At 38.9% G+C, this 72089-nt stretch overlaps 1 protein-coding gene and 1 long non-coding RNA gene across 3 annotated transcripts; both read left to right on the top strand.

Moving 5' to 3' along the window:
• The first annotated feature begins 17189 nt into the window (after positions 1 to 17189).
• On the top strand, positions 17190 to 41810 carry LOC122968196. The gene is made up of 4 exons (XR_006398772.1): positions 17190 to 17200; positions 24618 to 24627; positions 28367 to 28371; positions 41159 to 41810. It is a non-coding gene; the product is annotated as an uncharacterized LOC122968196 (long non-coding RNA).
• On the top strand, positions 32266 to 41164 carry LOC122968121 (NLR family CARD domain-containing protein 3-like). Of its 2 annotated transcripts, XM_044333105.1 has the most exons (10): positions 32507 to 32605; positions 34318 to 34413; positions 35116 to 35211; positions 36629 to 36707; positions 36879 to 37107; positions 37262 to 39059; positions 39179 to 39352; positions 39932 to 40105; positions 40417 to 40463; positions 40617 to 41164. In XM_044333105.1, exons 1-10 carry the CDS (start codon positions 32571 to 32573, stop codon positions 41156 to 41158), a joined length of 3270 nt encoding a protein of 1089 aa, XP_044189040.1. In that variant the 5' UTR covers positions 32507 to 32570; the 3' UTR covers positions 41159 to 41164. The 2 variants fall into 2 exon arrangements, with proteins under 2 accessions (XP_044189041.1, XP_044189040.1); XM_044333106.1 differs by lacking the exons at positions 40417 to 40463; positions 40617 to 41164 and adding an exon at positions 32266 to 32355 and having other exon boundaries at positions 39932 to 40145.
• Positions 41811 to 72089: the final 30279 nt, after the last annotated feature.

The following is a 72089-nucleotide window of genomic DNA, read 5'->3' as shown; positions in this document are numbered from 1 at the left end:
CAGCATTTATTTGACCTATTTTTCACCCGTTTCAGCAGAGCGGTTGTTTACTGAGTCAGTCAAGAATGAAAGAGACAGAAGAGTACACTTATTGGCAGAGCTGCTTTAATGTGTTTTTATTCAAAATGATATACTTCTTGCAGGATTTGACACTCAGTAGAACATTTTCTTTTTTTAATGTTTTATTTAACCCTCTGGAGTCCAGCTTCATTTTGGTTAATTTTTGCAGACTTTCTATGCATTCATATTTGTTTGTTTCCTTTCCCCACGTGCATGATATCCTTTTCTATAAGTCTAAGTCTAACTTATCAAAGTGTAAAGCTGCCAGGAACCAACACGGTGGAGGAAAATGCAGCTAAATGCTGCAAAATTAGATATGTTTACAAGGATGGGACGTGGTGCTCAGAACGTCATTATTAGCTGCAGTGTTTCACATCTGGTTCAAATGTCAAACCATTAAAGGTGACTGATGTCTGTAGTTTTGAGGTAATTGTTTTAAAAATTAAATGTGCACCCCAACCCTCTGTGCAATTATCTATTGTCCTCCTAGATCTACATCAGATTTTTTATCAACCATTGTTCTTACCTGTGATAGAATATTTGCTCCCATGTGGCCACATTATACATCGACATAACTTTCATTCCACTGCTACGCTGATGACACGCAGCTGCATCTCCCAGTAAAGCCCACCAAGACTTCAAACCTCTCCAGACTTACAGATTCTCTTGCAGATATTAAAAATGGATGTCAACTAATCTTCTTAAATTAAACATGGATAAAACTGAGATCCTTATCATTGGTCCTGACAATCTGCATCCCAGTATCCGTCCTCACTTGGTTCCTTATCAATTAATGTTAAGCTAACAGGAACCTGTGTGTGAGAAACAAACTAACAAGGTCATCCAGACATGCTTCTATCATCTGAAGAATGATGTTTTAATGACACTCAAACTATCATTCATGCTTTTGTCTCCTCACAGTTGGATTGTTGTAATGGTCTTTTAATGGGTAGAAATCAGAAATCAGTAAATAGACTCCACATTGTGCAAAATGCAGCAGCAAGACTCCTAACAAAAACCAAGAAAAGAGAACACATTGCTGCAATTTTAATGACCTTACACTGGCTGCCCATTTGTTCTAGGGTTGATTTTAAGATTTTACTTCTAGCGCCACCAGCAGGTGGCTTTTTAAGCTTTGAATCAAACTTCTATTGGATGGATTCCTGTCAGCCTCAGCTGTACTTTGTGTTTTGTGCTAAGTAGCAAATGTTAGCATGCTAACATGCTAAACCAAGATGGTGATCATGGTAAATATACCTACTAAACATCAACATGTTAGCATGCTGATGTTAGCATTTAGCACAAAACACCACTGTGCCTCACTGTACTTCAGACTGTAGACTCTCACTGGAAATCCACGTAGAAAGTGAGACGTTCAGCTGCTGCTTTGTGGACTTTGGTGTATTTTTACAAAAATGCTACCTGTGCAAACCAACTGATGATACTGATCTGTCTGTGTGTGTGTATATTTTTGTGCTGTTGTTTTTTTAACAGATTTGAATGTTTCACTGCCTGGACCTTTGGATTCATGTTGTTTTAGTCTTCCAGGGAAGAAATGTCTGAGTCCACATCGACTCAGACCTGCGTTCAGCTTCTCCGTCCACAGAACCAGCGGCCAGACAAACCGTCTTCACCGGGCTGACTGACACCAGACATTTACTGAACTAGATTAGTTTTCATGACGGCTCCATGGGAAGAAATCAACAGTGTTTGTATGTATCGAATCATTGATTTTATTTTCCCGCCCATCGCAGCGAGCGAAAGGAATCTGCCGGTAGTGAAACCGTCGAGTTCACAGGCGGACTGGGAGCTGATCAATAAATAAATAAAGATACTGTTAATAAGTTCAGAACATATAAACAGCTGAAGATCTGTGTGATTTTAACAGCTGGCTGTGCAGATTATACTTCACTAAATGCGCCAGAAGAGAAAAAATAGATTCAGATTTTAAGACTCTGACTCCAAGACACTGTGGGACTCTTCGTGTTTTTTAGTCTAGTTCAGCATGGATTGATACATTCGATAAAATGGAATCATTATCTGTTAAAACACTCCTAAAACGCTTTCTTTAAGGATTGGCCGTTAGTCTTGCTCATATAATTACATTTCTCCTCAGTTTTGTTCCTGGTAGTGTGGAGAAGACTGTCAACACCGTTAGACCTTCAGATTAAATGTACAGGAAGTATAAGTGAAAAGTTTTTTACAGTTAACTGTGAAATAAAGTATGAGCAGACTGAGTGGAGGACTGATGAGGACTGAGTTTGTTGGTTTTTACTCGCTGTCCATTCCCTCTGTACTGTGACCCAACAGCACTTCCTGTGTTGAGTGGAAATAATTCATATGTACTGAAATCTTAATGTTATGTTTTTATATGTGTGTGTGTTGCAGTTAAAAGGTTAACTCAGAGTGCTTTGCTCTGTTTGAACCAGTGAATTATGGTTTTTATGGTTATGTTTTACCACTTACAAGTTCATGCACTTAAATGTGCTATTTTAACTCACTAAAGGTCAAATGTGTTGTGTGCTTTGTGACAGAAAAACAAGTTGTCGGCAAATCTTGATGTTTGATTGAAGATTGTGAAAATTAATTGCAGTATTTGCAGCTCTAAAAACCTCAAAGACAGTTTGTGTTCATGGTTGTCATTTCTAAAAAAAAAAAAAAAAAATAAGAGAGCAGTTTGGAAAGATGTGAGCAGAACAGACAGTTTTGTACAGCAGGGAGCTGAAACATTTAACCGAGAAGCTGAAATCGATACAGTTGCCAGCAGACAGATGATGGGAGGTAAGACTGCAGCTCTCACAGGTGACAAGAAATGCCAAGAATGCCAAGAGGTGCAAAGAGAGGAGATAAAATCAGCCTCTAGTCCAAGAAAGAGTTAGGATGCCTGCCCAGCAGGAAGTCAGGAACTCAGGAAGTACGTCCATTTTTAACGTTTCTGCAACTCGAGATTTATGGCCACTGCACAGGAAGTAGTGTTTCCTTTATGTAGAGAGGGAGAAGTTGAGGATGTGGATGGACATGTAGTTTTATCTTTGGTTGGGACATGTTTTGTGTCAGACAGTCGTATATGTGCACCTGCTACACATACATGATGAGCTTGACTGCAAAAAGTTTACTTTCAGATTTGCGTAATGACTTTTGTTCTCAGATATCTCCTGATAGATATTTAAAAACCTGTAGGTTACATGCTGCTCTGTTCTGTTCAAGCCAAGTTTATCTGTAGAGCACAGCATCATACAGAAAGAGTAAAAGCACCACACACACAGATGCACACAGATGGACATAACTCTGGGAATTTAGAGTAGAAGGATGTCCTGAACCGAGAGCTCTGCCTGGAAGCATGTCAGATATACATTCAGGGGCCATTTAATGCTTTATAGACCAGAAGGAAAATGTTAAAAATCAGTTCTATAATGGACAGGTATCCAGTGAAGCTGTCAAACTTCTTGTTTCTAGTCAAGATTCAGGCAGCTGCATTTTGGAAAAGCTGGAGCTGTTGAATGGATTTAAATCAATTTATCTGCTGTGAACCATTTTCAGACTCTGCAGCTCTGTCCAGTTTGTTGATTTTGGGTGACACCACTTTGGTTCTTCTGATGACCTGATGTCTTAATTCGCTTTGGGAGGCATTTTCACCAACAGCAATAAAAACAGTTTAATAAAGTTACACGTCAGAGCAAAGATCACAAATGAGCTAATAACACCTAATGCTAGTTTTGTCCCGTGAAAGACGTTTTCAATTCTGTTTGAAACATTTAAACTATAAATATTAACAGCTTCTTCCTCCAGAATGTCACACTGTGAAACACAGTACAGACAGCCAGCCAGTTCATACACACTGCAGCTGAATACAAATATGGAAACTCATAAATAATGTGGGTTAATGATGTGTTTTGATGTGGTCACATGTGAATTAAAGGGGACATATCATGCTTTTTTGTGATTTTCTGTTATTTATATCATGCAAAGATATTCCAGTAGAGCCCCAGAATATAAATATAGAGCTAGAAATGTGCATGATTTGTCCTTTTTAAATAATTGTAGAAAGTATGTTGTAATACAGTGTAAATTTTATTATTTTGACAAGGGAGCAGGTAGTTTTAGATTTTTCTTCTCCCTGCTCCTTTTCAGTGATGGGATGTGTATTATGTTGTTATTGTTGTTGTAAAATGTTGTGTTGGAAGCATAGACACTGAAGAATAATATTATAATACGTAGTCATATTGCTTATCTTGTTTTAGTCAGCCAATTGCACCCTTTTTCACTCTTATACTGCACTTAAATTAATTTATGCTGTACAAAATGTTTTACAGACCTTTTATGAGTTTTATTACTTTTATTACTGTGAGGAATAACATTGAACTTGAACCATAACCTCTTTCCGTCTTTTCCTAACATTAATCATACCATAGTTGCTGAGCATAGATATTAAAAACGTTGCCTTTGGAAGGAAATCCAGGGTTTTGCAGATGTTCTTCAGTTGCGATGAGTTTGTGGAGAACACGGGCAGCATATTAAAGTCATTGCAGAAAATCTTTTTCCCCAGTGGACTGTCAAAAAAGAAAAAGCTTTCACATTATTCTACTGGAATCCAGTCATCTCAGATTCAAATAGACAATTCAACCACTGTGGCTGAACTTAACAGTCAAAGCAAGGTTAAAATGCTAAAACTGTATCTTTGTACCAAATTAAGGCCATGAACTTCAGAGGAAGAAAAAGGGATTCAGTCCCACAACCTCAGAAGCTCAACTTCAGCTGCTAACAGGTGGGACAGATATTCCAGCCGAGGATGTGATGCGTGACACGAGCCAACAAGAGACTGTGTTGATTATAGGGGTGTGCCCGATTACAAATACGTTATTCGGCAAAGCACAAATAGTGGGGTTTTTATGAATATTTGTTTCATACAAATATTTTTAAAATTATTTGTTTTCGGGGAAAAAAAAACAAAAAAACAAGTGAAATACCAGCGTGCAGGTCGGTTACATCGCTATCTCAGTGTCTCTCCTCTGCTCCGCTGTGACTTCTATCAGCAGGTCTCAACGAGGGGAGTCACATCCACCTGCTACATGATGCACATTTCCTTATTTGGACATCACTCCCGGAGTTGGGAGTGTTCCCCAGAGATAAAGCTAAACCTTCTGACACATGCCTCATGAACAAGCTTCATGAACACTTATCGTAACACTTTAATTTTCTCAAATTAAAAGCCTAATAAAAACAAAAACAAGATTTTTAAGCCTCTTTCCACTTTTATTCGAATACAAATACATATAATTTTGCTGCCTCAACAAATACAAATACAAATACCGGGCTTTCTGCACATCCCTAGTTGATTAACTTGAACGTTATCACTAAACCTTCTACAGATGAGGATGAGTCAACTGTACTAGGTTGGAAAGCCTACTCAGGCTCTGAATGGACCAGACTTTCCTCCAGTAACACACACCTTGCACAATCCTGTTGGACTTGAATTTGCTTCCTTACACGCCGTGAGATTGCACAGTCTTTTAGTGGACCTGAACCAGTACTATGTGGGAAGTGTATTGACATCACATCACCACTAGAAATTACCAAACTACAAATGACCAAACTAAGGCTCATGGTGATGCCACTGTATCCTCCTCCCAGACCCCTCCCTTAAAACACACCACTCATCATGGACATATTTTTGGAGATACATTGAAAATAAATGTTGCCTCTGCCATCTGCATTGTGTGTCATGTATTCTTGTGAGAAATCTCATTCTTTAAGTGGGTTTTTCTTTATTGCATAAGACAGTGAAGAGATGAGAAAGAAGATGGCAGCTCAGGGCCAGACATATTCATTTATTCATGACTTTTGTCCAGGGACAAAGGATAAAAAGTCATAGTCGAGTCAAACGTATTTCATTTACACTCACTATGACATTGAATTTGTAAAGACCCTCCCATCAGTAATCACAGTCATCATAATAACTCCTCCTTTGTTTTACTATGTCACTGTTCACTGTTTTTAAGTGTATTTGTGGTGTTTTTGCCACACAAAGCGTGATATGAATAAAGCTCACTCATTCAGTAATTAAGATAAGCTTAAGATAAGTAAAGCTTTATTCATCACCTGCAGCAACAGATACTGGATAGTAGCAGAATATAATAAATAAACAGTAAAGCAATAGAATGTAAAACAAACAAAAAAAAAAGTAATGACATACAAATAATTACAAGTGTACAGTGTTTATATGTATAAAGGGTGTGCACGGATGTGTACGATGTAAAAATGTGTAAATATGTGTAAAATGTGTAAAATGTACAAATATGCAGTGGTGGAATGTAACTAAGTACATTTACTCTAGTACTGTACTTAAGTAAAATTTTGAGGTATTTGTACTTTATTTGAGTATTTCCATGTGATGCTACTTTGTACTTTCTACTCCACTACATTTATTTGACAGCTTTGGTCACCTTTAAGATTACAATTTTTCCTGTCCAATGAAAACCATGTATCTCCAAATGTGTTGATTTTGAATGTTTCTGATAAACTCAATGATTAAATGTTCCTTTATAGGTTGAGAAAATTCGGCTACTTCTTAAGCAGAATAAACTGTTTTAAAACCCTCTTGACCTGGTGAAAAAAATATAAAAATACACTGAAATCTTTCAAAGTATATTGTAAATATATGGACACATTTATGTATCTGTGATGGGAGACTAATAAATATTCATATTCCTACAACAAACGTACTAATTCATTATAAAGTCTATATTCATATTTACTGTTTAGATGGTAAATCTAATATAATTAACTCACATTCAATATTGAAGTTTAAATCCATATTAAGACATTGATACTGATTAATAAAATAGGGAGTGTCTGGCTGTTAGCCTATTTTTATTTGCATATTTCATTAAAATATTGTAACACTGGTGTATTTAATAGTGACTATATGAGTATGCCATACTGTACAACAAATTTATAGAGCACACTGACTCAATATTATTGAATAAAATAATATTATATCCTTAGAAAAGTGAGGCAGGAGTTGACTGTAATGATTTTAGAGTCTTATACTTGTGTATCCTTGAAGTAAATGGATGTTTCTCATTTTAAATGATCGTTTTTTACAGTAGTGGGGACGTTTAGCCTTGTATGAAACAAGATTCTCAAATTGAATCAGTTTTAAACGAAAGCAATGTCAGAAACAGGCCATGAAGTAACAACAGTGTGTAGAGTAAGAGAGAAAAAGCAAGATATTCTACACCTTACTGTCTCTAAACCTGAACCGTCCTTGGTGTAATAATACTGTTATACTGTTGTTAATCGCTGCTGCTCTGAAAACAATCATTCTGTAAGTTCATAAGCGGTAACTTCGTCATAGAAGAGGTCACATACGTCCAAGTCTTAAATTACAATGCACAGGTTTCACTCTACTCTGCTGTATTTCATGACTTGCACTGGTGGCTGGTCCAGGCGTTAACTTGCTGTAATGTGACTCAAATCTGATATAAATTCAGCCTACATAGTCTTACGCTGTTCTTTAAATTGCAGCTAATCGATGGTGACAGAGAAAATGAAAGCTTCCAAGTTAATCATCGGCCAAAACAGAGTCACAGTAGAAATTGATGATGAAAGCATAATCACATCCCTTCGTGGTAGGTGTTCAGAATGGGAGCGGGGACTGAAATGACTTCTCCAAAATACAGTGAATTTCATTATTAGTAAACATTTACAGTATGACTGAAATAACTGTAAATTTCACCTGGAGCTGCCGGGTTCGGTCAAGTCTTTAAAAGGAGAGCAGATTGAAATGGTGTCTCACTAATAACGTTTACACAGTTATTAATGTCAGTGGGAATAAGGCTGGTGCAGTTGGAGTGACCAGTATAACCTTTTCTTAATTAGTCTAAAGATTTCTAAAAGACCTTGCCTTGTGTCAATAGCTTATTTTCTTGGCTGCCTTGATTTACATTAAGTGATTTACACTAGTTTACATTAGTGATTTAAGATTTACATGAAATCTTTTGGTAATATTGTGTGTTATAATCTCATGTTTTCTGATTCAGGTTTTATGTTGATGCTTATTTTCACCACATTAATTCACTTGTTTTGTCTCTTTTTTTGTCTGCTGTCACTGGAAAATCCTCAAAGGTCCGTCTAAGAAGAAGCTTGATGTCGAGAAGGTGCAGACGATAACAGGTCACCATGCATATTTGTCTTCATAATAATCTTGTTACTTATTATTTATCTTATAATTTAAGTTAAAATGTTTACAGATGTCACAGGTAACAAGAGGCCCAGTGTTGGCCCACATGCTAAAGAATTACTTGATACTTCTCTTACATTAACAAACAAACTATTAATAGTTGTTAAATAATTCTATTATATACCAGAGTCAATGCAAGTAATATAGAGAATAATGATGTGCACGTCTTCTTTCCTCACACTGATTGCTCTATGCACCTTGTGTACATCCATCAATAGCCATAAAATCATCCAGGGTCTCGCAATTGATTTATTATGAAGTCAGTTACCTGTCAAATCTCCATATTGATGAGCCAATACCTCTTTAATGTCTGTGTTAAGATGCTCTGACCAATAACAATGCCTTGACGAGCAAGCGTTGACTATGTGTCTCCAAACTGCAATAAAACATAATTATTGAATCCATATCCATAATGATGTTAAAAAAAATAACAAATAAATGTAGCTACAAGCTGCTGCTTCCTGTCCTTCTGCTTTTATGAAACTGTGGGTATATTGTGTGTGTGACTTAATTTCATGAGTAAAACCTGCAAACAAACTAGAAAAAAACTGTGATGTGACACTCAGAGGCTCCGTAGACTTCAGAGCCAACTAATATTGAACTAAATAAATGAAGGACACTCGTGTGTGTTATGGTGCCATGTTTTAAGAGGGCAGGACAGCAATGCTACAACAAAGACAGCGAAGGAGACGACTGGTAGCAATTAAACATGCATGTAAATTAAGCAGAATTAACAATTTGTCCTAAAAATCTGATTTTCAAATGTTTTATGAGGAAGGAAATCCATTCGACATGTTTGTTAGACGTTGAGAAAACGCACAGTGAGTTTTTGGTAAGAAACACTGAAAGTAAACTTAAATGTGTTTACAAGAGAGACCGTACAGAGGAGCTTCGGTTAAGAATTAGTGAAAGATGGTTTCAGTTAAATGTTAATAAACACGTCGTGTCTCAAAGCTTCGAGTCACTGCAGACTTTTACTGTATTAAATGTATTTTCTCTTATGTGCTGCCAGAGTCTGAACACAACCAGAACACTGTGTCATAATACTGAAGTTACTATCAGCTGATATCGTACTGCAAGATCTGATATTTTGGTGAAGAAAAAGTGAAATATGTTGTCAGTGAAGATTTCACTCAGACATTCAGTATCAATATTGTTGCAACCTCCTAAATATGTTATGTTGACAAGAGAAAACATCATTCCAGCGGCATTACATTTCCTGTAAAACATATTTTATGTTATAAATTTGTTGTATATAAACCATAGACGGTATAAAGATATGGATGTAGTTACCGTGACGTCACTCGTTGGTTTCTGAAGAGCGGTTTTGAAGCTCAAAGTGAGCTACTCCGGCCGTCGCCATCTTGGCAGTGCGTGACGCTGCCTAACTCCCAGCCATTCAAAATTGGGCAAAGAGGTGGGCCGAATGGCTGAAACAAGCCACTTACCGGCTGGCGGACCTGTCACTCAAAGCAGCCATGTCCTTCATTATGCAGAACTTTACGGTTTAATAATATTTAAACGCTTGAGTTATAAAAAAATTCACCCCCCGTACAGTTGTCATGAAAGGAGAAATTAGCTACAGTCCAAAACCGTTGTTTGTACCAGACTGTAAACATGTTTATTTCTGCTGCAACGTTGGGCATTTTAACATGAGGGTCTATGGGGATTGACTCGCTTTTGGAGTCTCAAGTGGCCGTTCAAGGAACTGCAGTTTTTGGCTTCATTTTACAGCCCCGGAGGTTGCCGCTTGATATAAACATAATTTCTAGGAGACAGAGTGTCAATCTGAACAGATCAGACTATTTCTGACACTTTTGAGCTTACCGAGTGTAGTGGCTGCTGACTCATTATGTAGTCGACTAACTGTGGAAATCAATGTATTCAGAGGCGTCGAGCCCTTCAAATATTTGGGATTGGATCGTTTTAGAAATCGTTAAATTCTATTTTCACAGTAAGTATTATTAATTAGTCTTAATACTGTAATATATAAACAGAAGTCTCTATTCTGTATGTGTTTATTGGTATTTAACTCTCTGTTTACTTGGTTCCTTCCAGCTAGAAAGCTCTACTAGTATCAGCGGAGCTCGTATGAATAACCAACCTCAGCTCATGAATTTAAATTATTTAGAGCTTCAGAATTTCACCATTTAAACTGCCTCAGAAGCAAAGAAGCAGATAATTACTAATTAATTTGGTTCGGGGTGAACATTAACATGTGCTTTGTGAAACTGTGTTTGACACCTCTGATCGGATTGTGTCTACATTGTGTCTTAAATGACGTCCTTATCTCCTGTTTTATTGTCACAAACGTTTCCTAAATGATGTTGCTTCCCCTCTTTCCAAACACTGAGATTAACCCACACTGCATCTGACTAGTATGACTGTTGTGTGAATATATTTTGTATACCGATTAAAAAAAGAGGATGAATCTGTTTCCTAGCAACCGCTCTAATAGCTGTGAAAACTCCCGACCCCTAGTTAGTGTGAAATGCTTTTAAAGATGTCACTTTTTAAAGTTCTTGAGGAAACATGAAAACAGAGAGCGCAGTCTGTCAGTCTAACGCGGATCCCTCAGAGGTCTGAAAGAGATGCTGCTCAATAAACATTTACTTTACCTGTGTGATGACTGCGAGCGCCGCTTCTCCACGGGGAGTTCACATCCAACAGAGTGTGGAAGGAAAGAAAAAGAAGAAGAAGAGAGGAGGGAGGAGAATTGGCAAACAGAAAAAGAGCAAAGACTAAGAAGCTTGAGAGCTAATTAACACTTTAGACTCTCTGTTAAAAACTTGATCGAAATAATAGATTTGGAGCAGTTATATAGAGCCCACTCAACAGAGAGAGAGGTGAAAGTATTATACAGGCAGGAAGGAACAATTAGAAGGACAATTTAAGTTATAATTTAAGATTTTTATTTCCTCTGTTTGTATCCTACATATGAAACTATTTGAGATAAATCTTTAAGTTTTGAGAAAAATCTCTTTCAGACTGCAGGACGCTGCCTGATGATGGAAAATTTGCTTTTCAGTTGTGTGACGACAGAAAAAAAAACACAAAACAGTTTGTTACCTGCTGCTACAAGACAACACAGACAGTAAACTACATATATGGAGCTTCTGACCTGATTGGATGAACATCTCATGAACATAAAACAAGATATAAAGGGATTTTCTTTCATGTTTGGTCTTGTTTGTCATATTCTATAAGGATAGTATATATATTTTACCTCAGTGGTTTTTATTTAGGACAGGCTTATGTTATATTTTCCCCAAATTATGCTGAGCTGCCATGAATGAAACTCAACACTTCCTCCAGGATTTTCATGTTTCAAGCTTTCACAGCTTTTCCTTTACAGGTAGGTAATTTTTTGTCATGTATGTTTTAGTCTGTGTGTTTAAGTCTCTGTGTGTTCAATGTTTCACAAAGCTGCAAGACAAAGTTAAAGTTGAAGTTGACTTTGTGTTCTTGTAATTATTTATCTATTTATTTTGCTGTTTAAGACAGTGATTCCCAACCTCCAAGACAAATCTGAGGGGTCACAATATAAAGAAAAATACAAACTTGGATGGTTCCTTGAATGGCCGCTTGAGGCTCCAAAAGCGAGTCAATCCCCATAGACCCCGCATGTTAAAATGTCCAACTTTACAGCAGAAATAAACATGTTTACAGCCTGGTACAAACAACGGTTTTGGTCTCTAAAGATAATTTCCTCTTTCATGACAACTGTACGGGGGGGGGAATTATTTTTATAACTCACCCGTTTAAATTTTATTAAGCCGTAAAGTTCTGCATATTGAAGGACATGGCTGCTTTGAGTGACAGGTCCGCCAGCCACTAGGTGGCTTGTTTCAGCCATTCAGCCCGCCTCTTTGCCCAATTTTGATTGGCTGGGAGTTAGACAGCATCACGCACTGCCAAGATGGCGACGGCCGGAGCGGCTCACTTTGAGCTTCAAAACCGCTCTTCAGAAACCAGCGAGTGACGTCACGGTAACTACGACCTTTTTTGTGATATTGAGATATACAGATTTAAGGTTTAAGATATTGTCTTTTTATGATTATCTTCTGATGAAATGTGTGGTTTAGTATCATCCATACTCATCCGAATCAGGAACAGTAAAACAGGTTTATTTCCAAGTAGGTTTGCACATATAATTAATTTGCTTTGGTGTTGTGGTGTGTAACAATCAAAGAATAGAAGGTGAGAGAAAAGACAGGTCCTATAAATATATGAATAAAACTGTGCATTTAAAACATAAAATATAGTAAAAAATATTCTAAGTGAAAAGCTGCTGAGTCAAAAACATTTATTGTACAAGGTGTTGGCTGGGAATGTGCAAATGTAATAATACAAATAATTGCAATCATATAAAAGCACCATTGTTGGGTGTGATGGGTTCTTTACAATAATATAACATATATATTTATAACATACAGTATGTATAATGTATAATGTGTCCATAGGTGGGACAGAGTCCATGTCAGAGGGGGTCCAGATCTTGTTAATGAGGCCAGTCAGGAAAAACGCCACTAAAGCTTGTTTGAGTTTGACGGCAGACATCTTTACTGCCGTCTTCCTCGTCTCTGTGGGAGGTGTAACTCCGGTTCAGTGAGGGTGTGTCAGGTGTGTTACACTCAGATTAAACCGCACAAGCAGTTTAAAGTACATACACACATTTTTCATTCAACTCATTTACCGCTTTGTCTTCATCTCACAATAACAAACTTATTAAATACTCAGATTAAAGCTTAAACTGTGAATCTCTGTAGAGATTCTTCATTCTGCACAAACACACGAACTTCACCAGAGGAGTTAGTGTTTGTTAGTGTGCTGGGATGTTTTCTCCCCAGTCTCTAATATCTTCACTAATTTTATTCTTTTGTTTTCTGCTCTGAAATGTGCTTTAGCATCACCCGGCCCTGTTTGTGTCCTCCTTTCTAGTAATTGCCCACAAAATAACATGCTTTTCTTCTCCTAATAAGGCTCTCATATCGAAATTGGATTTCAATGCTTTGCTGGAAAAAAGTTAATGAGTCAGTGATGTAGCCATCTGCTTCTGTGTGGCTCAGTAATGTAATGACTGTATAACGGTGGATGGTGTCTCCTGGTCCTTACAGGGTCTCGGGGGAGTCAGTAGACCTGCAGAGAGACGGCTGGACCCGCTTGATTTGCGACTCGTATCTCGAGCACGGTTCTGTCTTCTATTTTTGATGCGTTTTATGGGTCCAAATGAGATTGCTGTGTCAGTTGAGCTGCAGGTTTGTAAAGCATGTATGAAGTCATAACCGGGGTGGAGCTGAAAAATGAGCCACAAACAAAGAGAGAGAGTCTGGATTAAAATCACTGACCAGCAGGGACTGAAGTCCCACTGGAGCTTTTACGTGATCAATTCTCTACAAAATATTACGCATGCATGCAAAAAAAGTTTTGTTTGTGCTCATAATTCAGACACAAATACACTTCCATACATGTGTGCTGGGCGAGATGACTTACAGGGAAATTTTAACCAGCACTGTATCAGTACAATGTGGGTCATATATGCAAATGAACAACGTCTAACTTCCCTCCATGTTGCCTGCACCCAGAGCTCCCCACTCATTAGCTGGATGGTGCATTTTGCTACAAACTATGTTTGTGGATTTTCTGTTGTGGTGCCTTCAAGGACACTAAAATGTGTGTCTCCCGTCCAAGAGTCTGGAAGATGAAGTGACCACCGGACTGTTGAGTTTGTCTGTGATTCATCCAGAAGAGCTGAATCCAACACAAAAAACTCAACTAGCTTTATAATACAATGTTGGAGCAGAGATGTGGCGCAACTACTACAATTTATGAGGCTGATAATAGTGCTGTGGAATCAGATAAAAGAGTATGTAGGAGGAAGTGACCACAGGAGCTGTAACAGCGTCAGTCAGGTGAGAGGCGGCTGCACCATCAGCTGCCTGGTGAGGACGGTCAGAGAGAACGGAGACAGACTGAAAACGCTGCACTGCAACAAACTTTGCGGTGCTTTTGTAAACCTGACTTTGTTTTCTGACAGACTATTATATCAGACTTTGCCAACTCTGAATACGGAGTACAGAACTGTGTGAGCTGCATCCAGCTTTGAACACAATTCCGTCCGGTTCATCGTCGTCCAAAACAGATTAGGGTTAGAAACATTGATATGATATATCGAGACTCGATGAGGAAAAATGTTTTGTAAATGAGCCTCAGTAAGGGTATATAACTGCTCACTTTCTTCAGCTGGTCCTAAACACATCATGAGTAGCTCACCTCTAAGAGCGGTATGGGGAATCTACAGCTTTTTTCTCAGTTCTCTCTAGTCATAGGGCACCAATTTCAGGAATAATTGCACATTTCTACAACATAGATGATGTAGTATGAAGAAATCATCATGAATTTTTTCCTTTAAGGAGTCAGAATGGGTGTAAAATAAGTCTGTGTATCAGGTGTCTTTCTACAAAGATACCCTGTAATCTGAGTCAGGATCAAAAGTGACCTCTCTTGTCAGTCTTAAGGTTTCACCACCACCATCACCTCCCGCTGCTGCCGTTATACCTCTCATTGATTCCCTGCTGCACAGCACAGAGTCCATACAAGCCGAACCAGCTGGGTGCTGCTCCTGTCCATGTAAACCACCAACGACGTTTGCAGCAGGTTCAGAAACGTGACTGAAAAGAAAAAATAAAAAAGCTTTTCTGGTCTGATGTAGTTACCATGGATGGTGTGTACAGCATGATGGACCCATTATCCACAGTTACAACTATAAAGGCAGGAGAGCTGCTGGTGTAGTATTCTTACACTGAGCAGACACTGTGCCTTTTTATGAATCGTGTACGTTGTGTTTTGATCTTCCTCTCTGCATGAACAGAACCTGCGACTTTTATTCTCACGCTGTCCAGACGGTTTGTACACTGATCAATGAAGTTTATCCAAATAAGACGATGATGACAAAGGAGAGAAAGGTTCAGTTCTGCTCTGAACAGAAAGTAAGAAGAAAAACATGGAGCCACAAATGTCTGTAAGACGCAACAATCTGATTTCAGTGAGACGACAGTTTAACCACAACGTCTCAAATATCCTCCAACTGCATTAAAAACAAGCTCATCACAGTTTATAACAACAGCCATGTTGGAAATCTGACGTCAGAGCTGCTCAAACTACAGACAGACTTTCTGACCGACCAGACACCGACCCATCATCCGAAGATGTGACGAACTGAATGTCAAACAACAACAGAGTTTCATCCCAGTCCAGCCTGTTTCAGGGTTAAAATCTGGCTTTTCCTTCTTTACAGGTAAACATATGTTTTAATTGTTAAAGGGACACTGCACAAACATGAAAAGAGACCAAACTTATCTTATAATTAGCTTTACAGCCTGCTCAATGATAATGTGTCACATGGTGTTTAAACATGGAGACGCTCCCCGGTTAATCACACAGGATCTGCCATCAAAACAGTTCTTAAGTGTCCAGTTTTTATTCACATTTGCACATAAAAAAGCCAAAGTGGAAACACTGAAAAACTGAACACAAAGAAGTTTTTACTCTTGTCTGAGGTGGATAAGTTGATGTCTTGATAAAAGCTGTTTCTGCACGTGTGTCTGTGAGTGTTGGGCAGCTGCAGCACAGTAGCGGTGATGCATCGATGAGTGAAGGTGATGAAATTACAGCTCTGGGGGGGTTTAGTGTACATCAATGCTGGGAAAACAGGACAGTTTGTATCCTGCTGCGATTGACACGTGTCAGTTTGCTGCCGGTATGCAGGCTTTAATAGAAAACTGGTGCTGGTGTTTTTGCACACATTATACGCCGCAGATGTGTGTTGCACTTTACTAGGAATAGAGTTGTGAAGTGTTTTTCCTGATTCAGTATTCTCATTTCAAAAAAATAGAGTTGTGGGAAGTGTAAGAAGCGTTCATATATCACAGAACACCCAGAAATGAAAAGCAGATTGTAAAACACAGAAACATTTGGGAAAAAATAACAAACATATCCATAAAAAGTGTTTCCTGTTGTCTGAGGTGTAACAGCAGCTAGGTGGATAAAAATCAAATGTAAATGTATATGAATCATGTGACTTAAACGTCTCTGAAGAGCTGAAAACATCAGTGTGGAGCAGTGTTGAGGAGACTGTAACCTTCCTCACATCAATACATGAAACTAACAGAAACGTCATATTTCCATCATGTTTTCCATCGTTTGAGCTTTGACTGACGCTCTTTTAATGACGTCATCTCATTGTGTCCTTGTTGTGACAGTAGTGGATAGAAATATGCATGCAAGGGTATTTCATACACTTCGTTTCTTTGTCCATAGCACACATTAGTATATATTATAACAGATTTACCATTTTTTGGTTTTTGAATTACAAATGAACTATGAATTATCCGATGATACCCGGACCGCTTAAAATCTGATTTTCTTTATCCAATTTTCTGCAGATTCAGTTCAAATTTGCGCCACATTTGAATGGAAACCAGGCTGCAGTGACTCACACTTTTGGCCATAAGCAACCAATCAACCTTACAACTCATCAGCACTGCAAACTCTCTCTTTCTTTAATTGTCTTCACAAAGTCAACAGGAGTCGTCTCGCAGGTGTGACGTCTCAGTTCATCCACAGACTCCCACACTGCTGCTCTACATCACCCTGCCTGCTTATCCCGTATTTTTAAGAACAATTGTTTTCCACCTTTTGACACATCCTACAACAAATCACAGTGTGTGTGTATTTTCCTCTGTGTTTGTGTAGAGAGACAATGTGCATAAGCTGTTTATACTGGAGTGTGTTTGATTATATTCGATAGAGGAGCGTAACAATTTGAAGCTGTAGTGTGGAAGTACCTGTCAGGCTCAGATAAGCATGGAGAGAAAAACAGAGGGAGGGAGGGAGAGAGTGAACAGAGAGGAAATACGCCGAGAGTGAAAGCGATGGAGGGGAGGAGAAATAATAAAGACAAACACATTCCTCGTTAACAGTAGCATCATTTAGAGATCAATAAAAATGATGCATGTTGAGCAAGAAGAAGATTGTGTTAATGGAGGCCAGTCCACACCGCAAAGCAGATCTCAAAGGACTCTTCTGATATTTTAGGATATTTGTCTGTTGTTTTATCCCCATTCAGACAAGAATACTGATATTAGTTTGACCTCCAGAGATGAGACGTATTTAGCTTAGCTTAGCTTCGGAAGCAAAGTGAAACTGCTAGCCTAGCGCTAACGAAATACAATAAAGAGCTAAAGTGAAACTCTATCTTCCAGGTTGTGTTACAGAAATAAGAAATCCTCATTCAAAATCACATTTACACGTCATTTTAAGTGTCTCATATCCAGATAAAATCGAGGTGAGATTTTATACACATTTGTTTATACGCACATAAGTGCTGCTTTCTGAGCCAGATCTAAAAACTGATTTAAAGAGCAACGACACACTGAAAGTTTTTACACTGTACACATAATCACACAGGTCTATGTTGGCATATGAGGTAAATACAGGTGATTTTTCCAATAATACACATATTGTGGGTAAAAACTGCTTTTCTCTGCTCAAAATTAGCTTATTTCTGTCTGCTTGGAAAATGCAGAAAATGCAGAACTGCATTTTCATCCTCAATATTACTTAATATAGAAATTCAGGCCTATCCTAGATAATGTAATGATTATATAGCTTTAAGCTGCATCTACCATGTCTTAAGGCCGAAGTTCTCGAGAAATACTGAGTCAATTATTGTTTTTAACAAATCATTATGGTCTCAATCTCTAAATTCAGGTCCTCTAATAAGTGTATTATTACTCCATTAATAAGATTTGAAGACTTATAGAAGCTTTGATGTCTGCTGTGTGGGTGTTGATTGACAGCTGTGATTGACAGTTGGCTCACCTGCTGCTCTCCTCAGCTCCAGGACTCGCACTGAGTCGGACTATTGTCGTAATATTGCACTGAGTTGAATGTTACTTGATTATGATACCTGCCCTGTTAGTGCAATTTAGCTAAAGTAGCTAACGTTAGCCCTAGTGTGCAGCACTCGGTGTTCACAGTGAGCTAGCGTTAGCTTGGGTCTGAGGTAGCAGTGTGTGTTTCCAGAGCGTGAAAGGCAAAACCCTGCACTCCTTATTTGGAAGCGCCTGGCTCCAAATGGAAAAGATGGCGCCGACCAGAAGCTGCAACTCTGGGCTTCATACTGGCTCCAATGTAAACCAGTTGGTGACGTCACACTTGTCCAGTTTCATATACAGGATATGATGAGTTTATGTTATGACCATCAGTTTCAAATGATTTCAGCTTCATCTCTGAGATAATCACGTTTGTCATGGCTCATACTGCAATACTACAATACCCATAAGCCTCAGCAGCCGTTGCACAGAGATGTGAATCATAATGATAGCAAATTCAAAACATTTCATTGTTGCAAATGAGAACAAAACACATCGCCATGGTAACTAAATTCATCCAAAACAGACCCAGAATTAATCAGCAGATTGTGAAATCAGTTTCTCAACATGGTAATCTTTAGCTTTCAGATCTGTGATTGGATATTTCCTGCTGAAATGCACCTTGGTAGTCGTAGTTGACTTCTCTCCTTCAGTTTTTATATCTACAGGCCTTTGAATTTTTTTTTTTTTATCAATGAACCAGTTGTTCATCTTTTGCTCTGATGATTCAACCGGAGTTTCATGTTGAGAGAACTGAGAATCACAAACATCTTCTATGAGAAAAATGAATGAGGACTTTAACTGCAGGTAAACTTTTACTGATGCTTTGTACATCCACCCCGACCGCCTCCTGTCAACTTACAGACATGAAGCTCCACCTTTCAAAAGAACGTCACCACTGAACATAATCTAGGCAGCGATTATGATTATGAACAAACTATATAAACATAACGCTTCTCCTCCCTCCTCTGTGTGTTCGTCTGTCTTGCTCTCATCTTTCAGCCTTTTCATCATGATTCTCCGCCTCATGTATGTTTGTTTTCTCATCATGTTGCCTGTCATTCATTGAGTCTTTTGGGGATAAACAACAAGTACTGAAAACCTTCATTTGTCCTTGTAGTCATCATAAGTTTGTTGCAGAAGCCTGTACATCTCTCTACTGTCTCTTTCCTCAACACACACACACACACACACACACACACACACACACACACACACACACACACACACTGCTGGCTGTCAAATGTCAGCAGTTACGGTAGAGCAACATAGTGTGCGGAGGCTTCACAGAGAGAGATGATTGCTTGTGTTATCAGTGTTGAAACAGACAAATCAATCCCGCCCTGACAACCAGACAATTAGCCGCTTTATTAGCCTGCTTGTAGACCAGCTCATCTGGAGGGGGGAGTCAAGTAGCTGCAAATAAATGTTCCAGCAGACAGCAGAGAGGAGCGAAGGAGGAGGAAGTAAAGAGACAGACAGAGAGAGAGAGAGAAAGAGAGAGAGAGAGAGAGAGAGAGAGAGAGAGAGTGTGTGTGTGTGTGTGTGTGTGTGTGTGTGTGTGTGTGTGTTTAATATGGAGAGCGGGGACAGGGGTGAAGATTGATTGAGCTGATTAAAACTGTGAATTAGAGAGAGGATCAGAGCTCGCTCTGCATATCTCACTTGTTGACCGTAATGAGGGCTGTCCTTCTTTAGTCACTCGTTGGAGCTGAAGGAGACACACACACACACACACAAACTCACACACACATGCAGAAACACACACACACACACAGGTTTGTGAAGACGTGCAGTTTTTAATGCCTGAATGTAACTTTAGTAAATGTGAATTTGTATTTCAGAGTTTTGAGCCGTGATGTGTTTCGAGTATCAACTCTGTCTGGTATAAATTATCTTTATATTAGATCGTATATGAACATAGACTAAAGTGGAAAGCAAATATGTTTTGCTAGAAATGTAATGATGCAAGAATTATGTTTTCTGTTAACATCAGGAGAACATATTTGTTCTGAAGGTGAACTCTGAACGTATGAGTGAAATGTTCAGAGACAACATAGTTATTTCTTTTTCCACCAAAATATCTGATGCACAATATCTGCTAGTAGCGACTACAGCATCATTAAACTTTTTCTGGTTGTGTTTAGACTCAGTTAAGTTTAGAGGAAGATCATGGTGAGTTGAGAGACGATGTGTTTATTAACCTGTAAGTGAAACCACCATCTTTCACTCACCTGATTGCATTACAAACGCAACATAATTAGGAAAACAATTCAGTAGTCTACAAACATAACTTCTAGGAGACAGGGCTGTGTGTGTTGACCAATAAAATAATTATAATAAACTTTATAAAGAACATTTTATATCAGTCAAACTTGATGATCATATTGGATGATTCTGCAGCACATAATTAACACCTGATGTCAACATTTACTGCCAGCGCAGGAGGTCGTGTGCACTTTATGTAACCTCTTTATGCTGGAATTATGCTCCTCTGAAGACGACTGTAAACGTCTCTATGAGCCTACGCAGAGAAGGGTGTTATGAAGGCGACGTAAACACCAGCCAAATCTCAACAATTGCTGTCAGGAGGCGGATCAGACACCGAGATGAAAACAAACATAAACATGATACACATTATAAAAGAAACAGCCGCACAAACTCTCTGAGCGACACCTGGTGCACGTTCACCATAAATCCACATTAACCCCTACACTACGGGTTTTTCAAAGTAAGAGGCACAATTAAAAGTCTGCTGAATTAGCTGTTAGCAGCTTCTGTCTGCAGTGTAACTTGAATGTACAGACAACTGTCACTGGATTACTGTGATACTGAAGAAAACTTGATGTCCAAATTAGGAAATGTGCGTCATGTGACTCCCCTCACTGAGACCTGCTGATAGACGTCACAGCGGAGCAGAGGAGAGACACTGAGATAGTGATGTAACCGACCTGCACTCTGGTGTTTGATATGGTTTATTTTTCTTCCTGAAAACAAATAATTTTTTAAATATTTGTATGAAACAAATATTCCTAAAAAAAAAACCCACTATTTGTGCTTTGCCGAATAATGTATTTGTATTCGGGCACACCCCTACAAGGAGCATCTTTTTTTCTATGATTTTTAAGCAGATTTATGGATTTTAATTTGTGATGGACATCAGAGATAGTGATAAGTGTAAGTCAAACTGAATCTAAAAATATGTGTATCATATCTGTGGTGTTCAGATCTGACTGAGAATGAGCAGGAATGTTAAAGCAAATCATGTGTCACAGTCACTGCTGAAGGTGTTAATTAACGTGTGTTGTGCCCGATGAATACATGAATAAAGTCAAGAATTTTGTAGTTAAGGAACCTCTGACCCCCAACATCTAAAAACCAAACCTTCATCTCTGGATGTTCAGCTCAGACAGTGTAGAAAGCTGGAAAACTGAAATATATCCGCAAAATCTTAAGTAACCAGCAGGCAGCAGCAGCACATACTGTACATACAACCATCGACCACGCTCTGCTCTGTCGAGCTTATTGTACCAGTCTGATAGTTTGTGTATGAGTACAATATGTATGTATGTGTGTATTAGTGTGTGTGTGTGTGTGTGTGTGTGTGTGTGTGTGTGCGTGTGTGTGTGTAGGGATAGTCATTGATTTCCCCCTCTGCAATTGTATAGGTAACTCAGCTGGACCAGAGAGGGAGGAATGAGGGGATAGATGAGGATTATTTGGTGGTTCCTCACACACACACAAACATACACACACACACACACAAACACACACACACACACACACACACATATAAAATCAATAGGGGTAAGAGCAACATCACCCTGAAGACTGATTGTTTCCAGCCCAGATGCAGAAGGAGAGAAAATAGCTTTCTTATTGAATCAACACCAACCTGCTGCTCCCTTATCGCACACACTGTATGCTCTCTCACACCTGTTTGTTGTGTGTGTGTGTGTGTGTGTGTGTGTGTGTGTGTGTGTGTGTGCAGGCAAACAGCGAGCTGGGGGAAGGAAAGAGATAGAGTAGGGGAGAGAAAATTATCAATCAAAACCATCAGACACTATCTAATGAGCCTGAAGCGAAATGCAACCCCAGGAAAGCAGAAGTTAGCTCCTCTGGTGCCGCCATGTTTGCTTTTCTTACTATCAGTCTCACTTCCTCACACTGTTTATTCACACTCCGCTCTGTGTGCAAGAATTTATCTCATCAAAACAAACTCCTGTTACCCAAGCAGGGTTGAATCGAGGGCAACTGGACTTTCTTCAGTTCTAAGAAAGTGGGTCTGAAAAGTGGAGTCAATGGAGAAGAGTCTTAAACCTGCATTCTCTCTAACGGCCAGCAGGGGGCAACTCCACTGGCTCCAAATAAGGGTCTGATTGTATGGAAGTCTATGAGAAAATGACCCAACTTCCCCACTTGATTTATTACCTCAGTAAACACTTTCCTGATGAGTTTATGGTCTCAATCACTAGTTCCAAGTCTTATTCAATACAGCATGATGTTCATTTTTTAAATTATGGTCCCATTTAGAGTAAAATAGACGATAAAGCAGCATTTGCTTTAGGGTATGGCTATGTCATGATTGATAAGTTGCTACCATGGTGACAATGCTGGTTAGGTATTGCTTAGTTTTTTTCTGTTTCTGGATCATTGTTGGTAAATATGACTTAAAATGAATACCTAATCAGACAGAAACTTTTTTCAGTTCTTGATGCCATATTTAACTGATCTTGGTAGGAAAATTGTCATTGTTTGACATTCCTTAAAGAGCTAGACAGTGCCCTCTCGCTCATATACAAGTAACAAGGTTGAAGACAGGTCTCTACCCATCTTGGTACCCACTACCCGTACAGTCTAATGTAACCATGTGTTTTCAGTTCATGAGAGTTAGTTGTAACATTTCAGTCACCTAAAATAGTCTTGTTCAATGTTTGGTTGTACTGAAAGACCCTCTGAGGAGTCGGATGTTCAGTTTTTCTGGTACGTACATTTTGTTTTAATGGTTTTAGACCAGTTTTGCCAGTGATGATGCATTAGCATAACATTATTAGAGTTAACCATAGACTGTAAATGCACCATGCTAACCAAGCAAGCCGCTAGCGTTAGGGTCAGCTCCACCCTCTCATCCAAATGGTCACTTCTGGCTCCAAAAATCTCATTTAATCATTCCTCTTTGCAGTAAAAAATAATGTCAACATGCTTTTGAAATGTGTTTATTTTTATTTTTTTTCTATGGATACTTATGGGGAAACAAACTGGTTGGCTCCCATGTGTGCATTTGGCTGTATCCAGGTTTGCACTTTATTCACAAATTCACAACAGACAAGTCTGTCTGCAAATATGAATAACTGTGGAAGAACACTACATTATAGAGCTGTTTTCTTCTGGTATTCTGGCCTTTTTTGACTTTTATAAACAGTCTATTTTAAACATATCTGTGACATTTAATTCACCAAATGTTGTTTAGATTTGTCTAAATTCATCTTTCCTTCCAGCTCAGATTCCTCTCTGTCCTCCAGCAGGCTGTTTCTGAAGCTATTTACATAAAATCTGCATTATTATTAAAATCTGGAAAATCTACATTATCCTTAACCTCCAGCCAATCAGAATAAGACCTAATGAGTGCAGCAGCATGTTTACTTGCATTAATGTCTGCAGCTGGAGATGTAAGACAGTATATAGCGTCTATGAAGAGGAGTCTGATCCTGAATGAAGAGAAGAACCTGCTGTTGCACAGCTGAGACTCAACAGCTTGTTTCAGAACGATGAGATAATTTCTGGATTTCCTCACAAAGTAGCTGCTCACAATCAAAGATATGAGGCTAAAGTGAGAGTTTCCACAATATATTCACCAAGATCAAGCACATCTTCCAAAGTGACAACAGTAAATTAAATTCAATACTTTGGCGACAGCAGAATGTTGTAAAATCACTACTCGCCTATGAAATGTTATTCCTCATTCCTTGGTTTTGGTATTACTTTCAGTAGCACGTTCAAACCAAAGACCGTACATAAAGATGGACGTAGCGAGGTGTGATGTCTGGAGCCAAGACCTTCAAAATATATATTGTGACAATAGTCCGACTCAGTGCGAGTCACAGAGCCGGGGAGAGCAGCAGATGATACAACTGTCAATCACAGCTGTCAATCAACACCCACACAGCAGACATCAAAGTTACTATAAGTCTTCAAATCTTTTTAACGGACCAATAATTTCCAAAATGACCACCAGCACACTTATTAGAGGACCTGAATGAGACTATAATGACTCGTTGACTTAGTATTGCTAGAGAGAAGTTGATGCTTTTTGGAGTCTGTTGCAGCATCTAGCAGCCATCAGAGACACTTTAAAGTACTTCAGACTCAAGACGTGGGAGCTGCTGCTTGGTCCTCTCTACTGTGGAAAGCGAGCAGATCCTCGCTCCAATGTGGCAGCTGATGCACGTCCCACAGACCAGATGCGTTATATATGTGTATTTATCTGTAGTCATTCCTCCTTGCTTGATATTGGATTGTCCAACTGATAATTGTGAATAATCAGAACAGTAAGTCTACCCCGTTACTGAGTAGTGAACACTGATGCTTTAAGGTCCAGGTCCTCTGCTGTGCACAGCTGTTACAGGTTGCTTATAGAGAGCAGCAACCTTCACACAGAGGAACTCATCCATCCACCTCTAAGTTGAGCCGTTCTGACCTTTCAGAGGTTTTTCTCCACAGAGTTGAGCAATCAGTAAACTCTGTCTCATTAATCAGTGAAATTACAGTTTACCTTAATGTGTGAAAATGAAGGTGAGTTTGTCCCTTAATTTGAGTGTCTTTTGTCATCACCGCAGGGACATCATCAACCGGAGAGACTTTACATGGCAGCTGATTATGAAGACTTCATCCGTACACCTGCATATAATACTGTGATGTGTGTAAAGGATTTCACTTGTTAAATGCTTTTTTTTCCAAGAAATCTGTCCAGCGGATCCTGTAGAATATACAGAGTGTAGATTATATGTTGAACAGCTTAAAATTAAAATAATATATCAGCTGCTCCAACAACAAACTGACACAAAACACAAAAGAAATCTATTTAACATTCATGAATCTCCATTAAATCCTCATGTTTCATTCTGAGCGGCGTGACGACAAAGAACCAACCCGACAGTTTATATCACTGTAAACTGAATATTTTGTGAATTTGGACTGTTGGTCGGACAAGACAAAACATTTGATGACGTCACTTTAGCAATATTGTGATTGGCATTTTTACAATTTTCTGATGTTTTATAGATTAAACAATAAATCATTTAATTGAGAAAATACTTTTTTTAAGATTAATATTTTGCAACACTAGTTTTAGGATCATCAACTGAGCTTCCAAGTGATTCAGTCAGTCTTAGAAACAGTTTAAAAATCCCTGACTGAGAGTTTTTAACATCATGGTCCTTTAGCTGAACAGAAGAGGAAGTTAAACATCCTGTCAGATCCTTTATTTCATCAGTTTGACACTTTAACTCCGGGAGGCGCTGCAGGAAACTTTTAGCTCACAAATGTTCAACAACTGTTTTATTCCAAGTCAAGACAACATTTTAGCTGCAGGTCTGCTGTTTTCTTCTTACGTGAGTACTGTGCTGTTTTATACTTGTTCTAGATGATGTATTGTTGCTGCTTTCACTCTGCACATATATGTTGTGCTGCTTTGTGTTGTGGTGAGATACAGCAGTGTTCCTCTCTGCAGGACAATTAAGTTTTGTTCTAAAGCTCTAAGAGTCCCTTAGAGACAACTGGAATACTTGGAAGAAGTATTCAGGTCATTTACTTCAGTAAAAAGTCCTGCATGAAAAATCTACTGCAGTAAAAGTACATGAGTATTATGAGCTTGATGTAGTTAAAGTATTGCAGTAAAAGTAGTGATTTGGTCCCTCTGACTGATATATTATTGTGTGTAAACTTCATAATATTACTAAACTAAAATTAAGTGAAAATACAATAGGAGGGGAGGGGTGGAGGGGAGGTTTACATAATGTAGCCTATTGTATACTGGTAAATGTTCACGTAATGTTAAAGCATTTTCACACTGTAGTTTTAAATAAAGATGATTTCATGCAAAACTTAAATTAAAAAAAAAAGTCTTGAATCAGTTTGAAAGGCTGAAAGTGTTGCAGTGTTATCACAACAGTGTTACACAAATATTCCAGTTCTTTGTTTTGCATGAAAGAAACACACTTGATATAAACAGCGGTGCTTTCCGTTGGTCATTAAACACGTTCTGCTGGACTTCCCCTCACCACTTCCCTTTGGGGAAATAGCAGCTGCCATGATAAGTGTTGTTCCAATTCTCTCACAAACTCAAGAGAACTTGCTCGAAGGTTCAAAGGTTCGAGGGCTGAGGGAGCAAATGACCAACGATGGTCGCTCAGCGCTGCAGATTACCCACCGTGCATTACGGTTTCTCATTATTTCCATTATGACATCAATTAGCTGCTGATTTACAGTATTTAAAACAGATGTTCACTGTCCTGTTAATAATAATTAATAATTTTCCCGGTCTGCTCATTATAACATTTCTGTTCATTACTATACAAAGATGTGCTGTTTGGTTCTTATAACGTCTGCAGTTCAGAACAAGAATGACATTAGAACAGCATGACATTATAAATCTTTTTATTATCTTAGCAAAATGTCACATTCACAAATGTACATTTTATAACAGCGAACCAAAAGTTTTTATAAATTAACTGCAACAATACATACAAACTGTTCAGCACTCTATAAACCCCAAAGCCTTAAAATCTCTTAATATGTGTAAATTGTAAAATTGCCTGAACTGCTGAACCTTTTTTTTCTTTTTTCTTCTTTCATTATATAATTTATTTACCCTTCAACCCTTGGCACATTTGTTTATTGATGTTTCATATTGTTGAGTTTTGCAATAAATAAAATAAATAAAAATAAATTTTAAAAAAACAGATGTTTGTGATTGGAACAAACAGAAAGAATGTCTGAGCAAACAATCTACAAGTGCAGGTAACAATATCCAGATAATCAGAGTAATCATGTCAATTTTTGTTTTGTTTTTTTTCTTCATTATTGCGTTTAGAACTACCCATGTTACTGAATGATGCTGTTTTGAACACCATTCCACATTACAGTAATGTTAGGCCATGCAATAGTGTTTGTTCATGTTATTATGATATTTAAGGGTCAGAAGAAGAGATGGAGCTTCTCATTAGGTTGAGACTACTGACTACAAAAAACACGTGATTATTGGAAACTTAATTGTTATCTACTGAAAGATGAAACATTCTGCAAATCGGTGGAAGCAATTGCTGGAGACATTTTCAATCGCAGTGAATTAAATTGTACAAAAATGGGAATTTTTCAAATTTAAAAATCAGAGAACAGGCTATTAAATATAGTAAAGAAATGAAAAATAATAATAAAATAATAATAATATCAAAGAAAAATAAAGTATTAAAGAACTAAACACCTTAATAAACAAAAAAAATATTACAGTAGAGGAAGAATAAAAATTGACAAGCCTGAAAGAAGAAATAGATCAATTATATATTAATATGACCAAAGGAGCCTTCATACACTTTACAGCAAAATGGTTGGAAGAAGGAAAGAAAATACAAGCTATTTTTTTGCACTGGAAAAAAGAAATTATAAGACAAATAATATTGCAGCTTTAAAGATAGATAACTATAAAGTCCAATCCTTCACATGTAGCGAATCAATCATTTCAATCTTATTCTGATTTATATAGTTCCAAATATAACCAAACAGAGTTACAGAGAATACTGTAAGAAAATTCATTCCACAAATATCAAATGAATTTGAATTAGTGATAAATCTATTTCTAAATCTAAAATACTTGAAGCTGTTAACAAAATGAAAAAATGAAAATCACTGGGAGTGGATGGTCTCCCCGTTGAATTTTATATTTGTTTTTGGAATATAACTGAAACTCTTCGCTTTTCAATATGTTAAAGGAATGTATAGAAAATAACGAGAGCATTATAACACTGCTTCCCAAACATAACAAAGATCATCTTTTGTTGGTTAACTGGAGACAAATAACATTACTAAATGTAGACTATAAAATACTCTCACTAATTTTTGCCAGATGCTTAAGAAAAGGTTTAAATGAGATCATAAATGAAACTCAAACCGGTTTCATGACTAATCGATATATAAGTTGCAATATTAGGCTAATTCTTGATCTAATAGATTACTCTGATTATGTGGAATCATTCCACACAGCGGAGCATCAGTTCCTATTTAGGTCACTTCAAACTTTTGGCTTTGGTAAAACATTCATCTCCAATGTTAGAATGCTTTATAAAGACACCAGTAGCTGTTTCATGCTATTTCCAAATAAAGCTAAAAGATTTCCAGTTCACAGATCAGTTTGCTGGTTGCCCTAGTTCTCCATTTCTTTATAGTTGTTGAATTGCTCTCAATACATATTTTCATTGCCATCATTTTCAAGATTTAAGGATTTTTGAGAGAGAGATTAGAATAACTCAGTTGGCTGATGACACTGTCCTGTTTTTAATAAAAAAGCATCAGATTGAGAAAGCAATCAACATTATAAACTCCTTCTCTCTGGCATCAGGTTTAAAGTTAATATATCAAAAGATGAAATTTTAAGTCTTTATAACACTGAACAAACTTCAATGTGTAATATGCCAGTTTTTTTTTAAGTACTAAATACCTTGGAATCCTTATCTCCAAAAATCTATTTTGATTTGTTTATCACCCTCTCTTTCTTTATCTAACAATCCCTCCCTAATTAATTTTATTTTAAAAGCCATGATTTAAAAAAGGAGATTTTAGCAGGTCCAAAGTGTGAAGCTTGCATTGAGTTACTGGACGTTATGGATGTGAACTAAACCTTCAAATTAAAATGGATTAAAGAATATTTGAAAGCGGTACTTCATATCACAGAATATTTTTGGAGAAATGGGAGGCCTACAATTTATATTACTGTGCAATTATATTGAAACAAAATTACCAAAAGGCTGTTGAAATTTTATCAACAAGTTCTAACAGCAGCAAAATTATGCTTTGTCCATAATCTTTCCATCTATTATATGGAACAATGAATATATAACCATAAAGAATAAACTATATTTACAACACTGGATTGACAGAAATATAATTTATCTTGCAGACCTACAAAATGATGAGAATTTCTCAGATCTAAAACCTGTTCTGTCACTTATAAAGAATATCAAATGGTAATAAATGCTATTCCTACTGATGAAAGGCCACTCTTAGAGGCAAGAGTTACAGGAATTGGAGCTTATATCTTTTATGTTAACAGAATAAATATAAGTCACAAATGTACCAATAAACATATAAGGTGTAGGAGCCATGAATGGATTAATTTTCAAGTTTGAATGAATTGCAAAGTAGTAATTTTTTGTTTTATATTTTGGGTTATTTTGGTTTGTTTATTATTGCACGATCACGGTGATTGATAATCAGGTCACATGGATATGGGCGGTGATATCCTATAGTTAATATAAGCACCTGTTCACCTGCATGCCAGCTGGTAAGAAAGAGACAGAGGGTGAGTGGGTCGTCATATTTTTTGTTGACCGCTGTTTTACACCTGATCGCTGTGATTATTTTGAGTAGCCTATATTTTGTGCACGTTATAATAAGTTCATCCTTTTCATTAATAAAAGTTATTAAACTTATTTTTTTGATCTCGGCGAATCTTTTTGGTAGCGTGTCAGACAAACGGCAAACAAGGCCCAACTTCTCAGCAACTTTTACATTGTTGCCAGTAGTCGCTACATAAGGAATTATTTTTTACAGCAAAAGGATAATTATGAGATATTATAGATATATCTCATTATAGATATTAAGGAGATATCTCATTATTATGAGATACTAAGTCATTATTTTGAGATAGTTTCTCATCATAATGACTTACAGGATCTTTTTTTTTCATCACAGTGGCGGAAATGGGCTTCCATATAACTATCTGGCCGCTCCCAACTAACCATCTGGCCTCTCCCGTCTCTCTGACTTTATGCGGTTATTTCCTGGCTCAAGTCGTTTCCTGTAACTATGACTCAGAGGATTTTCTGCGTTGTCTTTCTTCGTCTTTCTCCGACTGTTTCGGTGTTTCAGACCTCCTCCTCTTTGCTGTCACCATAAGTTTCATGTGAATGTTTAAAAGCAGAGAAGTTAAAACATTTATAACGCTTCAAAGATTCTGGTCTGTTCATGCTCGATCGGCGCTGAAGTCAGTCTGAAGTTGGTTGTGGGTTTTTCATAAAGTCCGTTCACTCTTTAAAAATACTTCAGTAAAATACATTTAAAAGACAGAAATGCACCTCCTCTGTGATGCATCTTTTACAATTCAGAGTTGGAATCATTTTTTGAGATATTTTAACGATTAGAATTAAAATTGTGAAAACATACAAGTCATAACATGCAAAATATACATATACATGTAAAAACATTATCTTCTGATAGTCCAGTTATGAGAATAAAATTTAAAAATAAAATTTTTAAATAGGTAATTATGAGGCTACTTGAACTTTGTGTTTTAGTACTTGTTTATGCCAGCAAAGTCTACATGTCCAGGGGGGTGTAATATTACGAAGCAAATTCAACATACTCAGGATATCATGTCGTTATCTGGCTTCACCGAACCTAACACTGGCCGTCCAGATAACCAGAACTACGAAGCTGGTTATCAACCTTCTCAGACAACCGCGGGTTTTCCATATCCAGCTACGGGTGCGTTCATGTGAAAGAGGCGGGGTTGTTAAATACGAGCAACATCATCAGAACCATGAATTAAGCAGCTACTTCATAAGAAAGGAGATGAAACGGTGATACCAAGTATCTGTGGAAAACATCTGTTTAAGAAACAGCAAAAACTCACGTTCAACTAAGTGAAATGTAAATGAGCCTGTAATCATACAACAGAATAAGATGTAGAAATAATTTCCTAATTTCCACATATTAAAAGTAGGCCACAACTTTAAAAAATGTAGGAATTGTTATATATGAGAAAGAGAATTTTTGCTATTTAGTTGGATGATAAAGAAACCATCTGAATATGTCACATGAAAAAAAGAAACTTAAAGTAATGCCAGACTGTTTTTGCTACACAAGTTGATGATGATGCTATTTTAGTGTAAAAGGGCTCACAGTGTTTCCAGGTACTCTCTCTCTCTCTCTCTCTCTGTCTCTCTGTCTCTCTCTCTCGCTCTCTCTCTCTCTCTCTCTCTCTCTCTCTCTCTCTCTCTCTCTCTCTCTCTCTCTCCCTCCCCTGCCCCTCCCATTTTACTTTGTTTTCTTCACCGCCATGTTGCAATCATTATTCTCCGTTTGGTAAGGTCATAACTGACGGTTTTCAGTGTTTAATGACTCCTCTCTGCTCTCACTGTTAGTTTAATGAGTCGCTCGGTTGTTGAAAGTGTTTGTGTGAATATCTTGTGTTTGTCTTCAGATCAGATCTGTTAACAGTTTGTGTTCAGGATCAATAACTGCTCCAACAGCAGGAGAGATGATGGTGACATATAGTAATGTGTGAATGTGTTGCTTTTCAATGTTAATGATAATCCATCAACAACTTGATGTTTTCATGTTTTATATTGTTGCAGGTGTGTTTCTCTGTGCTGAAGTCAGTCTGAAATTGGTTATCCGACGTTAACTCACATTTTGAAACAGCGCTGCTCAGAGGCTCCCAAGCGCTATTTATTTACAAATGATTGGATATTGGGCGTTATTTTTGACATTAAAACAAATATTTTTTGTCCTGGCAGGGGTTCTCGTTGGCCTGGTGGCCCACCAAGCCAACTCTGCATATAGATTACTTACAAGACAGATACATAGAGACTGTAGAAAATAATATCCTACACCACCATGAACAACAACAAAGTGATGCTTGAGTTTTGACTTCAGACTGTTTTCTTCTCCACAGACGTTGGAAGTAGATGAAGTTGTTCCTGAAATCCTGCACAGCAGAGACCAGAATCTCCTGATCCCAGCTGTGTGTCTGTAGAGATCAATAGGACCATGGATCCACCTCCTCTTTCCCAGCTGTGTCCATGAAAAGTCCATGGATAAACCTAAACATTTTAACACTAGAAGGTATCAACTTAAGCCTGACAGAAAAGCATTTGTGACAAAGAAATGTATTATCTGTATTCAAAGTTTTAATATTAAACATGTTCTTTATCATTAATTTATCCAAAAAGAATGTTATTCAGTTATGAATTCATCAGTGTTGTGTTTGTATCAGGATCCAGTAGCAGAGACTAGACTCTCCTGACTCCAGCTGTGCGTCCATAGACCCTGATAGGACCATGGATCCACCTCCTCTTTCCAAAACACATGGAGAGTAAGAAAAGATAATGTCACTGTATGTTTTAGGCTTTTGAACATTTGTTGATGAGGAGATGCTGAAGCAGTAGACAGGTATCAGGAGACCAGAAGCACTGCAGATTCTGTGCCCACAGAAGGAGCACGGGGAGAACATGTCTTCATTTCTCTGATCGAGGTCACTAAGGGGGAGTTAAAAACAAGGAGTTGATGAGATACACTCTGAGATGCTGAAATTTCTGAACATTGTGGGGCTGTCGTGGCCGAGGATGTGATCTAAATATTGAGGTATTGAACTATTCAGCCTCTTTGGATGCTATAAAGGCAGCGGATCGTTCAAACTCAGATTGAGGTGAAGTGACGGGGATTCTGTCATGAGGGGTGTTCCATTAACGCAGCTAAAGAAAGCTGCGCTTACTTGAAAAAGCCTGACTAGAATTAACGTCAACTTTCACTTGAGTCAAGCCATTCCATTAACGCAGCTTAGCCATGTTTAGTCAACGCTAGGTCCAGCCAGGCTGGAATAAACTTGAAGTGTGCATGTGCACAGATTACATAAGCAGCCCAGAATAGTTGATTGTCGAAAAGACGATACTGTGTTGCAAAAAGAAAGAAAACTAGAGCAGCAGAACAAATCTGTTGATGAAACCATATGAAGAACATAAAGGATAGGATTACCCATCGTTCGTCGTTCAGGATGTTTTTACCAGTAGCCGAATTATCCGCAGAGGTCTTATCCTCTCCAAAACAAACGGATTACAGGTAAAAACACTGAAAAAAGCAGTTTGACATAAAAAGTCAGTGTTTCTCTGATGCTTTTCAGCGGGCACAGGACGTCTGGTAGGAGCTGAGCTGCTCTCAAAATTTACTCAGTTTATTTCTCTTATAACTTAAGATCCAGTTGTTTGGCAGGTTTCTACTGGGAGCCAAATTATCCGCAGAAGTCTCCTCCTTTCCAAAAACAAACGTACACGCATATTAAAATCAGACAACGTTCAGCGAGCACCAGACTTCCTGGAGGGGCTGTTAGCCGAGCTCCTGCTAAATGACTAAAATCCTTCACCTGGTTAAAAGATAGAGTTTAAATGACCAAACGTTATCATGAAAATGTGGCTTAAAACTGAATAAAAGTAAATTTATAACAGTTTCTGTCAAACAACCACAACGCTGATGTATTATCTTGTATGTGTGAGAGTTACTCTTTGGTAGACGCATTTGTAGCGGACAAACACAACGCTGACACATGCATCTTGTGCACTCTACTCTTTGGTAGAGGAGGTATGACGCCATTGACATGCGACCAAATGAAACGGTCTGTTACTTTGATTAAATACAGATTTCTCTGGGTTTGAAAATTGTTGGAAACATCTGGGATAATGTAAATACACAACTCAACAAAATATATAACATGGGTCTAGTTGTTTTTAGACATTTTAATGCGGAATAGTTATATATTATAGCTTTAACATGTACAAACTGAAAGCGATCTGATAAATAGGATTTAAACCAGCTTTAGTCAAGCAAAACCCCACTGACAGATTACTGAACTAGACAGTTGATAGTTGGGACTGAAACGATCAACATGTTGAATCTGAGAGAATAAGAACTACTCCTCCATTGTTCTCTTACAGATGATCTGTCCGGTTCTTAGATTTCAACAAGTGACATTCTGGTCAAAATTCAACATTTTTCAGGTTTAAACTATCTTTAATTTGTCTTTTGTTGTGTCAGGATCCATCAGAAGAAACTAGACTCTCCTGCCCCCAGCTGTGTGTCCATGAAGAGTGACTGGTCCATGGAACCACCACTACGTTTTAACGCTGAGAGGTATCCACTTAAACTTGACGGAAAGGCATTTCTGACAAATATGTTATCCATATTAAAACATATAAGACACTCAACATGTGCTCAACTGCGCTCAACAACTGCTTCATGGAGCTTCCTCTCCAGTTAAAAAGACATGATTGTGAAGCACTTCATACTCATTTTTTAAAAATTGTATTTTATTTTATTTATTTATTTATTTTTATTGAGACATCATAAATACAACATACATCATGTATGGATATACAAATATGTACACTGGTGTAGCTTGGGGTCACGTAATATGGCCAAAGCTGCCAATCTAGACACACCATGGGATTGAAATGTCATGACCACAGAACCAATCTAATTCCCCCAAAATCTCATGAAATGTAAATCTAATTAAAGACCAAAGCAGAATTTTTACTGCCAAAGAAGATACTCGTATTTCCCACTAATGACTGACCGATAGCACATCCCCCATTAAACAACTGTAACAACAACTCTTTAGTCAAGCAAAACCCCACTGACAGATTACTGAACTAGACAGTTGATAGTTGGGACTGAAATGATCAACATGTTGAATCTGAGAGAATAAGAACTACTCCTCCATTGTTCTCTTACAGATGATCTGTCCGGTTCTTAGATTTCAACAAGTGACATTCTGGTCAAAATTCAACATTTTCCAGGTTTAAACTATCTTTAATTTGTCTTTTGTTGTGTCAGGATCCATCAGAAGAAACTAGACTCTCCTGCCCCCAGCTGCGTGTCCATGAAGAGTGACTGGTCCATGGAACCACCACTACGTTTTAACGCTGGAAGGTATCAACTTAAACTTGACAGAAAGGTGTTTCTGACAAAGAAAGTTATCATCTGTATTCAAACTTTAACATTAAACATGTTCCTCTCAGTGTTTTATCCAGGAAGAATGTTATTCTGTTGTGTTTGCACTATAAGAGAACTTCCTGCTGTCTTACAGTGCAGACGCTTTGGTGCTTGCTCTCACCTCTGCTTGCATTTTTCTGCAAATATTCTTGTTTTTCTTCTGCGATAAACAATGAGCAGTGGCTAATGGATACTGTTAAATCACTGAAAGAAATTCTTTGTGGATATAGTAGGTTATTGCTACATTTCAACATTTTTATGACCTCAGTACTACATGAGTGAGGCCTACCAGCACCACAAGCCTGTACTGCAGTGACTGGAAACGTGACTCATAGCAAAAGCTAATTAGCAGCAAGATGCCCCCCTAGACGGTTTTTTCCTGCATAGATGGTTTTGTCATATGGTGTGATGAAAACCACCTAATTTTAAATCTAAGTAAGACCAAAGAGCTTATTAATGATTTTAGAAAGGAAAAAGGCTGCAGTGATCCCTGTCCTGATTAAAGATGAGGCCAATGAGGTGGTTTCCTCTTGGTTTTCCTCTTGGTGTCCTTGTGGATGATAGGATGGACTGGAATGAGTGAAACCAGAGCCATCTTTAAAAGGGCTCAGTTCAGGCTGTTTTTCCTCAATAAGCTGCAGTATTTTGATGTCAGCAGGTCACTCCTACACGTGTTTTAAGCATTTTAGTAAGTGTCCTATTTTATGCCGTTTTCTGTTGGAGTGCAATTTAAGCTGAGCGGACAGGAACAAGATCAATAAACTGATCAGGAAGGCAGGATCCATTATTGGCTTGACTCCTGACTTGCTAGAAATGATCATGGAGCAAAGTATGGGTAGGAAGCTCAAGATTATTATGCAAAATGAGGACCATCCAATGTACTATGTTTCTTGTGAACTGAAGAGCTCTTTTAGCAACAGGCTTGTTATACCCAGGTGCTCCTCAGAGAGATTCAGGAAGTCCTTTGTACCCGCTGCGGTGAAGTTTTGAACATTTGAATGAACATTGTTGTTGACTGTCACTGTTGATGACGACGATGATGATTTGATGTTGATGACTAGGATGGTGGATGTACTATGGATCATGGTAATGCTGGCATCCATGAATATGTTGATATCATATTTAACAACTAATATATGAGTATGGTCATATTGATGTTTACACTATTAATTATGGTGCTGTACTCTCCCCTTATTTTGTACTGCCGCAGGATGTGTATGAAAGCATACACATCCTGTTGTCTGTCCTATATGCACTCAGTTTCCCCCCCTGGGAGACTAATAAAGTATTTCATATCGTATCATGAGCAGTGTTGAGTCATTAAATGTCCTCAAATATGATGTTTTCTCCATAGAATGGACCAAGAGAGCTCAGAGGTTCCCAATGATCAGTCTTCCCAGCAGCATCCAACAGGCCTGGGCTCCATATTTATGGTGTGTACATGTACAAACACACCTTTTATTATTAAATACTAGAGTACCATTGATGTCCCAACAGTATCCATGCCGCTCTGTTTAGACTAGCAAGCCTTCAGACTGACAGATGAATCACATGTTGTGTTCAACCAGTTAAAATTAAATGTTCAGTTTATCTTTCTGTTCCAGCTGCTGGAGGAGAGCATTGTCACTTTTGTGAAGAATGAGCTGAAGAAAATACAGACGGTTCTAAGTCCAGATTACCCAGAATGCTTAGAGATTCAGAGGGAGGATGAGAAGGTGTTGGACGGTGAGGAGGAAGAGCAGAGGAGGAGCAGCAAAGAGGCATTTCTGAAGATCACACTGCACTTCCTGAGGAGAATGAAGCAGGAAGAGATGGCTGACCATCTGCAGAGAAGTAAGAGGATATATATATATATGAAGATTTAACATTAGATATTTACTGATGTCACAAGATGGTGGAATATATGTTCACATATGCATTCTTTAGGGGAATTAAATGTTTACTTTATACTTTATTAGTTAGTCTTATTTGTTGTTTGTTCATTCAGGAACTCGTGCTGCAGAGTGCCGACATAAACTCAAGTCTAACCTGAAGAAGAAGTTCCAGTGTGTGTTTGAGGGGATTGCTAAAGCAGGAAACCCAACCCTTCTGAATCAGATCTACACAGAACTCTACATCACAGAGGGAGGAACTGCAGGGGTCAATGATGAACATGAGGTCAGACAGATTGAAACAGCATCCAGGAAACCAGACAGACCAGAAACAACAATCAGACAAGCAGATGTCTTTAAAGCCTCACCTGGAAGAGATCAGCCAATCAGAACAATGATGACAAAGGGAGTGGCTGGCATTGGGAAAACAGTCTTAACGCAGAAGTTCACTTTGGACTGGGCTGAAGACAAAGCCAACCAGGACATACAGTTCACATTTCCATTCGCTTTCAGAGAGCTGAATGTGCTGAAAGAGAAAAAGTACAGCTTGGTGGAACTTGTTCATCACTTCTTTACTGAAACCAAAGAAGCAGGAATCTGCAGGTTTGAAGAGTTCCAGGTTGTGTTCATCTTTGACGGTCTAGATGAGTGTCGACTTCCTCTGGACTTCCACAACAATGAGATCCTGACTGATATTACAGAGTCCACCTCAGTGGATGTGCTGCTGACAAACCTTATCAGGGGGAACCTGCTTCCCTCTGCTCGCCTCTGGATAACCACACGACCTGCAGCAGCCAATCAGATCCCTCCTGACTGTGTTGACAGGGTGACAGAGGTCAGAGGTTTCACTGACCCACTGAAGGAGGAGTACTTCAGGAAGAGATTCAGAGATGAGGAGCAGGCCAGCACCATCATCTCCCACATCAAGACATCACAAAGCCTCCACATCATGTGCCACATCCCAGTCTTCTGCTGGATCACTGCTACAGTTCTGCAGGATATGTTGAAAAGCAGAGAGGACAGAGAGCTGCCCAAGACCCTGACTGAGATGTACATCCATTTCCTGGTGGTTCAGTCCAAACTGAAGAATGTCAAGTATGATGGAAGAGCTGAGACAGATCCACTCTGGAATAAAAAGAGCAGGAAGATGATCGAGTCTCTGGGAAAGCTGGCTTTTGAGCAGCTGCAGAAAGGCAACCTGATCTTCTATGAATCAGACCTGACAGAGTGTGGCATCGATATCAGAGCAGCCTCAGTGTGCTCAGGAGTTTTCACACAGATCTTTAAAGAGGAGAGAGGGCTGTACCAGGACAAGGTGTTCTGCTTCGTCCACCTGAGTGTTCAGGAGTTTCTGGCTGCTCTTCATGTCCATCTGACATTCATCAATTCTGGAGTCAGTCTGCTGGAAGAAGAAGAAACAACATCCCAGAAGTCTCAAACAACAAGAAACAACTCCATACTCTTCTACCAGAGCGCTGTGGATAAGGCCTTGCAGAGTCCAAATGGACACCTAGACTTGTTCCTCCGCTTCCTCCTGGGTTTTTCACTGCAGACCAATCAGAGTCTCCTACGAGGTCTGCTGAAACAGACAGGAAGTAGCTCACGGACCAATCATAAAACAGTCAAGTACATCAAGAACAAGATCAGTGAGAATCTGTCTGCAGAGAGAAGCATCAATCTGTTCCACTGTCTGAATGAACTGAATGATCGTTCTCTAGTGGAGGGGATCCAATGGTACCTGAGATCAGGAAATCTCTCCACAGATGAACTGTCTCCTGCTCAGTGGTCAGCTCTGATCTTCATCTTACTGTCATCAGAAAAAGATCTGGACGTGTTTGACCTGAAGAAATACTCTGCTTCAGAGGATGCTCTACTGAGGCTGCTGCCAGTGATCAAAGCTTCAAATAAGGCTCTGTAAGTGCACAGATAGTTGGATTTATTCATCTTTATCAAAATATTCTCTTGTCTTTTCAACAGGACAGAAAAATAAATAACTTACTTGCTTGTCTTTTTCCTTTTTATTTCCTCTCCAGGCTGAGTGGCTGTAACCTCTCAGAAAGAAGCTGTGCAGCTCTGTCATCAGTTCTGAGCTCCCAGTCCTCTAGTCTGAGAGAGCTGGAGTTTAGTAACAACAACCTGCAGAATTCTGGAGTGAATCTGCTGTCTGTTGGGCTGGAGAGTCCACACTGTGCACTGGAAACACTCAGGTCAAGACTCATCAACTTGTTCAACAGATGACAATTAAAAATCTAAATGACATTAGAGGATAAACATTAAACCTGTGTAAGATTGTCTCTGCTAATATGTTTTGTCAAACCAGTTTTTACTAAACTTCAGCAGTAGAAAAGTGCTTTCCATGATGATTTTTCAACATCTTTTGTTTTTGCTTTTTTGTTGAATTATTAAATACCACAGATGATTTTTAAGAATTATCCTAAATGTGTCTTTGTATGTAGTTTTAAATAATGTCAACATACCAAACCTGAAAAGTGCATACAGCACACTGCAAAAAGTACGTCTTTATTCTTCCTCTTGGCAAAAGCTTCACTCTTCATAAACGCATTTGAAGGTTTTTAACATTTAGATCACAATGAGGAGGTAAAACATGCTGCTGAATCATCCCTCAGCTGTTGACTTTTCCCATCTTGCTGGATGCTCAACTTTCAGAACTCCCTGATTCAGTTCATCTTTTAGTTAGTTAGTTTGGAGACAGTTTGCTTTTGTATCTGACTGCACGCAGGAGTACTCTCTGACTGTCTGAAATATGTTGTTTTGTGTGTTTGCAGGCTGTCAGGATGTCTGATCACAGAGGAAGGCTGTGCTTCTCTGGCCTCAGCTCTGAGCTCCAACCCCTCCCATCTGAAAGAGTTGGATCTGAGCTACAATCATCCAGGAGACTCAGGAGAGAAGCTGCTGTCTGCTGGACTGGAGGAGTCACACTGGAGACTGGACACTCTCAGGTTTGAAAAGACAATGTCTGATTGAGGAGGTAGAGCTGGAAGCATTTTCTCTGTCAGAGCTGATCACAGATCTCAACTTTGAGTTTTTGTTATTTCTAACTGAAGTTTCCTGTGAATGTTGAAAGTTAAACCTGATCAGATTTAATCAGGGTTTCAGAAGGATTGAGATACTGTATTCAGATTGGATAAAACTCTATCAAAGTCCAACACCACATTTGAACAGAATAATAAAACAGTAGACTAGAGTGATGTAACGTTCATGTTTGCATGCTGAAAGAGAACGTGCTGCTCTGACCCCCTCCTCCTTTCAGGCTGCAGCCTGCCGGAGTCCAATGGTTGAAACCAGGTCTGGGGAAGTGTAAGTGTGTTTTTCATTTGATTCATGAAAACAAAGCAAACTTCAAACTGTGACATCACTGATTAGCATCCCACTGAGGATGCAGATAATGTCATCATCATCATCAGATGATAGATTGGTAAATCAATAACTGAATCTCATTCTCTCCATCAGATTTCTGTGAACTCACACTGGATCCAAACACAGTAAACAAAGAGCTCAAACTGTCTGACAACAACAGGAAGGTGACACAAGTGAAGAAGGATCAGTCATATCCCGACCACCCAGACAGATTTGATTACAAGCCTCAGCTGCTGTGTAGAGATGGTCTGACTGGTCGCTGTTACTGGGAGGTCGAGTGGAGAGGAAGGGTTGATATATCAGTGAGTTACAGAGGGATCAGAAGGAGAAGAGACAATGATGACTCTGTGTTTGGAGGGAATAATCAGTCCTGGTGTCTGCACTGCTCTGATGATGGTTACTGTGTCTGGCACAATAACAGAAAAACAGTCATCCCCTCCTCCTCCTTCTCCTCCTCCACTTCTGTCTCTAACAGAGTAGCAGTGTATGTGGACTGTCCTGCTGGCACTCTGTCCTTCTACAGAGTCTCCTCTGACACACTGATCCACCTCCACACCATCAACACCACAGTCACTCAGCCTCTGTATCCTGGGTTTGGGTTCTGGTCACATGGTTCTTCAGTGTCTCTGTGCTAGAGAAACTTTCTCATGTTATTTAGTACCAATGTGATGTCTCACTGGTTGTAAATACAGTGACTAAACCAAACATAGTTTCCCAGCCTAGCTGTCTGTATAGAGGACTGACTGTTTGACATATATACAGTAGGGCTGTAGTCTCCTGGTCGACTGGTTGATTAGTTGGTCAATATGCTCTCGTCTGACTAAATTCTCATTGGTCAAATAATCTCCGTGTTACTTTCATAAGGAGAAAAGTGTTATATCAGTAGCCTTTCAGGATTAATCCATTATTTCCTGTGGCAGGAGGGACAGACCAACAAATTACCTGTGAAAACGGTGTATTCAAAACACCCCCATTGTTTTCACAACTTTGAACTCGCCCAGCCTAATAGGGACTGCTAGGTCTAACTGTATTCAACGTTTACTGAACATTTACTGAATAAGTTTACTGAATCTCCTATAATGATCACAATGAGAACCCCCGCCAGACTAAAAAAAATGTTTTAAATCTATTAATTCGGAAATCAATAGTGTTAAGGAGTCTCTGTGCAGCACTGTTGAGATACATGAGTCAACCTCTATGTCGTTGCCTGGGAAACTATTGGTAGCGTAACTCTGTTAAGGAATAGGGCAGAGCTTAGTATGTTTGTGTAGCGAGTGGGAAAGAACGAGTGGCAGAAAAGTGACGGTGGATGCGAGCGGAGCAGAGGAAAAGGTTAGTAGTAAGTTGTCAGTCTGACAGTAAATGTGCAGTACAGACTACAGTGTAACAATTACTAAATGCTAAAAAGTCACGTCTGTTGTTTCCACAAGTGATGGAAAAGTGAAGGGGGTTAGCTCCAAAGTTAGCAACAATGGGTTCGCCTAACCTGAAGACGCAAAATATAGAAATGGAGAACGGAGAAATGCGTATTCATTGTGTCACTTTTTTCTGTTTTATATCTTTTGTCAACTGGATATTTTGGTTGTTTTTTAGTTCGGTATTTGATGATGACACCTGATGTTTTGTAGATTAAAGCCATAATATGTAACTATTCTGCATTAAAATGTCTAAAAACAACTAGACCTATGTTATATTTAGTTGAGTTGTGTACTTACATTATCCCAAATGTTTCCAACAATTTTCAAACCCTGAGAAATCTATAATTTCCATAAAAGTAACGAACTGTTTCATTTGGTCGCCTGTCAATGGCATCGTACCCCTCTACCAAAGAGTAAACACGCACAAGATGCATATGGCGGCGCTGTGTTTGTCCGCTACAATGACGTCTACCAAATATACCCAATACCCAATTTAATTATTTGTTTGTTCACTTTAATTAAGCTTTATAATACCACATACAGTACATATACAGTCGAAAAGTATGAAAGAAGTTGATCTGAACTGTTCTTTTACTTCTTTAATAGGGTTCTGATCACTTTTTGATAACAAATAACTGATCAAATGAAAGGAAACGGATGTTGGTTTGTGTGTGTGTGTGTGTGTGTGTGCGTGTGTGTGTGTCTGTGTGTGTGTGTGTGTGTGTGTGTGGGCGTGGCGCTCCACTCACTCTCTTGGCTCCTGGATCCCTGCAGCACTCCAGCTCCCTCCATTACCTCTCATTCCCTCTGCAAATCTCCGGACATCATTTTTCCCATCTCCACCTTCCAACCTCTGCAATAAATCCCATTCCTTTTAATCTAACTCCTTGTGTCCGTGTTCTGCGTTTGGGTCCCCGTTCTCTGATCATAACTGATGGTTGTGTGTGCTGCACATGTTCACTGATACAATATTAGAAAGAGAGATGGTGAAGAGGAAAATAGGTTTGATGAAGAACCATTTAACTTTAACAAGTGGCTGAAATGGCCCACGGGGATATCTGATAGAAATGTCTCAAGATGAAAGAATTCCTCCTTCACACGTGTGTGTGTGTGCATGTGGTTGTCAGTGTTCATCTGTCTCACCTGTGGGAAGTTTAGCTGAGCATCCTTCATGTTCTCTTTAGCTTTAGCCCTGGGAGACACAACAGAAAGCAGTTAAAAGAAAAGAAGAAGAAGACAGAGAAGTAACTGCCTAAACTCGTTTAAGTAAACAGCAACATTGCCAACGTGAAACTGTTTTCATATCTTCTTCTCAGTATAATCTCAGACTTTACCCACATTTGCATGCATATAAGGCAGCACACACACACACGTACATACACACATGTGCCCACAAGATCAAAACCCAGTTTGAAATGACTCCAATGGGATGTGCTGAGATTAAGGGGATTAAAAGTCATGGAGCCCCAGCAGCAGTGAGAGGTAACACCGCTTGCAGCTTTCCTTTACCTGACAGTTAATCTGCCTCTCTGCATCAACACCGCCTCTCAATTTACCTCCTTTTTTTTTCTTTTGTAACACCTTCTGTCACCACAACACTGAACTTTGTCCCCTGACGCTTCCTCCTCCTCCTTCTGTTCACACATTTCTGTCTCTTATCTGCAACTGTTTAAAGTCGAGTCAGGTTTATTTATTTATCACAAATCACAAGTTTACCTCAAAGCTTTTCACATCTGTATCTATACAGCATACACAAAGAACAGAATTGTTATTTTGTTCATTTATATAAATGTAGAAAATAACATTCTGATTAAATAGGTAATAATGCTTTCCATAATAATGCTAGTATATATCAAAATCTCACATAAATGCTGAAATCATTTATATTTCCTTGATAAAGACGTGTTACTTTATGATAATTAATGTTGTGACATTATACAAAAAAGTCCAAACTACTATTTTAAATGTCATCAGTGAAGCTTTAAACTCTGTGAATGAAGTTTTATTTCCATTGTTACTACAAAGAGTTCTGTCTTTACTGCTTTATTTTTGAAAGATTATCAGTTCTGGCATCTTTTTAAGAGGTTTATCTGTAAATAAAAACCTGAATATGCAGACAAAGGAAGCAACAAATCGTCCAAAATAAACAACCAGATACGTGGTTTGATCATGTGACTTCAGAAAAACACAGAGGAGGAGTGTTTTCTAAACTGGCTCCTCTATCAGCAGTAATCAGCAGGACAACATCATCATCTCTCTGTGTTTTCGAAAACCATCACACATCACTGTTAAACAATAATGATGTTTTATGATGTGACAACACTGTGGTTCAAGTCTGGTTAGGTTTAGGGAAAGATGATGGTTTGGGTTAAAATGATCACTTTATTAAGCTTAGAGAAACATGTGGTAGGTTAAAGTTACTACTTCCTGAAAGTTAGCCCACCTTCGTCGTCATGGCTACAATAATAACCACAAGATTAAGGTTAGGGAATGATCGTAGTTATGCTTTTTTAAAAACTGTCCCAACTCGCGGTTGGAAACAGGAAACGAACAGTGTCTCCTGTGGTAAAGTCCACTGTCAGGTTAAAGCCTCCATCCAGCCTCCTCTGAATGAGCAAATCTGTCCACATATATAAACGTCATCTGAACTGCACCACTGCTCCACCTCACAGTTACTACAGCCGCTAGATGGCAGCTGTCACTCAAACGTAACTATAGGTTGTTTTTGACAATCCTATGTGTTGTTCTGGAGTCACATGGTCACGTATTTGGTCGGTGAATTTGGAGGACTTGATGATTTATTTCCCTAAACTTTACTCAAAAATTGCATGTATGATATGTCATGTTTGCCTATTCTATGTCATTTCATGTCATATTCTGATTGGTTGGTTTGTAGTTGTGGGTCGTAGCAGCAGTTATATTGTGAAAATTTGGTTGTAAATTTCTGCAGCATGCTGGATTTGACCAAAAAATTAACTGGACTTCCAGAACCAAGGTCACTTGAAATATCTCCTTCTACTTTTAAATTATTTCTTCTTTGGAAAATGATATAGAACTGCTTTAAACACTACAGGAAAACTGATTTAGAGTCTGGACTCAAAGTTTAGTAACGTCAAACTATGTGGAGATTTTGGTTTACAAATATGAAACTGCCCTGTTTTTGTTTCCAGGTATTTGAGCAAAGTAACCAGAGGCTTAATGCAGAGGAGCGCCCCTGTTTCCTTATGCATGTGTGTGTGTGCGTGTGTGTGTGTGCGTAACACTGCGTGAGGCTGTGTCAGAGTTTATTGAGTGTGGATGCACATTTCATCGTGTCTGAAAGAGTCTGATAGCATCAATAAAGCAGCAGAGGAAGCCGAGGAGGCAGACCTCCCCTGCAGCTGGGCCAGGGGTCAAAGGGCCTCATTAGCCAACCATCATAAACAGTAACACACACAGAGACATCAGCGAAGCCCCCAGAGCTGCCGTCCTCTGCGTCTCCACCTCCTCTGGGAAATGGCCTCGAGTCGATTCGTCCTGCGCTCGCTCATTCTCTTCTTCTCTTGTTTGTCTGAGCAGCCGCTTACGTAAAGGCGAGTCTTCACTCAGAGAAGACAACGTGGAGTACACTCACCTTTTGTTTTTGTGTATATATGTATATGTTGTGTGTTTTTGTGTTTCTATGAGGAACAGCACTGAGGACATTTTTTAGATTCATCTTTCTTTAAGCGACAAAACTCTACAATATTTTGGAAAGTCATGTCATGTCCCTCTCAATTTTCAAAATCCTATTTTAGTTCCCCTCACTTTTATGGTTTAATTTAATTAAATATCTCTAAAAAGTAGTTTGTTTTCCATCCAAATGTAGCACTAATTTTATCTGAATTTCCAAAATTCAAAAGGAAAAGAAAGTTCTAATGAATATTTGTTTGCATCCACAACACTGTTGTGTGAATATTAACAGATAAACTAATTCTTGAGTCGGTGCCATTAAACCGTTGCAGAAGAAGAGGACACAACGAGATAGTTGACGTCACAACTACTGTTACACCTCAGACAACAGGAAACACAAACATCCTCTTGGTGGAAGTAGTTGGAGCCTCTGAAGAACCCTGCAGACAGTACTCAGGGCTGAAATCTTCTACTTGCTAACCAAACGTTAAAGCATTTGAGAAATGATGCTTATTTAATAATTATGATAATAATAGTTTTATTTATAGAGCTCTTTTCAAGCAATAAGCACAAAGTGCTTTCCAAAGTTAGGAAATTCACAGAGCATAAGCAGCAACTGCAAGAGTTAGAAAGCAACTATTGATTATCATATTAAAAACAAATACATATATACAGTCCTGTGCGGGAGTTTAGACTTTAGATGTTATGATTCTTATCCATAATGCAACACCATCAGGAAGGCGTCTGATCATCTCAAATTTGCAGCATGAGAATGAGTCCAACCATCCAGCCAGAGTCCAAGTACTATCTTCAACAACAAGTTTTCAGGCAAGATTCAAATTTATCATATAATATTTTTTTATCTTTGCAGCTGAGAGTTAGATGTTCAGATTGATTCCCGTCTCATGTCTGTACTCTAATTATGAAGCTACAGCCAGTAGCCAGTTAGCTTAGCATAAAGACTGGAAACAGGGGAAAACTGCTAGCCTGATTCTGTCCAAAGCTAAATAAGTATTCCTTTATCAAATGTTATCAATTAAATATTACAATGTGTATTGTATTTCACTTTATTTCATTGATTGATTTGTTTTAACTTAGGCATTTTAAACCTTCCATACATTAGGGAACCAGTGCAGAGTAATGGAAATGTGCTGCTGCATTTTGTTCTGCAAAAAAAAAAAAAAAAAAAAATTGTATTTTGGGAAATAACCAAACTGTAAAAATGACAAGTTGTAGTTTATACAGGAGGTTATGTGCTGAACTATTTAAACAGCTATTTCCCAAAATGTTGAACTATTCCTTTAACCATCATCAGATCAGAAAACTCTTACATGTGTCGTTTTGAAGAGAAACACTAACTACAAATATTGTGCTTAAGGACTTGTTCTATTTCCTGTCCCTAAGTTATTACAGGTAAACATTGCAATATTCATTCTGTATATATTGTGTATGATAAGGTTTTAGTCGGACACATGCATCATGTGTGTCACATCACACAAAACAATCATATTATGACAGTTCTGTCCAATTAATCTTTCCTTATTCACCCCCTGCAGTTGTTTCCTCAGTCTCTCTGCTGCCGAACATCCTCCTCACACATCAATATACTGAAATTGTTTCTCTCTGTTGACTCGCCTGTTGAGTTCATCCTGTATATTCAATATCTCATTTATGTGTCTGCTGGGTTCTGTTGTGCGGGTAGTTTGTTTGTGCTCCCCGCTGAATCTTTAGCGCCGCTTGGACTCCTGCAGGGAGCTCCCCACTGAGAGGAGAACCCAAATACAACTGCAGCTGAGCAATAAATGGTTCCCATTTCGTGGAGGAGCATTTCAGACTGAAGCTGTGCAGCAATGCACACAAGTAAGACCACATATCAGAGTCTGGAGTCCAGATCTAGACCAAACTCAAAATAAATGTGTACTGTACTATGATTCACTTTTTATGTTAGATAGAGATATTTTTCTTGTGTTGTGTGATAGCGGCCACAAACTAAACCTATGTTTCTGTCCTGTTCGCTCCTAGTTATATGAGGTGATATCATTCAGCCTGGTCGCCAGAATAAAACGTTGGCATTGCACATTTCTGCAAACCACAGAAATGTTGAATATCTATAACACCTGAAATACGAAGCATATTAACATTTCAACAATAACGTATCATATCAAAATGTCAACAAAACGTATTATGTCAACATTTCAACAAAACGAATGATATCAACATTTCCAAAATACGTATCATCTCAACATTTCTAAAGTGACGTATTTCACATGTGATCTATATGAGTTGGTCCAGGTATCATCAGATAATTCGTAATTCATTTGTAATTCAAAAACCAAAAAACGGTAAATCTGTTATTTGTTTCAAAACAAAAAACAAAAAAAGGTTTTTGGTGTCAGAATCAAATAACGAAAAACCAATCAAACCCGGCCCGTTTTTGGTTTTTGCTGATTCGTTTTATCGTTATTCCTTTTTGGATTGAATATCAAACAGGTCTGCAGACATTCAGTCGATTCGTTTTTGCGTTTGAAACCAAAAAACGGAAGTCACATGGTTCTTTCCTTTTTTCATTTTAAACCAAAAACGAAAAACAAAATCATATGATCTATTCCTTTTTTGTTTCCCGACGAGAATCCAGAAAACCAAATTCAAAAGACCGTGCAATTTTGGTTTAGAAATCAAGTATTTTTGTCAGTTTTGTACGATAGTGGAAGCGGCTACATTAGCCTACCCAATTAAACTATATATTTGTGAGTATTTTTACGGACTTACGTCTTCAGTAGGAACCAATCAGCTTTGAGCTGAGAGCCACAGACAGAGTAAGGAAGGAGTAAAGTAACACTGTTAATTTAAGTCTGCACAGGAGATTTGTTGACAATAGAGAATAGAATTATCCTGTAAATATAAACTTTCATTCTCTGGTCATTTTCTATCCTGGGAACAGCGGGTCATAACCTTTCTCTTTCAGAACGGTTCATCTCTCAGTCTACTGAGGTTGGCCAGGGTGCGCAGCTGTCTTGATAAGGCTGGCTGTATCCTGTGATAACCAAGGTCAGGTGGAGATATGATGTGCTTTGTGCAGACGGTCAGACTGGTCTCCTCGTAGAATGGATAGCAAGGATTTGATGAAGGGTTTAAATACTCTTGCCTGGAAGTAGTCGGCAGAAATGAGAGGCATTGAACAGTGTTTCACTTCTACTGTAACGCCGTTCTCCTCCATCGAGCTTCAGTCTACATCAGTTCCTTCACAGTATTTTTTCCTTGTACCTCTAGTTTTGACAAATGAAGAAAGCCTTTGTTAACATACACTAAAGCCTCATTCAGACAGGAAGAAGATCACAGGGGGAGGTGGGGAATGACATAACTGAACTCCTGGTTCTGGACAGCATTTTAACTCATGGAGAAACGACAGGATCTGGCCTGTAATAGACGTGGACATTCAGCAGGACAAAGATAAAAGTCTCCCCGGGGGGGGGGGGGGGGGGGGGGGGGGAGTTAAGGGTGAGGCAAAGACACTGCGTGAGGTGAAGAAGAGTCAAAAATCCTTCTCGGGGTCACAACTCAGTCAAATCTGAACACACAGACATGAAACACATATTGATATGATTCAGTGTGACTTACACTTCCTGAGGATATCATTATCTCTCTAATAAACCTCCATGAATCCATTTAGAAACCAGAGAAAAAAGAGGCTGCAGAACCTGCCTTCACATTACTTTTAATGGAGACTATTTGACTACATGTGAAGACATCTGGTGTAAAAACAGATCTAAAGGAGAACAGCAGCACCCACCTGTAGCTGACATTACAACAGCTCATTTGGTGAGTTTTCATGGGGTCTACATACAGTTTACTGTCTATACTGAACATTTTAATGATCACACAACTGTGAATCAAATTTGAGAACATATTTTTTCATAATTTAAGACTTGACACACACATGAGGACGATGTTATCTTGTAACTTCTGTAGCAGAATACTAATGAGGAGCCGGAGAACACGGGTCACCCTGCGTTTGGTCACAGTTTTTTTTTTTTTTTTTTGCAAAAATTGGAGCAGCATCTGACTCTGGATGTGCTTTGTTGTTAAGAGAGATAATTATCGTGCTGCCATGTGGTGTGCAGAGTTTCTGGCATCAAATGGAGTGAACACTGTCTGTGTACGTCCAACTTTGTGGATAAATCAGCGGCTAAAACTGATCGCTGCTGTGCTCTCCCATGATGTTACACTGAAATGCGTTTGTTAATTTGTGCCTTGAAATGTTGGTGGGGAGGCGGCGGCCGAATCATTTTAACTTCAGCAGTTTTTATACTTTTCATCAGGAACAGCAGATAAAATGCCAGTTGTTCTACTCATCTTGCTGATGAGCTATCCATAAATGGTATGGTCATTTGTAATCTTTGTTTCTAAGGTGGTTGCTAAGGTGTTTCCATGTGTTGTCCACTCTCATATTTCAGATGTGATTCAGCTCCAACATGTACGGATGGATTTGAGAAGTTGACATTTGGAGTAAAGAAGGAGAAAAAGAAGTGAAATCCTGCTACTATAGTTTGTTTACGTAGCCTCCGGAGCTGGAGGAAGCTTCCTGAAACTGACCAATCAGAACAGAGTAGGCTCATCAGGAGGCGGGCCTTAAAGAGACAGGAACTAAAACGGCCTGTTTCAGACAGAGGCTGAACTGAGGGGCTGCATAAAGGACCAGTAGAAGATCAATAAGGAGTTTTTAACTGGAAATCATGCAAAGATATTCCAGTAGAGCCTCAGAATATAAATATAGAGCTGGAAATGAGCAGAGTATGTCCTCTTTAATTTAAACCATATTCATAATCACAGCAACAGTAATGTCCATATTTAGCTATAGCCATATCCACAACGTTAGTCACAACTAAAACCACGACCTGTCACAGCAGCAGTTAGTCATAATAATGAACATAAACTAGTTATCGTAACATTAGCTGCAATGATAGAGACTCGCGGCGGAGTTAATTTCAATGACCATGATGCACGTTACTTCCATTCGCCATCTCATCACAACATTATGACTAATGTTAATACCAGTTCACCAGCATATCATTCTCAACTGTTGACATGACTGCTGACGTGTCACAAACTTTTACCTGATGTGTGCTACTTGCTATGAATCCAGCTAAGTGTTTTTTTTCAGTGCCTTACCTGCACCAATCCCTCACAGTCAGGTACAGTCAGTTACATGACACCGAGCACCCGTTCGTCACAGGAAGTGGCCGTGGCTACAGTCGGAGCTTTGCTGCTGCAGGCAAGACTGGTTCAAACATGCAATAACAACAAAAACAATAGGAGCATAAGTGTAATCCAGAATGTTTACATCAAATCAGTTTGTTGCTGCAGATTTGCACCAAAAACAAAATGATCAGGAGTCAGTTTGAAGATCTTTTTTTTTAGTATAAAATATGAACTTTTGTAACTTTATTTGATTATTATGGAGAAATATGAAGAAGACATGAAACATCTTTAAAGCCTTTGGGACACTGTTTATGCGCCGCAACACATGATCCAAACGGTTTAACACATGGAGTGAGCGTGTAACTTACTCACTTCCTCATACGTCCATGATACATACTGTATGTGTGCCAACATCCTCCCACCCTCCAGCTCTCCACCATCCTCTGCTCCACCCTCCGCTCCTCTATCTCCCCTCACCAGCTTTTCTTCATCCCTCCTAGCATCCCTCCAACCTCCAACCGTCACCGCTGCCTCCACCAGAGACGACAGCAGCAGTGGCGGCGGCGGCGGCAGGGACAACCCATCTGAGACACTATCTCTGCCATCTCTAAATCCTCCAGTGGGGAATTATTTCATTGTTTGATTTAGCAGTAAAAGACTAGTCTGTGTGTATATATATATATGTGTGTGTGTGTATGCCTGAAGCAAGGCCGACAAACACACAAACATTGATATACTGTGTGAAAGGGTGAGAGCATGTATGTGTGTGTGGGATCGAGGGGTTGTGGGTGATATCGCTGCCACTTTATCAGCAGCTGGGTCCGATTGGAATTGGGCCTGAGGACAGCAAAGTAATATAGTGTTGAACCCAGTGACTGAGATCTCCTCTCATCAGATCCCAGGGCTCTGTGTGTGTGTGTGTGTGTGTGTGTGTGTGTGTGTGTGTGTGTGTGTGTGTGTGTTTTATGTTGCAGATCTCTGATAGGCTGGAATGTTTGTGATTCAAGCTGTGTGAGCAAAAGTCTTCACCTGAATCTAAACCAGAATCAGTGTGCTGCCGACTGAGATCTGAATCCAGAGGATATAATGTGATATGTGTGATTGTCATGACTGTTTGATGTGTTTGTACGTCTATGAAAACTGTCATATGTGTAACTGTATGTTTTCTCATATCATATTTATGTTTTCTGCACCTTCACACATCACTGCAAACGATGGACACACGGTGATCAGTGGGGACAATAAGGAAACATATAAAAGCCTTTTATTAAAGGACATATCTGGCCATTTTCTATATTTTTCTTCATGTTTGGATCCAAACCAACAATCTACTAACAAGTACTGTGTGTGTATCAAAGCCTGATATATCTTATTAAAAACACGTCAGTGAGTCACACCGCTGCACTGGGTGACATGTTCCTTCATCATGAAGAGTTTGGTCACGTTAGTTTGTTTAGAAACGGCTCCAAAGACTAATAACAGCATCATGTTTTCAGTCTCCGGAGAGAAGTTCTGCATAAATTTGTGACATTTATCAATTTTCTCGTTCTTAGAATTTTCTCTGAGATACAGACGAAATTTACAAGTTCAGAGCTTTTGCAGGAGTCATAAACAGACAGTCTGACCTTCTTAACAGCAAAAAAACCCCCTAAAGAACGGTAATTCCTTACTAAAATAAAAAATACACTCTTTTCTGCACATTTCCAGGTGTATATTCATATTCTTTGCATGAATTCCAGTTAAAAACTCCTTATTTATTTTGCACTGGCACTGTATGCAGCCCCTCGTCTGTCTGATGTCATCACGAGGAGGAAGTTTAAAAACGAAGTGTTGAAGCCCTGACTTTTGACTCGCAGGCAGCATTTCTACATACATTCACCTCAAGTTTTAGAACTTTAACCATGTTTAGCATCCAACATCATAACAAGACAAAAATAATAGAAAATCATGTCCTCCGATCAGCTACTGTAGGCTGTAACATTCTCTCCTCTAATATCTCTGTGACGTCACATGACGCCTCTCATATGAGTCACGGAGCGTTTCGCTTTAGAAAGACGTTTTTTAGCATCTAACTTCATGTCAAAGCTCTTTATTTCTGTCACAGTGCAGCTGCTGCTCTGATGGATTCATGTTTTCTAATAGTTTCAGCTCCTCAGATACGACTGCTGACGCTGATAAACGTGTCTGCTGGTTTCTGATTCTTCTTTTCACCCTTTTGTGAATGAAATTTGCAAACGGACATTTCAGCGGCATCAATGATGCTAATGATGAACAGCTGACGTTCATCAGGCTGAAACAAGTGATTTACTACAAGTTTAAGAGAGTTTGTTGAATCGAACAAACCTCAGAGAGAAAAGTCAGAGAGGTTTAGGAGAAGTAAATGTTTTTGCATGAAGACCAGTATGTGTGTGTGTGTTATACTGCATCATTACTCAGCCTCCTTTGGGGTTGCCATTGCACAACAAATTTGCTAGAACATTTCCCTGATTATAGCCTCGGGGTTGAAGAGTGTTTGTATGTGTGTGTGTATATATATATATGTGTGAGTCAGCATAGGTACTTAGAGGAAGAAGAGGTAAAGGACTTCTGACATGTCTTACAGTGAAAGCATCAACAATAAAACTCTGTCTGCCCCCGTGTGACTCCTGACTCCACTGGGCATGCTCCTGTGCATGTGTGTGGGGGTCTGTCATAGGCTACTTTCAGGAACAAATTTCAGACTAAACCCCCGTTAACTGGGGACGGCTTGTCCAACTGGGGATAAAAGCCATGTCCCCATTTAGGAAAAAGCTGATTTTGGGGTCAGCGGTTAAGGTTAGGGTTAGGGTAAGTCTCCAGGAAATTAATGCAAGTCCCCAGAAGTGACCTAGGACAATGTGTGTGTGTGTGTGTGTGTGTGTGTGTGTGTTATCTGCCGAGTCGGACCCTGCAGTGTCTCGCTGTGTTTGTTGTTCTCCTGGTGGACTGTGTTGGTCTCATCAAGCGGCTGCAGCTCTTTATCAGCCTCTCTGTGTATCTGTCTCCTTCTGACTGCACTGAGAATAACCAATTAGTCTGGTGAGCATTACATCGCATGAATACAAAGAGTCATGTGAGTTAAACACATGAAGAGCAGATAGTACACACACTCGCAGGAGCGTTAAGTCAACAGAGACGCTTCGGATTACGACCCGCAACATAATTCTTCCCAATTTACAGTGTATCATGATATGTACAGCACTGTGCAAAAGTTTCAGGTGCTAAAAGTGAAGTGCGGATGCCACCATGAATAGTTTTTTATTCATCAGTTAACTTGATACACAGTTGAGTAAACAGCAGAAACCTAAATGAAATCAATATTTACTGTGAGCAGCTTTGCCTTTAAAACAGCAGCAGTTCTCCTCGGTTCACCTGCGCACAGTGTTTCAGGTGCTTGCAGGTCGGTTGTTCCTGCATCTTGGAGACGTTGCCACATTTCCACAAAACTAGACGAGTCCTCAGAATTAAAGGACACACACCTTCCCATTCACATGAATGAAGTGTGTCCAAACTTTTCACCTCTACAGTATATATATATATTTTTTTTTTAAATAAAACTTTTGTTCAGCGCACTTGTACCTGGTCAGCTAACCATGGCTCTTTTGGAGTCACTGTCCTCTAACACTTGATCGATAAAAATGTCAAATGCCAAATGACAAAATGTGAAATATAAATAACAAACTCTGTGGTTGGTCCATGATCTCCAGAGCGACACAGAGTACACATAGTGTTTTCTGATCCGACACCCCGATCAGCAGGATCACATTATCATCTGTCTGTTCCTCCAGAAACTGTTATACATCACTGTCTGACAAACAGTCTGAAAAATGTTAACTGCTGCAGAAAGTAATTTTGATCCCTTACAATAGCCTGATAGGAGAGTTTATGAGAATGTGACTAAACTATCCTGGTGAATGTAAGTCCAATATTCACTCTCTTTTAGCTTCTGTTTTTGCTCTCCACCAACTCCTGAGGGAAATATCAGGCTCTTTAGCCGCTAAATGCTCCATTATCTTCACCAGCTAGTCTACAGCTAACTGTGTCTGTTTGCTGCTGAGCAGGTAGTGTACAGTGGCTTTTTACTGCTTTTTTCTCTGAAAACGACACTATGAGACGCTGAGAGTGAACCAGAACAGTAAAAGTTGCAGCCGGACAGATAAACAATGAGCTGAAACTCACTATAAAGCTCCGTAAAGCCGAGAGGAGCTGCAGAGTCACTGATAATTCTCTGTAGGTTCATTACTACAAGCCAAACACATTACACATCGACAGATCAGACTGTGCTATTATAGAAAATATAGATTATAGCTTCTTCATGATAAGGGGATAATGTCAAAAGAAACCAAGGTTAACTGTCAGTAGGAACAAGGAAACAAATAGTGGTCTCTAACATCACCTGACTTCCTCCTTTGCTCCTGACTGTTCAGCTGTTCAGCAGAAGTAATGCTGAGAAATTTAAACAGCGCTCTGTATAGAGTATGTGTATAGGTTATGTATGCACAGTGTGTGTGTGGGTGAAAGCAGGGAGGTGTTATGAAGAAGCAGGTCTGTGGGAAGATAGAAAACGTCAAGCCTCAAGTGACCCTCGTGCTATATCTTGTCCTTGGTCGGGTCCGGTCTTACAATCAATAATAACAACCGCACATTACAGGCCGCGCTGTGTTCTGTGTGCTGAGGAGACACTGGGACTAGCAACACAAGGCAATTAACCATAGCGGTCCTCTGTGAGCATACGCTGAGAGACAGAATAGCATGAAAAGAATAACAACTCTGCACTGCTCCCATCGGTTTCTATTCCACCAGAATGAGAATCACAGGAGTGTATTAGCAAGCAGCAAACACGTAGAAATAAACTCTTATATGTGTTCCCGCAGCCACCTTTACACACACACACACACACATTTACTATAAGTGCATATCTACCTTCTGATTTTACCCTTGAATGTAATTGTCCTCGTCCCTCTGAATGTGTGACCCTGAAGGGGAAAAGGGAAAAGATTTAAAAAGCAAAAGATTTAAAGTACGACAGGGGGAAATCACTCATACTCTTGTTTTTGGTTATTTTGCCGTCATTAGGGCGTGTGAGGATGTTCCCCTGAAGGAGACACTCAACACAGAAGTAGAAATTAATGAAGAAAACACAAATTAACACAGAAATTAAACCGAGGAGTCTGACAACTCTGGCTGAATTCGGCAAATTGTCATTCATCTCAGTAATGCTATTAGCTTTTGTTGTTTTTTGAGCCGTAATCAACAATTATTTTCATGATCAATTAATCTGACAATCATCTTCTTGATTAAACAATTCATTGTTTTGTCTATAATATGACAGAAAATAATGAGAAATGCCTGTCATCATTTCTTATAACTCAAGGTGTTGTCTTCAAATGTCTTGTTTTGTCTGATCAATAGTCCAAAACCCAAAGATATTCAGTTTATGTTCGTCATGTATGATAAAAAAAAAAACTTCAAATCATCACACTGAAGAAGCTGCAACCAGCTAATGTTAAAACCTAAAATGATTATTCAATTATCAAAATAATTGCTGGTATCCTAGTATTTTATCCCTCATAACATTTTCACCTGGTTTTTTGTTGTATTTGTGGGCCTATTGTTGTCTTGTCAACTATCTGAAACTTGTCATGATGCCGTCCTGAACAGGTTTCTCTTGTAAAACAGGTTTCTGAGCTCTATGGGAATTACACAGTTGAAGTAATAAGATATGCCTGAGAAGGTTAAAAATCCCCGCCTGGCATGTTTAAAGACGTGAACTCTCTGAATATTTAAATACTGTAAAGTTTTCCTGTTGGACACCAGATGTTCCTCCTTCACTGTAAAGTTCTCTGTGTTTGTGCACTGGAGGCTTCAAGTTTCCACATCACACTTGTATAAGTTGCATACTGGACCATGATTGGCTCCAGACTAGTTGTGATGTCACAAATCCTGCTCGTAGGTTCACGTGTTAAAGTGAGCTCAGAGAAACCGTTTATCATTGTGAACATGCCAGTTTAGAGCGTACCAGTAACAAAATGGTGCACTTTAAAGAGGTCAGAACCATGAACAGCTTACACTGATCTTAAATCAGTTTATATTTATCCTAAACCAGTTCATACTTTTCCAACTGAAGATAAATCAGTTTATACTGATTGTTAACCAGTTTATACTGGTCTTAAACCAGTTAATACTTTTCCAACTGAAGATAAATGAGTTTATACTGACCCTAAACCAGTTCATACTGATCTTAAACCAGTTTATATTTATCCTAAACCAGCTCATACTTTTCCAACTGAAGATAAACCAGTTTATACTGATCTTAAACCAGTTTACACTGGTCTTAAACCAGTTTATACTCCTCTGGTGGGAAGCTCTGGGTCAGATGTAAAGATAACCTTCCTGGGATGTTCCCTCTTGGTCTTACAAATAAACATTATAAATGTTATAAATGTTATTTTTAATGTTGAGGGAACGTTCCAGATTGGTTAAGATAAGGATGTTAGCGAGACGTATCAGACCGTCATGTGACTGGACCTGGTGATGTGCAGTTAGTACTGATTGTGCCAGCTGCTGTTGGGCCACTACATACCTTTAGATTAGTAGTAAACTACTCAAATATCCCTCATTATTTACCATTTATAACATGTTCTTTAATGGTTTTCATTGAGCGTCAGTACTGAAATCAGAGCTGCATGTGTGACTGTTAACCAGAGGACAGCTGGTCTAAACTGGTTCGTAGGTCGCAGAGTAAACGAAGGACAAGTGATGAGGGATTAAACTAGTGATGGGGGAACAAAGCTTTCTGAAGCACTGACTCAATGTGAAGCTCTTGCAATGAAAATGATTCAGTTTTGAAGCATCTGATAGTCAAAATAGCGACATCTGCTGGGCAACTACTGGTTACTGCTGGTACGAATTAAAACTGAGACCGAGATCCAACAGTTAGATTATATATGCTTTTATTTTCTATTTTGTTATTCTGCTCAATAAAGTTTATATTATTGAAAAAGTTCACTTTTAAACAGAGTCTACAGCTCTGTTTTTAGATATTGTGGCAGATTGAGAAGCAATCCTCTCTGATACCAGTGTGATGTAACACAGCCTCATTGAGGCGGTCATGTGATGTTTGACGTGGTGAAGCGAGGCATTGAAACATCACACTGCAATACTTTTGCATTGAAAGGTCAATATTATGTCACGTAGTCACTAGATCACTAGATTAAAACATTAAAGTACTTTGTCTTCTAACATTTCACCAAATGTTATAAAATATTTTTTTTATTTTAAAGATTATTCAGAAAAGTTCATTCATATTTCCATTCATATTTTGTAAAAACTATTCTACAAGAGACGATATTAATGTTGTTTTGTATCGTTGTTATCTGTGGTGAACTATAAGTCACATGACTGATGACTGATGACGTTTATAAGAAAACTTGAAACAACAGAAGTTTGATGAATGAAGCATCATGTTTTGAAGATCACACTGGTCGGTGTGTTTTTGTTCTCAAAAAAGTTAGAAATTGCCAACAGTAAGATATTCATCTGAACAAAATGTATTATTTTTCTGTACAATGACCTCTCTTCTGCTGGCAGGGATTAGCTCTGTGTCCAATATATTTTCCTGATAATTGATTGATCTACTGCTGGAGGCTGTTATCAGAATCATAAAAGAAGTCTAATTATGAGTAAGCAGAGATTGCTTTGAATGGAACTGGTTTCAGTGTTAAAGGTGAAATCCATCATTCTGTTTGCCCCTTGGCCTGTTTGAAAAAAAAATGAGGGAAAAAGGTTAAAGTTCAGCTCTCAGTGTGACAGCGCTGAATGATTAAGATTTCAGTCAGTAATGCTGATGTCACAGTGATGGACACATGTGACCAACTGCTGCCATAAAACAAAACACTGTTCTGTTTATCTTAAATATACTCAAAGTGGTTTCTTCTTTCATTCTGATAAATGTGTCCCCGCAAGATTATTATACTGAACCTCAAATATTAATATACTTTATCGGTGGTGTAGCCAGGAATGAATATTGGTGAAGGTCGAGTTATATCTGCACACTCATCTCTGCTCCCATAATGTTTCTTTTATTTAGTGTTTCTGTGCAACTTCAGGGACAAACAAACATCATATTATATTATATTTGTTAACTTACTGAGTGTGCTGCACATTTCTTATTCCTCACTACAGCTGCTCCACAAATTCTCATGTTTAACTGAAAGAAGAATGAATAGTAAAAATTAAAATGTGAATCTGAGGAAACAAAAACTATGAGAGTTTACAAATAAGGTTTTAAATAAAATTCTAAATTGATGCCTTTTGGGGAAAATGTGTCCAGAGTTTCGATGTAAAAAGCTTCTTTCCTCAACATATTATTTATGTGCAGAGCAGATTTTTATTCCCACTTCACTCTTGGGTTACTATAATATTTTAAGTTTTGTTCTCAAATATAATAATGATCATTCTGCAGCTGTCCAACATTAATGCAGCATTTCCAAAACAAGCTGTCCAATAAAATAAGTCTAGACTGAAACATTAAGTGAATAAGACACAGAACATAAAGGCTGATTCACCCGACTTCATTCTAAAAAAACCCCCCAAAAAACTGTAATTTTTAGAAACCAGATCACATCCAGCAGTTTTTTGTTGATTATAAAAGAAATATCACAATAAATCAGACAGCAGAGACGTGGTTTGATTTGAGGAGACGGAGTCGTTCCTTCCCTCAGTAAACAATGACACACCAACTGTCGAGTGTAAATCACAGCAACAGTGTGTGAAAAACTTGTCACAGATGATGAAACACGAAACACTGAGCTGGCAATAAAGCTTCAGGGATCAGACCACTGTTTTCCTACGGATCATGTGACAATAACAAACATTTTATAGAACTGTTGGAGGAACAGTTTGCTTTCTGCTCTCCTGAGAGTCGTGTGTTGGAAGAAGTGATCCTAGTTAATACTTATGATACCTGAACATACTGTGCACCTGGGTTTTTCAAATATATGATGGGATTGACTCTATAACAACATCACCTGACCTCCTCCTTTGGTCCTGCATTTATAGGACAAATACATTATGTGTTAAAAAAAACCCTAAAACATAGAGTGTTATTATAGATTCTTTATTGTCCTTCAAGGAAATGTGTTGCACAGTCCGTACAGAGCCTCACATACTGCATTCACAACATATCTACATGAAAGACATCCATACATGATACATACACATTATTTTGTTTGTTTATTTATTTTATTTAGCGATGCTACAGCAGAGAAGACAAAACTCCTGCCATAACGTGGCTGTTTCCAGGCCAGGGATCTGTATCTATGACCAGATGGAAGTGGTGTGAAGAATGGGTAGAGGGGTTGCCTGGGGTCATGCGCTATGGTTCGTGATTTGCGTGTAATGGCTTTGCTCCGGAGGTCTGAGAGGTTGCGGGTGGGGGAGGGCAATAATTTTGGATGCATTGTGTGTGATGCATATGAGTTTGTTTCTATTGGAGGCAGTTCACGTGGTAAAGAAATAGGGGGGAACAGTGGAGGAGAATGGGCTGAATTATATGTTTGTAGAGCAACAACAGAAGGTGGTCGGCAACAGAAAGTGCTTTGAGTTTGCAGATGGCAGAAAATTTTTGTTGGCAGCATTTGTGGATGTCAGTGGTGTGTTGTTCAAAGCTCAGTTTATTGTCCAGGATGAGTCCAAGATATTAGAAGTACTCCACTATCTCAACAGTTTCATTATTATATATGACTGTGGCTCAGAAGGTAGAGCAGGTTGTCCGCTAATCAGAGGGTCGGTGGTTCAGTTCCCGGCTCCTCCAGCCTGCATGTTGAAGCGTCCCTGGGCAAGATACTGAACCCCAAATTGCTCCCGATGGCTGTGCCGTCACTGTGTGAGGGTGTGTGTGTGTGTGTGAGCACAGAAGCATTACAGGGCGCTTTGGATAGGAAGCACCATATTGCACCTGATGAGCCAGTTGGCACCTTGCATGGAAGCCTCTGCCATCAGTGTATGAACATGTGTGTGAATGAGTGAATGTTGGCATGTGTTGTAGAGAGCTTTGAGTGGCCAATTAAACTAGAAAAGCGTTATATAATCACAGTCCATTTACCATTTAGTAAGGTGTTGTCCTCCTGTTGTGGCCTCCAGAACAGTTTCAATGCTCTTTGTCAGAGATTCTCAAAGTCTCTAAACTCTACTGGAGGGATGAACATGATTCTTCCAAAACATCTGAATGTCAAGAGTCAAGATTGCTTTTGTCTCCCAAAGAAGAGAATGGTCTTGGATTGAACGAACTGCTGCATAAAAACAGACAGAAAGCACTTACAAATAAATTAAAAAACATACCTGCAAATACAGTACTCAAATAAAACATAAACTATAAACATAAAATATACCCCCCCTCCCAACCTCACATTCCTACATTTGGGGTTCTGATGATGGAGGTTGAGAGTCCTGTCGAACATGTCACTTCAAATTCTCCCTACAGGAAAAAAACTTTTAAAGAACCCTTACAACCTCCTAAAGGACCTCTAGAATCTCCTCAGTAACCACTAGAACCTCCTAAAGGACCAGTTAAACTTCTTAAAGAACCCCTACAACCTCCTAAAGGACCAGTAGAACCTCTTAAAGAACCCTGACAATCTTCTAAAGGACCAGTTGAACCTCTTAAAGAACCCCTACAGCCTCCTAAAGGACCAGTAGAGCCTCTTAAAGAACCTCTACAACCTCCTAAAGGACCTCTAGAATCTTGTCAGTGACCACTAGAATCTCCTAAAGGACCAGTTGAACTTCTTAAAGAACCCCTACAACCTCCTAAAGAACATCTAGAACCTTCTCAGTGACCACCAAATCTCTGAAAGGACTACAGAACCTGCCAAAGGTAGTACTAGAACATCCTGAACGGCTTCAAGAATCTTCTCAATGACCACTAACAACCTAAATGACCTGTAGAACCTCTTTAATGGCAACTAGAACCTCATAAAGGACCCTTAAGACCTCCTTTAGGTTCTCTAACGTACAGATCTGTGACAGATGAAAGTAAAACACAAAAATAACAAAGTCTGTCAGTGAGGTTTTGTTCCTCCACGAGCCTCCAGAACAGCTTCATTGTTCCTTGTTGTGTGTTGAACTCATTTGTTGTTTTGACGAAGGCAGTGGAGAGTTCGGTCTATCTCCCACAGGGGCTCAGCTGGGTTGAGATCCAGTGACTGTGAAGGCCACAACATATGCTTTACATCATTTTCATATTCATTGAAAGATCCAGTAACCCTACCTGACCTGAATGGAAACATCTGCATTTGTTATGTTCCTACACTCATTTATTCAGGTTCTTCTTTCACAGGTCACCCATGTGTATATGAAACAAATATGAAGTCCCATATAATGATACTATATAGTATGTATAATTAATATAAATTACACAGCACCAAGATGTGTGCATGAATACCAACTATACTGTGTGTATTAATATTGAATATACATCAATGCTTTATTATGTGGACACATACTGTATGTATGTGGACGATGACACTGGATCTAATGCAGTAACCACTTCACCAACAGATTGGTTCTTAAGAGGCTCGTACAAGTGATTTAAGAGAATATGTGGCATTCATCAATTTTCTTTGAGGTAAGAATGGGACTTACGAGTGGTCCAGATCTGCCGTACAAGTCATGAATAGATCATCTCTGCCTTGGTTCACAAGAGGAAAACACTTGTTTCAAATAGAATTATAATTAATCCGAATGAAGGTGGATGTTACGGCTACTGAGCTGCAGCACTCGTAGACAGCTATATGTATCTCAAAGAAATGAAAGAAATGATGAGACATGAAGACGTAGCTTGTTCCTGCTGAATTCTCCACCGTTATTTTTTATTCAATGTCACTGTCTGCGTTGTTCCTTTTTTTCAGTATTAACTACTACTTTGAATCAACTGTCTCGCTAGACAAAAACAGCATATTTTATCTCTGTGTCACATTTTGATATCTCTGTATACCACTTTCCAACTTAGTTTTAGCTGTAATTTGCATCATAAACGACACAGATACTAACTAGTATCACTTGGGTTTTCATTGAACTAGTAAATCTTCACAAAAATTGTGTCTAAACAGTCAACAACTCATTACAATACAGTACAAACACTTTAAACATCACTGACAATTTACATGGAGCTAATTGGAGTATCAACTTAACATAAATAGTGAAGATGTGTGGCCCAAACTCACATTTTACCACTTGCATGTTCACTAATATGAGTGTTGCCGCCATTACTGTTTCGCTCAACGGTTACTAGAAAGAACAAGAAAGAAAATGAAAGTTTTGCTCTCTCACGCAAACACTATTTACCCCTTAGGATTAGCGAACAGACAACAACATTACTAACCTGAAATAAATGATGAGACGAGTTCTCCACTGATATGAGGAAAACATGTGCTCCTTACTAAGGTCACTGGGGTGAACCACAGCTCCCTCTACTGTTTAAAAAATGCCATAGCAAGTACATTTTCTCCACTTAAAGGTATAATATGTAATTATTCCACATTAAAATGTCTAAAAAAAACTAGAAATATGTTATATATTTTGTTGAGTTGTGTACTTACATTATCCCAAATGTTTCCAACAATTTTCAAACCCAGAGAAATCTGTAATTTAATCAAAGTAACAGATCGTTTCATTTGGTCGCCTGTCAATGGCGTCTGTGTTTGTCCGCTACAATGGTGTCTACCAAAGAGTAACTTACACACATACAAGATAATACATTGGTGTTGTGGTTGTTCCACGGAAACTGTTATAAATTGAATTTTATTCAGTTTTAAGCCACATTTTCATGATAAATTTAGGTTGTTTTTAACTATATCTTTTAGCCGGAAGAAGGATTTTAGTCATTGGACGTCTGGATCTTAAATTATCAGAGAAATAAACTGGACAAATGTTAGCAGCAGCTCAGCTAACAGCCCCTCCAGGAAGTCCGGTGGTCACCAAACATTGTCGGAGAAATATTGATTTTTTTAGGTGAAACAGCTTTAATTAGTATTTTTAACGATTTTAATCTGCGTGTACGTTTGTTTTTGGAGAGGAGGAGACCTCTGCGGATAATTCGGCTCCCGGTAAAAACATCTCGAACGATGAACACAGGAATTTTATCCCGGTGAAGCTGGTTATTTAACAACGAAAACAACAACTCCCATGATCCCTTGCTACTTCACACCATCATCACACTTTGTTATTGTTTTGATTGAGACCCCTAGCGGCTGAAATTACATATTGTGCGTTTAAACACAAGATTGCACATATTAAATTTTAAGAAAGAATTGTTTCAAAAGAAAATAAAAACATACATCATCTCAAACTGTTACGCACAACAAAACCAAACAAATAAATTGACACAAATGTGATCACATATTAGTGGCATCACATGGAGTTTAAATATGACGCCAAAGTCAACCAAAATAAAATATTCAACTAAAACTGAATGAATGCAAAATTAATATTCTGTTCACCTTGTTATCATCATCATGACTGCCAATTTACCGAGAGTGTTTTTTATATTTTATGATTTCTATTGGCATATTTTGGCACAGCCAACCAACTTCTCTCACTCCGACAGCTGCCTCGGGGTGTTTCTGCAGCTCTGTTCAGCATCATGTTGTGTTGCAGCTGTGAGTGTAACATCACCTACTGAAGGCTCTAATATTCTCTCCTCTAATATCTCTCTGACTGTTGTTGGGGGGAGATATTTGTTTTCCCCAGGTCATTCTCTGGTCATTCTCTATCCTGGGAGCAGCAGGTCATGACCTTTCTCTTTCAGAGCGGTTCATCTCTCCACCTACTGAGGTTGTTGTCTTCGTTGTTAAATAACCAGCTTCACCGGGATAGTATTACTCCAGTGTTCATCACTCAGGATGTTTTTACCTGCAGAGGTCTCCTCCTCTCCAGAACAAACAGACCCAGAGATTACAGGTAAAAACACTGAATAAAGCTGTTTCACCTAAAAAATCAGTGTTTCTCAGACGATGTTCAGCGACCACCGGACGTCCGGTACGGGCTGTTAGCCGAGCTGCTGCTAACACTTGTTCGGTTTATTTCTCTGATAACTTAAGATCCAGACATCCAATGACTAAAATCCTTCATCCGGCTAAAAGATATAGTTAAAAGTGACCTAAATTTATCATGAAAATGTGTCTTAAAACTGAATAAAAGTCCATTTATAACAGTTTGTGTGGAACAACCACAACGCCAATGTATTATCTTGTATGTGTGTAAGTTACTCTTTGGTAGACGCCATTGTAGCGGACAAACACAGCGCCGCCGTATGCATCTGGTGCATGTTTACTCTTTGGTAGAGGAGGTATGACGCCATTGACAGGCGACCAAATGAAACGGTCCGTTACTTTGATTAAATTACAGATTTCTCTGGGTTTGAACATTGTTGGAAACATTTGAGATAATGTAAGTACACAACTCAACAACATATATAACATAGGTCTAATTGTTTTTAGACATTTTAATGTGGAATAATTACATATTATAGCTTTAAGGAAGTTTGTTGAATCCGCCTTGGAACACACGTGTACGAGTAAACCTCACAGAAAAAAGAGTGTTAGGATAAGAATATGAAAATGTTCTTACATGAGGCCCAATGTCTACTTTTACATACAATATATTATAATGTTTTATTAAAAATATCCATCCAATTCCATCATATACTGTATAATTACTGCTCACATGCTCATGGCCATTTTTAGTTCATACATATAAGTTTATTGGATAAATAAACACAAACATGAAAATGAGCATGTATGTTCATTTTATATAATAAACCTACATGATAACAGTCATTCAGGCTCTTCTTTATATTCACATGTATGATCGCACATGTCGTTTATAAGTGTTTATGTGATCATATATTTCCTTTCAAGTTTAAGCTGATTATTTGTAAGTCTGAAAATGGGTCAAATCAGTGTGTTGTGCCACAAGGGAGCTAAATTTGTTCCTTGTTTTTTTTTTTTTTTTTTAACATTTTTTGGGGCCCAAAACAAAAAACCCAAGACCAAAAAGAGCCATGATGCCTGAAGAGCTCAGGCTTCATTCCAGCTGACAAGGAGGTAAAAGGTTTGTGACATAGCCAGCAGCCAGACGCAGCTCTGCCTCAAATGTGATAAATGGAATTTTAAAATGAAGCTTGAAATAACATGGGAGCAGGGTCAAACACATAATTGGTTAGATGCCTTTTTATAGTATGTTAAAAATGAATTTAAAAAAATGTTTTCAGTTGTTCCTGTCTAAGGTTTTAATTAGAGAGTGAGTTTAGGACAGCGGCGTCCCGTGAGTCAGTAGTTAGTCTGATGAATTCAGGCTTTTCTGTCCTGCTAGAACCACCTGATCACAGAGACCTTCAGGCTCTGCTTTAATAAAACACTAAACATAAAACAGCTAATTTAGCACGCAATAATGCAGGTGTGATTTGGAAGGATTCAAAACAAAATAGTATGGAAGGAAATGATGATTTTAACGAGACTCAGGGTGTTTCCAACCCTCTGGTGTGTTTGTGCTGCTCGTCTGAATCAGTGGATGAGTTGCTTAACGTGGTTCGGTTTCTTTTTAACACAGAAAAAAAAAAAATCCAAGCAAACCCAAAATGCATCATTAAAAGCTGCTCCAGAATTAGTTTATGAGCAGACTGAGACCACTTCCTCTGTAGGGTCTCTGTGTGGTTGTTTTGATTCAATCGCTGAGTTCAGATGTGACCAAACGAATCACACAAAGGCGGAAAACCAACCAGACGAAGGTGTGAAAATGCCCCGAGAGTCTACAGCCCTGCTAGCAGCTCTGTGAGGCTGTACGAAGTCATTGAGGGAAGTTTTAAGGTCAAACATGACCTGAGTTTGAACTGAATTCAGGTTATTTATAAATATAATGGGATGGAAGAGATTTGACTTTACCTTGGTTTGAAAGATGACATTGAAAGAGTAAAATTTGCTGTTTTGTTTTGAAGACTAACGACCAATCCACAGAGAGGATGGTGCGTCTCACAGATCACATCTGTTTTATGACGTGTGTCAATCCACAGCGACTCCCAGAGCCGTCGTGTGTTTTTCAGTCTCTGAGTCTGTATCTTTCTCCTCTGAGGCGTTTAATGAAGTATAATTTGCACAGACAGCTGTTTAAATCACAGCAATCTCCCACTTTTTATGTGTTTTGAACTTGTTAACAGTATCTGTATTAACTGATCTGAGCTCGCCTGTTTCCCTACAGGCAGATTCCCCTCGCCTGCTACAGTGGGCGGGAAAATAAAATCGATTCCTGTGGAGACATGAAAACTATTGGTTCAGTAACCTTCTGCTGTCAGTCAGCCTGGTGAAGACAGTTTGGCCTCTCAGCTCGGGAGCTGCTGCTGACGGACAGCGACGCTGAGCGCAGGTCGGAGTCGGTGTGGACTGAACGGACAGAATGAATTCCCAGTAAAGGCTGATTTATGCTGGGTTGTTTGACACTTTTGTTAAGTGTTGCTCAACAGAAATTGAAGACTCGCGCAACGTTTTCAAGTTATGCTTCGGTGAAAGGTTTCAGTCGTCCCCATGGTAACCAGACGCTATCCTCCAGCCAGCTTGTTTGCATTATATCATCCCAACCATCACTAATTAAACAAGGACAAGGTTATCTAAAGTTACAGACCAAAATATCAATAAGGAAGTTCAGTGAAAACTGCAATCTCCATGGCGACGACAGGAACACCACCCAATCGCATGGCGCAACAAAATATGACTGTGTCCGCAACAGAACAAAATTCTCTTAAATACATCCTTTCTGTCAAGCGACAGTTAGCTAAATGCTAACATTAGCATGCTCATAATAACAATGCTAACATACTGATGTTTAGCAGGTATAATGTTTGTTGATGTAATATTTCATCTTAGATTAGTGTGTTAGCATGCTAACATTAGCTAATTTGCACTAAACACAAAGTACAGCTGAGGCTGATCAGTCTCATCGGTTTTTCAGGAATTTGAAACCAAAGTTTTGGACAAATTAAAATGTCGACCAGATGATGGCGCTAGATGAAAAGTCAGAGGATCACCAAAGTTATTACAGTTCATCCTGAGGGGAACATGAATGTGTGAAATTTATGACAATCCATCCAATAGTTGTTGAGATATTTCAATAGAGGAAAAGTCAGAAGATCAACAGAGTCGGTGAGATTCATTAAGTGACAATAAATGTCTGAACAAAGTTTAGTGAAATAATGAAGTAAGTCAGTCTGGACTGAAGTAGTGGACCGAACGTTTACTATTATTATTATTATTATTATTATTATTATTATTATTATTAAATGTATTATTAAATGCATTATTATTTTTAATTCTGTTTTATTTTATTACATTTTCAGATTTTTTTATTTCTTGCATTAGTCTCAGATTGTTTTACTGTCAACATTTCTCATTATTATCAGCTTGTCAGTCATCTGTGAACTGCACTAACCTGTCAGAACAAGGACCTATACAAACAACGTTTGATTGACAGACTGACAGATATTTCCATCACTAGATAAAAATACAGCACTTAACAAAACACCAAATATACAGTGAAGCAGCTATTAAACTCCACAATAATGCAGGTGTGATCTTGACTTAATTTAGCAAAACTGCAGTAATTTGCAATGATACTGAGGGGAATCACAATTCTATGAATCCCCATCAAGATGCACATTAGAAGAAGTTATGTTAGTTATTTCCTGTGTAAAATGTCACCTTTGTGTTTAAAGACAGAATGTGGAGCTTTTTAATTGAATCCTCTGCAGTCGTTTAACAGACATTAATGATGATATAGAACACAGAGGACACATCTGTGTTGGCTCTCCATGCTGCTTGTTTCACACTCACAGTACCAGTCAAGGGTTTATATGGGCTTACTGGGCACAGTATACAGGGTGTAGTGCTCTCTGGCTGGAGGCCCAATGGAGCCATCTACATCTACAGCACTACACCTTCACCCTGACTCGCCAGCTCGCCGCCAACGGGAAGGCTCACTGCATACAGTTATCAGACAACCTAAACATTTCAGCCCAGGCTGTCAGAGACCTTCACATGGTTGTCTCTACTTGTTTCTTCCATGCTGAGATTCTGCATATAGCACAGAAGACAGTTTGCAACCCAGTCGCCAGAATAAAACATCGGCGCTGAACGTTTCTGCAAACCACAGAAACGTTGAATATATACATTTCAACACGTGAATTACGTATCATATCAACATTCCTACAAACATAGCATATTAACATTTCTACCTGTTGAATAATGATGTTTTATGGTGTCACAACGCTGTGGTTAAGGTCTAGTTAAGTTTAGGACCATTAAGACCACTTGGTTAGGGTTAGCCCTCCTGTTGTCCTTGGGTCAATTTTGACCCGGGAAAGAAATTATGAATTATTTTAACTATACTTGAGATCAGAGGAAAATATGTTGATGGATTATGGCAGACTGGTATATGTAAATGTTTCGTCAGGATACTGTCTTAAAACCATTTCAATTTTTTTAATGACAGCTCATAATGACACCTGTTGTCCTCCCGGGTCAAAATTGACCCAAGGACAACAAGAGGGTTAGGGAAAGATCATGGTTTGGGTTAAAATAAAAATAAAAAATAAAATAAAAAACGGCTGATGTCTCACTAAAAACACCCAGTTTTGTCAGTTGAAACAGGAAGCGGCCATGCTGCATTTTGACATGTCACAGTAGGAAAATATGGGGGCGCATTATGTGTCATAATTACGAGGTAGTTTTCTCGCTATTATAGTTTTCTTGTCATTATCATTAGTTTAAGCAGATGTCTTGTTGACATAATGCCGTTATATAATGCTGAGGTTGATATGTTGATGGATGTGAAATAAAGTTGTATCCTGCACGTCGTTGCCGGAGTGATTATGTCGACTTCTTTGAGACGACATACATTACAAGCATTACAATTAATAATACAATTAGTTTGGGAAAAGACATCTTGAGCTCAGTGAGACTGTGTGGATAAATAAACTAACATCAGCATGACTACAGATCAGGGCTGGTTCATATTCATGCAGCCACATCTCTGCCTGTTTAGTCTGAAAGTTTCTAATAATAATAATTGTTCCATTTGGTCAGCTTTGAACTTTGAGAATTGCTTTTGCTCTTCTCCTCTGTGTTCCTGACCTCCTGCCTCACCGTGCTCAGCCACCGAACACATCTAAACCCTTTCCCTTAGTCTGGGCGCTCTGCTGGAAGCGACGTCGCAGAGGAAAAGTTGTCACCACAGTCTGATGGGCTGGGAGCTGTGTACAGAACAGCAAATGGCCATCACGGCTCCGCATCGCCAAAACAAATTACTTAGAGCTCCTGGCAGTGTTCATAGCCCTGAAACGTTTTCTGCCATTTCTCCACAACTGTCAGATTTTGATAAGCTCTGACAGCTCCACAACAGTAGCTTACATCACCCATCAGAGGGGAGGCTGTTCCCTCACAGGGTGGTAGCGTTTCCTCTCTAAATGAATCTCCCGGAGATGCTGAAGGTGTTGGCACCAGCAGGTTTATTCCACATCTTAAATTATGACAAAGGACCACAGAGTGTCCCTCAACACCCTAACTGGCAAAACTAATTAGTAGAATATGAATGTAATCTGTAAGACACAGTGGGGATTCGACGCGGTTCAATAGCATCTTATCGAATTCGATTCCAGTTTCTAATCCACTTATCGAATCTAAATCCTTTCAAATCTCTGATCAAATCTTCTTAGGTTTACCTTTAAACAATCGCAGCGGCTTAGCTGTGTGGTTATTAAATTGATTTAAAATTAATTTCCCACACCGAGAAACTGCTACCTGCATGTTTTCTGTTGCTCTTTCCTAATGAAAATGAGTGACGAGAGATAAAATGGTTAAGAGATTCATTAGCATCAGAGCTTGATGGTGTTTCCAGTGTGTCTTAAACCAGCAGTCAGGTGTCCATATGAACAGTGAAAGAGGTTTTCCTCGCTGTAATCATTCCTCCTGTTCATACTGGATATTAAAAGATCCTTCAAATGTGCTTTCAATGTAAGTGATGGAGGCCAAAATCCACAGTGTGTCCACACAGTCATTTAAAAGTCTCTGTGAAGCTTATATGAGGCTTCAACAGTCTGAGTTAGTCATATCAAGTGGATATCTGATATATTTAATGAACCTATTATAATAACTAAGTTCAGGAACAAGACCACACCCCGCTCCTTCTCACCAATTCACAACACCTGCGCCCCGTTAACCCAAATCACCCGTGCCTCCCGGCCACATACCTGCGCGTATATATAAGCCTCCACCTCTCCTGTTCGTCTCAGTTCTCTCAAACCCAACCCCCCCCCCCAAAACCCCATTCTCCTCTCAGCGGGCGACACGGTGGCTCAGTGGTTAGCACTGTAGCCTCACAGCAAGAAGGTCCTGGGTTACGCACTCAAGCCGTCCTGGGGCCTTTCTGTGGTGAGTTTGCATGTTCTCCCCGTGTTCGTGTGGGGCATTCCGGTTTCCTCCCACCATAAAGACATGCATGCCAGGGCCTATACTTCCATCCCAGTAATTCTACTCTCCACCTTCATCATAGGAACCATCAGGGGATGATGAAGCAAAAAATTGCTCATCGAGACATGCCCCCACCCTAGACGCTCCAGCCTCAACTCAACTCCAACCGGTCACTATCCGTCCAATTCGACTCCTTCATGACAGCGACCCATATCCGGCATCAATCGCCTCCCCTCAACCCTAACATCCATCGCCCCTCATCTTATTCCTTCCCGAATCATCTTGCTGATCAAATAAACTATTTAAACTATACACAAATGGCGTGGTCTAAGGCTTTTTAGCATCAAATTCCCTCTTTGTGTTTCCTCGGACAGTGTTTCCCTGTTGAGCTGCAGGTGGAAGTATAGTAACAAAAAGAGGGACTTTGGCACTAAAAAGACTGTAACGTTGAAAGATATCTACTTGATTTGACTCATTTGGACGCTGAAGCTTCATATTAGCTTCAGATAAACTTTTAAGTACATTTTTGCACAGATGGAGGACTGTGGGTTTTGTCCCTTAGGTAATGTAGTTTATTTATCACCATTATGAATCACCCAGAGAACCTGACACGGAGCGCAGAAAAGAGTACCGGCCAGAAATCACAGTGTGGGTGGGCTTTGACCGTCCAAGACCAATCACAGGCTCATATTAGGTTCTGAAAACCATATGTTAACCAAAATAGGCCATTACAACTATACGTGCCTGAATGTACCACAGTTTAATCA

The sequence above is a fragment of the Thunnus albacares genome, chromosome 18 (genome assembly GCF_914725855.1).
Source record: "Thunnus albacares chromosome 18, fThuAlb1.1, whole genome shotgun sequence".
Lineage (NCBI taxonomy): Eukaryota > Metazoa > Chordata > Actinopteri > Scombriformes > Scombridae > Thunnus > Thunnus albacares.
The sequence above is the reverse complement of the archived record's forward strand: the minus strand, read 5'-3'. Positions and strand labels throughout refer to the sequence as shown.

What these genes read in the sequence shown, in the direction of transcription:
- LOC122968121 (XM_044333105.1), top strand. Translation starts at nt 32,571, where the DNA reads ATGGATCCACCTCCTCTTTCCAAAACACATGGAGA. An exon ending in GCCTGGGCTCCATATTTATG is followed by an intron (nt 36,708 to 36,878) that starts GTGTGTACATGT and finishes TTTCTGTTCCAG; the next exon opens with CTGCTGGAGGAGAGCATTGT. An exon ending in TGTGCACTGGAAACACTCAG is followed by an intron (nt 39,353 to 39,931) that starts GTCAAGACTCAT and finishes GTGTGTTTGCAG; the next exon opens with GCTGTCAGGATGTCTGATCA.